General features: G+C 37.1%; 1 protein-coding gene across 1 annotated transcript; it reads left to right on the top strand.

Annotated features, from left to right (window-relative positions):
- Positions 1–30,006: 30,006 nt before the first annotated feature.
- Positions 30,007–32,921, top strand: nanos1 (nanos homolog 1). Its single transcript, XM_039751863.1, has one exon. It carries the CDS (start codon positions 30,177–30,179, stop codon positions 30,891–30,893), a length of 717 nt encoding a protein of 238 aa, XP_039607797.1. The 5' UTR covers positions 30,007–30,176; the 3' UTR covers positions 30,894–32,921.
- Positions 32,922–72,089: the final 39,168 nt, after the last annotated feature.

Below are 72,089 nucleotides of genomic sequence, written 5' to 3'. Positions count from 1 at the left end.
CTTGAAACACATAAGTAATTGTTCCAGTACTGTAGCACAACAGACAAAAGGTAATGAATAATCTATGTCCCTCTTTTCTAATTTCAGTACCAATTATATGTTTTCAGCAGATCATGCTAAAACAACTTATCCCTTTGGTCACACTACTTTTCAGCCCAAATCAGTATGTTAACCTGTCATCAGGGTTGAAGAATATAGACTATTAATCAGACTAAGCAACAGCTTTGAACATATAGAACAAGCTCAAAATTTTATTTTAACAATACTTCTAATGCCTTCAGCCTCATCTTCTCAGACGTTATAAAATGTGGAATTCATTCGTTTTTATTTTCTGATTGTTCACATTTCTTATGAATCACAATAACATTTACTCTTGCAGATTTTTGACACAAGAGCTCAGTTAGGTTGTGTTTTCAGTTCTATATTGAACATTATATATACGAGGGGGGACCCAAAAATAACCGGAAATATTTTTAAAACGTGTTTAATTTAATTTTCTGTACAAACTACAATTAGTCTCCTTCAAAGTACTCTCCATTGGCGGAAATACACTTATCTAACCGTTTTTTCCATTATTCGAAACATTTTTTAAATTTGTCTGAAGTAATGCCCATTAATGCTCAGGTCGTTTCTTGTTTTACCTCTTCGACGTCAGCAAAACGCCTTCCTTTCAAGTCTTTTTTCATCCGAGGGAACAAAAAGAAATCACACGGAGCTAAATCCGGTGAGTAGGGTGGGTGGTTCAGGGTTGTCATACCGTTTCAATAACAATAGTTTCTGCAACACTTTTTTCAAGAAGAAAACAAAATTTCACTGCTGCACGTTGCTCACGATAATCGGTCATCGTAAAAAAATGACGCTTGCACAAAACTACTTTTACAAAATTCACTGAACACAAGCACAACCTTCCAGACTGATGGCACTTGGCAGACTGACTTGTGAGGAGTGTAACTAGATCGCCCTAGCAGCCCAACCACGTACTACAAGTACCAACCTAACAACAACAAAATTCTGGTTATTTTTGGGTATTGTGTGTATGTTATGGCAAATGGCCGTGTGCCCTGCTGATGACAGCAGTACCTCTCCCAGAACACAAGAGGGCAGTCCCACCAAATGGCATCAGGGCCACAGACTTGGAGCTTGGAAGCTCAACCCTGCTGGGGCCTGTGGCCACCGACGAGGTACTCATGGACAGCTCCGGAGCCTTGCGTTCCCATGTAGCACTTCTGCCACATCGGAAGTGTTGCCGGAAGATAATTAGGGAGCACCTTGAGCACTTCTGGGTGTGGTATAAAAGAGGGGAGCTGGGTTCAAGAGGCAGAGGACAGAGCTTACGGGAGTGAGGTGAAGGCGGCAGAAAAGTGGGAAAAGGACTGACTTTATTGTTGTTGCTGATTGGTGATTGTGCATGGTGGTGTAAAGAGCAGAAGAAGGAATAAAAGTGTGCGTTTTTGGACTTCTGTCAGGGTCCGGGCTAATTCCACAATGTATATATATGTGATACAATATCTGCCAAATAATACAAAAAAGTATACAATACGTGTTTTGCCCTAGCCCTAATAAGAAAGGACTGAGAGGATGTTGTGGATGTTAGCCAACTGGCCAACCAACCACAAGTGTTACCTGGCAGGTAACCATCTAAATAATCAGATTGTGATTCAGAATTAGAACATACAGTACATATACATATATACTGCAAATTCAGGAATTATTATTTTTATTATTATTCATTATGTTTCAGGGTTATGCAAAGAACATTTAAAACTATTTTCCCTCACCAAGCAACACACATAACCCCATAATTACAAAACTAAACAAATCTTTGATCATTTTTGCAAATTAATTAAAAACAAAACTGAAATAACACAAGTACCTTTGCTGTGACACTTGCTAATTGGCTCAGGTACATCTCATTCTATTGATTATCTTTGAGAGGTCCCTACACCTTGTTTGGAGTAAACCAGTAGTTGTTTCAGACAATTGGATGTGATTAGGAAAGGCACACACCCATCCACTGTGTGTGGTGTCACAGTTGATAGTATGCATCAGAGGAATAAGAGGTTAAAGGAATTGCCTGTAGAGCTTAGAGACAAGCTTGTTTAGCAGCACAGAGCTGGGGAAGGTTATAAAAAAATGTTAAGTATTGAAAGATCCCAAAAGAACAGTGGCCTCCATAATTCTTAAATGGAAGAAGTTTGGAACAACCACTACTCTTCCTCCAGACCCAACTGAGCAATTGTGATAGAAAGACATTGTTAAGTGAGATGACCAAGAACCAAATATTCACTTTGGGTGACCTTCCTTGTGTTAGAATTGGATTCTTTCTTTCTTTCTTTCTTTCTTTCTTTCTCTCACTTTCTATAGCATTTCCCAGCAAAGTATATAATGTTTATATGGTTTTATACTCCAAAGAATTCAAATTGTCATTAATAACATTAGAAATCTGTACAGTATATTTTTTCATGTTGTTCCACGACGCTCCCATCAATAAATCGGGAGGCTGCAATTGCTGATGCCATCATCATGATGATAGTTAGATGGCCATGTGAGATCCCTCTATATCCAAGATTTGGATTCTAAAATCATATTGTGGATTTTATTTTTGTTTTAAATCTTACTGGTTCCTGAAACTTGGCTTGGTTTTATTTACTTTAATTTTCTGGATAGCATTTAGGATTGGTGAAATATTGCTTTGTCTTTCTGGTTTTCAACTCTGGTGCATATTTTTGACCATGTTTCATTCTCCTGGCCCTTTTAAATAAAATCTTCAGTCTCTCATTGAAAAGAGAGCAATGAGTGGAGATGGGAGAAGCTTCAAGATGGGTAGTCATCATTCAACACTCCACCAACCTGGACTTAATGTTTAGATGAAAGTCTCTTCTCAGTTTAGAGACATATAAAAGATGCTTGGAGACCGTAAAAAGGCACCCAAAGAACTCTAAGACTGTGAGAAACAAGATTTTCTGTTGTGATAAAACCAAGAATGAACTGTTTGGCTTCAATTCTATGCTTTGGGTCAGGAGGAAACAAGGTACCACTCATCACCTATGCAATACCATTCCAAGAGTAAAGCAAAAAAAAGAATGGTTGGGGCAGTAACATGTTATGGGGTTGCTTTTCACCATCAGAGACTGGCAAACTAGACAGTGTCAACTGAAAGCGGAATGGAGCAAAGTATAAAGCTATCCTTAATGAAAACCTGCTCCAGATCCCTCAAAACATTACAGTGGCATGAAAGTTCACCTTCTAAAAGTTCAATGGGTCTAACACAAAGCAAAGACAACATGTGAGTGGGTTAGGGACAACTCTTGAAATGTCCCAGAGCTCAGACTTGAACCTAATTAAAGACCTCTGGAGAGACCTGTAAATAGCTGTCAACTGACAGTCTTTATCTAGAGAATAATAGCAGAAAATTCCCAAATCCAGTTATGTGAAGCTTGTCACATCATACCCAAGAAGATTCCAGGATGGAATCACTTCAACTAAGAACTAAGTAAAAAGACTGAATACTTGTGTCATTGTGATATTTCATTTTTTTATTTTTAAAAAATTATCAAAAAATTCTAAAATTCAGTTTTTGCTTTGTAATTCTGGGGATTGAGTATTGCACGGAGAGGGAGAAATTAATTTAAATGATTGTAGCACAAGGGTGCAGCATAGCAAAAAATATCATAAAAGTGAAGGGGTCTGAATGTTTTCTGAATTCACGGTATGTACGTGAGTGCTGACCTCTATCTCTGACTCACATACTTTTAAAATATAATGATGAGGATGCTGGACTAATAAGCCCTGGGATAACTCTTAAATTATACTAGGCACAAAGAATAAAAGGTTGTGTAAAAAAAAACTTTTTAACTAGCTAGTAATGACAAAGACAAACTTTATCTATTCTGGTACATTATTTGACTTATTTTGATAATTAGAAAATAAGTTAATTTGTGCATTGCTTGACTTGGCATCAGTAAATCACAGGATATGTCTAAAAGCATCCACCAACATTTTCCCAGAATAAAGCTTATCCATGTTGTACCCACGCCTTGTAAGTACCCCTGTTTTGCATTGCCTTTTGTATTCAACCCACACCAGCCAAAAGAAATGAAAGAGGGCTTTGTTAGCTTTAATGAATTCTAACTTGTTGACTTTGCATTATTATAGGAATCAAATGTTAGAGTAAAACAATTAACTAAACAGCTTAGAACGATGCATGGAATAATTAAATAATGGGTTTTCACACAACAAAATAAAACAAAAAATGGCAATGAAATAAAAAGTGTAGGTTCATAGTACTTTTATGTTTTTCTGTAGTCAGTATTACAACTATGTATAAAACCAGTTATTAGCACAAACACACACAAACATATATGTGTATAAATCTATATACATAGTAATGGGGACCATGGGGTGATCAGTGACCCATCTGGGTTGGTTAATGTCACCTTTCCTTGGCAGGTGATGAACACTGATTTTAACAATAGGCATTTTCCCACAACATGAACTTTATTTTCAAGAGATAATGAGTTCCTGTATGATGTAGGCCCTGTACTGTAACCTTTGCACAAAAAAAGTGACATGCAAAGAAAACTGATGCAATAATGGGAAGTAAGGCCTATGTGAGAATTTGTGGCGCACCAGGGAGGCAGCTATGAAGAGTGAATTGGTGTGAAGTGTGGAGCGATCAGGAGTTCACAGGGGACTCCTGAACCTTACTGATTTGAAGCAAACACAGATTTTTTGGGAGAGAGTATTGCTTAAATGTGGTGTATGGTGTGCCACACCTGGGAGGAGCCTGTGAAGAGTGATGTGGTGCAAAGTGTGGCACTCCATCTTCACCAATAACTCTCCAAAGTCCCAAGCTTTTCAAGTGGGAATGCTACAAAAAGTTGCTGAGTTTCTAAAAAGTACCTGGTTCCTAAAAAAAGTTCCTGTGATGGGAAAAGGTCTAATATGTTCCCATAGTGCTGCCTGAAAACTGCAGTTGGGGCCTGCATCACTGTGAAGGACCATAAGGTACTTTTTGGAGGAGCAATGTGAAAGTAGCCTATTTCGCCAGTGGCTGTACCTTAGTCAAAAGTGCTTCTGGGTGGTATTATGGGTATTCTGGAAGTGTTCCAATGGTAGCCTTTAAAAAGAGAATTTTTCCCAGCCAGTCTAAAGTTGGAGGTTTAGGAGTGGTGAGAAGTTACCTGGTGTGAAGATAAGAGGAAAAGGAAGGCTTTGTAAAGATGTCTGTTAAAGAAAGATATTTATATAATAAAAGACATTTACATTGTTTATTTGGACTGGTTCAGCTATGTCTTGGGATAGCAGTACAGAATGATCCCTACAGTTAATAATACATACATGTATACCGTATACAACTAGAAGCAGTGGGTATAAGTGCTTCTGAATAGGGTGCTGTCCTAACCTACACCTCTTTGAGGGGGTTGTAAGGAAGCCAGAGTACCCAGAGAAAAATCCAGAAAGACATGGGGAGAACATTCTAAACCAAGAATTCTGGATGTATGAGACAGCAATGATAACCACAGCACCAGTGTGCTGCCTTCATATATGCAAAATAAATGCAATATCACAATTTACCGTACATGATAACCAAACAGGAGCTACACATATTTTCATGATCTTGGTTTGTAACTTATACCTGTTTACTATGTCTTAATATGTATGGCATTCATATTAGCTGTTTGCCAATTAAACAATTCCCAAAGCTAAATGTCTTCTATTTATTAAGTATTTGCATAAATATTCCATTTTAGTGCCTACATTAGGCTTTGCACTTATCCCCAGCTGAAACAAAACATTATAGAGAAATGACTAATTATATTTAAAAACAGCTAGTCACAATGAGCAAGGCAGTAACTTATTAATTAATACCACATTTGTGTAAGACTACAATGAAAAAATAGCTAATTCTCTTGAGTTATAATTTTCATTATGGGCTTCTTCATTCCCTTTCATCTCCTTTAGAGTTGCTGGAGTTGAAATACGCCTCAAAACTTTCTTTCAAGCAAATATAAAGTAGTTGTTAGTCAGGATTGACTGCAGTCTACAAATTGGTGTTTATCATCTTTGTTAGATGTGCAGTCCCTGAGCCAGTTTTAGTTACAATTTGGAATAAAAAGAACTTTGAACAAAGTAACTGTGCATTTTTTAAATTTTCAGAAGTATTGATAGAATCTGAATAGATTGATATCTGTTAAGCAAGAATCTCTTGCAGGGTTCCTCTACAAATTTTTTACTGTTTTATATATATATATATATATATATATATATATATATATATATATATATATATATATATATATATATATATATATATTGTGTACATGAGAAAGTGAGGGGAGAGTCAGAGAAAGACTGAGAAAGAGCAAGAGGGTTTCATATAGTTTATAGTAAATGGTGAAGGGATGACCCTCTAGCAGTAAGAGGTAGCATCACGAAATCGTCACTCAAATTTAGTAGGATGGAAGTTAGGGTTTAATATAGTGTCAAATATGATTAAACTGACAGGGACACCAACAGATGAGAGAGACAGTGGTATCCATGGTGGAGCTACAAAAGCTGTTTTTTTAGGAATATATTTTTTTATTTTAATGTTACAAAGGGTAAATTACATGTCAGTATGGTATAAAACATTACATCTTACTTAAAACATATCACCCCGCCCCTTCCTATCCAACCAGAAAAGAAAGAAACAAAGAAAGAATTTGCTATTAGATAATTGAGGACTGAGGACTACATAAATGAATGTCTGACAGATTCTGAAGATATTCTGGGACTCTCCGTTGTAAAGTGAGATTTACCTTTTCTAAGTTTTAAGTAAAATAAAACAGTGTTAGGTTAGGTGGTTTAGGGTACTTCTTGTTGAGCAACATAAGATAGCTGGCATTGTGCTGTAAGTTATTGAAATAGGTTTTTCATTAAGCATTAATGTCCCAGTGAGTATTACCTTAAACAGTGCTGTAAGTGCATTGGGGATTATTGTGATTCCAAGACAGGTCTGAGAAGGAGACATTCCTATTAATGTGGCTATGTGAAGAAGGTGTTTGACAACAAGACTATAGATCTCAATCTGGGTATATTTTTAGTCTGTGATAAGAAAGATAGGTGTGATGTACAGTTTTGATCTAAATTTGAGTCTGAAGATATTTCTCCAAGCTGCTAGAACACTTTGGACTCATCTAGTTAAAATGTGTAACAGAGAAAGAGAAAGCGAACACAGAGGGATGCCAAAAGAGGTGTTTATTCTGGAACCAAAAGAGGGCCACTTGACTTCGAGTACACTGAGATTAGAAAACACAAAACAGTTCTAGGTTAGAGAACCAAATAAGTGTACAGTCAGGAGGACAGATGCTGTGAAGACTGGTGGACAAGGCACCCCATCAGACAGACTTTTGTATTTTATATTTTTACTTTATGTAGCACTTTGTGTGTTTATAAATAAAAACATTATTGTTTATACTTTTTTGCTTCCTAAGCATTATTCCAGGTATGGTGATATTATAAAAGGGAAACCTCTCCTATTACAATATATTCATTCATTTATTTAATTATGTCACCTAATCCACTTTTTCACAGTAATGAGGAAGCAGAGTCCATTATATACTACATATATACAAATTTACATACTGTACATTGTGAAAATTGGCCCTCTGACATTAACTTTTTCTTGTTTAAACCTTTTGTTTTCTTGCCTACAGCAGTTGAATAGTTTACCCATCTGGGCACACAAAGTTCATTATGTCACTCTTGTTTCATATATTTACAAAATATACAGTATATTTATAGTGTGACAGGTATATAAAATTGGCAGGAACAGAGAGCTAGAGGCTGCTTAGTGGCTGCTTGCATGATGTTCATGAAATGGGAATATTCTAGAAATTATATAACAGGATGGTCCAACTCTTGACAGGTTGTCAGCCACGTATTTAGGAAACATCTTTTCTGCTGAAAGAAAACAGGTGATAGGACTTATCTTGCGTTTGGTCAAGCTGAACAGAAGTGCAGTGTATTCAGGGAAAGATGGGTCGAAGTAGGATTCAGAGTGTTTTTGCATAGTTAGAGTGTGCAGCTTTTGAGTCACATGGTAAAATAAACTTAAACTTGATGATAATGATTCTGTAACATTTATTTATATGTGAGGGGCTATCTAATGTAGGTCCAAATTGGTTTTAAGTCTTATCTAACAAGGAGAAGTTTCATTGTAAATCTTAATGACTGCGTATAGGGAACATATAACACTGAATATGAAGTCCCTCGAAGATCAGTTCTAGGTCTGTTACTTTTCTTGATTCACAAGCTCCCTTTAGGACAGTTCATCTAAAAAACAATGTAAATTATCACATTTATAATAATGACAAATAGTTTTATTTATCTATTTCCCCCAGATGATCCAAAGGCACTAGACTATCTGACAAATAAACAGTATTATACAGTAGCTAGTTTTGTTAAATTAAATAAGGAAAAACTGAACTACTTTTTATAGGCCACAATAAAAAAATTGTAGAAACTGAAAGTAATTAAAAAAATACAAAAATCCAATGTAAAAAAAATCGTGGAGTCTCATATTAATTATGTCAGAAGAGCCACATTCTTTCATATAAGAAACACAGCATTTGATTGGTCCTTTATGCCCTTGGAGAATGTCAAAAAAGTTGATACATACTTATGCCTTTAGCTATTTGATTTTTTCAATACACTCCTGAAAGGTCTGAACAACAAGATTTAAATTGATTACAGCTGGTTCAGAATTCAGCTACAAGAATCCTAACTAAAATGATGAAATCTAACCACATTGGTCCAGTATTGGCGTCTTTACATTACCTGTGTCTTTCACAATCAATTATAAAGTACTGCTAATTGTTTATAAGGCTTTGAACAATCTTGCTCTTTAATATATTTTAGAATGTTTGTCTAATTACACTCCCAAATGTAACCTTAGATCCTCCAATTCTGCTTTGATTGCTATTCTGAGTGTAAAACATACTGTACAATTATTGAAAATGGAGGTCATGTCCCATATGATATCTCTGAAAGGCTGATTCTCTCTATTATGTATTTATTTATTTGTTTGTTTGTATCTTAGACATATGATAGAATGCCCAGTGAGGCCTCGGTGCAGGCTTTTAGTCAAAGAGCCCCAGAGATTTTATATTTCTCCACTGATCATTTGACGATAGTATAATTATTTATTATATTAATTATATCATATTAAAATTTATAGATTATTTGATATTTTTTCCACTTATTACCATCTGTAAAGTACCTTGAATTATATTTTGCATTCAAAGGTGCTATTTAAATAAATGTTATTTTTGTACATACTTTCAATATGTTTGGAAAAATGTCTGTGCACTCTGCTAACGGAGATGAAAGCAAGCAGGCCAGGTGTTTCATATGTATGCTCATCTTGTAAATGAAGAAACTTCTCACCTGCTGTACAGGCACTTTGCACTTTTTAATTAAAGATATATAATCTGTAACTAAGAAAATGTACACCTGATGTGTCACCGGCGTCGTGCTGTTGCTAATGAAACTGCATGAAGATTCAATTCATTCAGGTTATATGATTCTATGCATAGTTTTATATTTGGTGCTACTGATTTTGATGTAAATAAATACGGTTTTAAGTAAAAGCATGGACAGTAATACAGATTAGAGGTTACAGGTAACAACTGCATAACTGGCTTATCCCTCATTTTGAAAAGAATCTCAGAGTATAGTTGGTACCCTTCATGTTAGGTACATATCATTTGGTGATCTAATAATACAATAAAATTATAAAATTATACATGTCAAAATTGATTTTGTAACTGTCCATGTTCTAGTAGAGTGCATGGAGTTGTAAAACCAAAAGACCGGTGACATCAGACATCCTGCCTTCCAGGAGTGAGAAATCAGAAAATGTTATTTTCTTTCTGGCCAAACACATTTAAACGGTCTCCATTGGTTAATGTGTTTCAAGAAACTTAACCTGAGCCCTTTAGACAGCCGGATATGGTGGAGACTCTGTCTCATGAAAATGTGAGGAAGAAACTTATGTAGATGAATTTGTGAAAAAAGTCCAAAAATTAAAAGAAAATAGAGATACTGTGAATAAAATATGTTGAGCATGCCGCAACTAATGAGTCAGGTAAAAGTTTACAGGTAACAGTTGCATAGCTAGTTTTGACATTTCTTTCAATCCCCCACCTAATAAAGAATCAACGAGGTTAGTTAGTACCTTTTGCATTAGGTGCATGTCACAGTTTATCTGATATACAGTGGTAAAGACAGACTGATTTATTAAAGTTTTTTGTTTTATAGCACAACAGTGGGCTTTGGAAGGTTTAAAGAAAAATAAACAAGCCTTATCCACCAGCAGTTGAAATTTTTGAAGTGATCCAAACTATAAACTATTTATATGGCTAATATTAATAGTTTATAATAATATTATATTAGTACATATTTATAATATATATTGTTGTGATGATGTGGAATGCCCCATTTAATTGCAGTGTCAGAAGGATGAAAATCAACAAGATAGTCCATTAATGAACACTGACCTTGGTGGGACTGCAAGTTATATATCGTTGGTTACAGCAGAAATGACCTCAGTGGTCACTTCTCTTCCTCCAGTCTAAGTAAACAGATGGAACAAAAGTTAGAGGTAGTGTTATGCTTAATTCCTTTTTGTCCATCACAAACGTGTAAAACACTCCTTACAATCACATAATTAACAATACACATTATACTGTATAATAACAATGAAAAAAGAAAATGCAAAACAACCTCAAAAGACTGCTGCACTCTGAGGCCTTTATTAAACAGAAATGTTGCCAATTCCTGGACAGCTAAGCAATTGACCAGCTGAAAAAAAGAAATGCTCCACCCAAAAATGATATTTGTTTAAAATGTTACTTTCCCCATGTTGTCATGTAGCAGTGGCCAAGAAAATTTTTTGGAGAAAATACATATTGAATATTCAAACACAACATGACCCTGTGGTGACCAACACTGTACTATGGCAAATGATGAGAAAAATGTCCATGAAAAAAAGAAAAAAATTCTCATGTAACTGTGATGGTGTGGGTTTGCTCCATGCTCCCTGTTGCTTTTGGGAGCTTCTTGAACCTGCAACCATTGACAGTCAAAACTGAGATGAACCAGGCAAATTAGGATACACACATGCAGTAAGGGATAGGTGCATAAGTGATTAATGCTTTTATTACAATCCACCAAACAAACAGTTTTCAGTAGTGCAGTGCTCCGTCCATAATAAATAAATTATCCAATAAAAACAGTGACAATTGTGGAGGTTGAAATCTCAAATAAATAAACAAAAATGAGGCTAAAATCCTAAGGCAGTGATCAGTTTGAAAATGTCAGTCCCAGGTGCATCCTTTTAAAACCGAGGCCTCCTCTGCTTATCTTGCACAAGATCTTGCAGCAGAGGAGACTCCCAACCAGCAGGTACGACCAAACCTTTTCCACTGGTTTGGGTCTCTGCTGTTTATTGCTCCCAGCAGGGCACCCATTCCAAGCCCCCTTCCCTTCTCGTCTCCCACTCCCCAGACTTATGTGAGAACACTTATGAGTGAACATTGGGTCACTTCAATTTCCCTGCACAATACTCAGTCAAGTGGCCCTTATCATCCCCCAAGCATCTGCCATATGCTCTTCCAAGGGACCCTCCTCCTGGCTACCTACTTCCTCTCCTCTGCACCCTGGCATCTCACGATCCTGCCTTCATCTCTATCATCTGTCCATGTTTAACCTCCGTCTCTCCTTCTCTGTTCTTTCCTGACTGCTCCCCCTCTGTTGCGAAGGCTCCTTTTATTGCCTCAATTGGGTGCAAGTGTGTGATGCTGCTCCCTCCGTGGCACGAATGAGACACCTGACTGACACTTGAATTCCCATGTTTATGCATGGTCAGTCAGGGACCCCAACCATTCCCAGAGTGGAGAGAGCCCGCACTCACCTGCACCCGATTCTGAGCCTGAACATTCTTTGGCATGATTATTTATTTATATTTTACATGATATATTTTCTCGATCCAACGGACCACTCATCACAGTAACTTATGTCACATAATCCACATATTGGATGTCCACTTGCATGGTCAAAACATGCAAAATGTTTGCATTTTTACTAAAATATTATTAATAGTTACTTGATGGAAAGACAATGTTCACAGTAAACAGAAAAGTTGACATTCTCTCAATATTGTGCAGTTGAATTGAAGACCTGCCCCTCCTTCTTATTGATTGGTCAAGAGTGTTGATTTCAAGTCAAATGCATAGCATTGTAGGAATGACATGTTTCCTCTTTATTGTGAACTCCACCTTTCCAAGATCGAAAATACACCTTCAACTGTCTGTTTAATCCATTTATCAATCAATCCATTTAATCTATCCACTTTTTTTGTTCAGGTTTGCGGGGCACTTGACCATGGTAAATCCTGCTATGAGTGCAAGTCTATTCCAAGCCACACTCACTCAAATGTAATCAGTTTAGACAAACAGGACAAGCAATCTCACAGGTACTTTGAATGCTGAAGAATAATCAAAGTACCTAGAGAAAAAAGCCCACAGACAGAGAAAAAAAGGCATGAAAATTCTACAGAGCCAATCTAGTCTTCATGGTCTCTCTGTACCAACTTGCTGATCAAGTCCAGATTATTTTACCTTAAACACATTATTAATCATTTCTAATTCTAATATAGGGACTGATATTACACATTACCCCAAATGAGAGAAGAAGACACAGAAAAGGTTTGTAATGGGCCAGGAGAAACACCATGAAATAGTCAGGCTGTGAATGGTAAACCACACTCTCTCAATGCTCTTGGGTTTTCCAGCCCATTTAAATAAAGAAAATAGGTGGCTATTGGAAATCAAAACAAGGATGTACCAATAGCTTTGATTCTCCCTAAAGTAAAAAGTAACAACCTTGTCAATGTCTAGTGCACTGAGTGAATGTAAAAGCTGGTAAATCAGCTTTAGAAAGGAGCCCACTTCATGGCAGGAATCTGATATGAAGAATGAGTAGAATTAAAAGAAGTAGTTGGGGTCCAAAATGATTGAATGAACTTGTCCATTACACATTATATGTCAACAGCTTAATTTATTGAAGATGCAGTGATGCACCATTTTAACTTGGATTTAAGGCATTCAACTTCTGAACCTGAAACCAGTCCTTTCCTTTTCATGGACACAACCATGTCTTCCATAGGACATGTAAGCTGTAGCTCCACTAGAGAGAGATATTGGAGATTGGTTGTCTCCTTTGCACCTCCATCTCTTATTAAGCCCACTAATTCCATTTGGAAGTATAAGTGTTACTGATCCATTCTTCCATTTTTGCTCCAGTTCAGGTTGCAGTGGCTGGGGCCTATTCCAGCAGAATCAGGTGCAAAACAGGGACCATATATGGACAGGGGACCAGTCACAGTGAATGTACAGACTGCAGAGCAGAATTGGGTGTAGGTCAGCAACTAATCCTGTACTAGATTTCAGTCCAAGGCTGGACTAACACAAATAGAAACAAATACAACTGACACTAAAGCAATATAGCATGTCTAGTATGAAATCCGAACAAATAAAATACCATGTAAATGAATTGCTCTTTTTATGATTAGGAACAAAATAATTTAGGCCAACTTCCAGACCACCACATTGCAGTGAGATCTCTTAATTACTGCAATGTTTACAAAATAATTTTAAACACTAGAAAGTGTAACAGATTGTACAAAACTTGAATCATCTTAAATATGGAAAATGAAAACTAAAAAATAAGATAAATTAATGTCGAGCACAAAATCTGCAGAAATAGCAACTAATTCCCTTTGGCTCTTGAACATCTCAGACTTCAAAAGGGTGCTCTCATTTTATACCTTTTCAGTAATCTTCATTATTTATAGACTTCTTGAAAAATATACCTCAGAGCTTTAGCTGTGACCATGTACTAAGTTCACTAAAAGTGTCAACTATTTGTATGCATTTGTACATTTGTATTGTTCTCCCTCAGGGTAGGCTCATCCTGGAACATTTGAGCTGCACAGCAAATTTGACAAGATATGTTGCTTAAGGGAAACTCTACCAGCAAGTTGACGTCAGTTGATGAAATTCATAAATGATGCTTGGTTTCTCTTGTTTCTGGATTAGCAGCTGTAGGTAAGTAATCTAGTGACTCGCCAGGATTTTTTCTCTCCAAGTATTTTTCAGTCTTTTATTTACTACACAGGTTTGAAAGGCAAATTGTTATCTGAAACTCTTTTGATGGATGGCACCCTAGAATATTTCATTCTTGATTTCATTTGGTTGTTTTTTGGTGAGTCAGAGCCTATTTCAGCAGCAAGGCTGAAACTAATCCTTGGGGCTCTAGTCCATTACAGGAAACACAATCAGAATAAACAGTCACTTGTGGTATCTCTCCACAGTACTCTTTAGGTGGAAGTCTTGACTCTTTCTTATAACATTACTTTGAGCAAATACTGTCCATTTAAATTATTCTTTTACCACAACCTTTTAAACATTATTCAAGAAATGTTATTTTATGGTCTGTATTTTTTTTTATGTACATGAAATGCACATCTTTTGGCACCTTGAATTATAATGTAATAAGCCCATATTTTTAACTCAGGTTTTGTGAGTGTCTTACACTGACTTTTGTCAGGTAAACTGGATATGTAGCAAAAGAGTACATCTTTTATTCAGAGTATCAATTTCCCTCACTGGAGTGGAAAAACATTGGCTGGAAGACGTCTACTGTCATATCCTTTCAAGCTAAACCTCTTCTGCAGTGGAGAGGTAAAAATAACGATCACCCAACAGGACCTGTCATTTAAACAGAATCACAACAGTTGAGCAGATGCTCCTGTATTTTTCACATGACCCAACTAGATGGTATCCAACTCCCCATTTTGGAGAAATTACCACTTTTCAGAGACAAAACAACATTAAACATGATTCTTCTGTCTGTAGCTCGAAACCTATTACTGTCTCATACTGCTTTTTTTTATTTAAAGCCCTGTATTTTAAACAAAATGGAAAAAAAATGATTGAGAAAAAGATTCAGCCAAATTAGAATGTCACATATGTTTTTTCCACTTTTTTAAGAAAACTTGCAGGGCATACTTATTAGGGTTGTGGTCACTTCTGTCAGTAGCAACTCAAATTTTCCTTTCACCACTTTCTTTCTATACACTAACTATGTGTGTGATATGTTGATTCATGGCTCTGAAATGGTTAGGTATAGTATGGTAAGAGTGAGAGCAGATGGATGGATGCATATGCATTCACAAAATACCCAGTGGCATCCAAAAAAGTAGTCCAAAAATTTTGGAGTACACGGTGACATGACCTTAATGGCATGACCCTCTCTTGTGATAATCTCTGTATCGATTTATGAGAACTTCTTACTTTATAATCTACAACAATATTTTAATAATAATAATAATTAATTACATTTATATAGCTTTTTTGGTCTTGGTACATTGCTTACAGAATCAGTAGTACAACACTTTCCACACAATGAGATACTCTTCCACAGATCTTTCATGAGTCAGCTTTAAGGAGGCTTCACAAATATAGAGCTCCAATATTGAAATACGCTGATCCAGTAAATATAATGTCTTTTCTCCAGCATTCATACAGATAAAGCCCTCATCGAATTTAATGTCTTTTTTTAGCAATTTTCAGTTGTATCCTTCACTTACAGTAACTTAGTGAGCACTTGTGACCACCATTCATGTAGGCTAACATCTGTAGTGACTCAGTCATATTCGTCTTCTGTGTGTGCAAGAACTGACAACCAATGAGCATTCACCCTGAAGTACAATGTATAAAATACTGCTGCAAGTGGGTTTTTGGACTGTGAAAACAGGAGAGAAGGTTTGTCTACCAAGACAATATAGAACACAAGAAATAAAAATGGTCTGAGACAGTGGCTGAACTGACCATAACAGGATAACATTTGTTAAGCCATTGGCACTGTCAGACAGTACATCAATTGGTTGTGATAACATGTCAAGCTGTCAATACTTTGGAACTTTGAAACTGTGCAGAAAATTCATGAGGCAGTCATATAATGTCATCGCCTGCGATTCCTAGTCATGTTATCTGTAATCTTCAAGGTGACAAGATCCAGCAAGTGCAGCCACTAAGTTTAACATCCTCTCCTACTCAAAACTGTATAGTGTGTCACTGACCTAACAAAGCTAACAAAACAAAACATGCATGGGGACTTTTGTTTCACTTACTGCTGCTAAAATCATATTAGGGCTTCTTACTTTGTACTTTTTTGTGCACCATCCTGTATAATATTTATTAAAATCAATATACTGCAAGCAGTGGTCAACAATTATCTACACTTCTGTGCTAACTTTGTTTGGGTTGGCTATATAGATATTCCTTGTGCACATATAGAAACATGGTGTGTCTGTATTCACAGTGGCTACGTTTCTACTCTGATCAGTCTATTTCTCTTGTTGTTTTCTAGGAGTAAACCTGGCCAGTCACAACTTTAAATATACCATTGAACTTCAGATCAGACAAAGACATCTCATGATGATGTTCAACCTCAAAGGTCAATTCAGTAATGGAGCGAAGAGTAAACATAAGTGGGAATGTGTAAATAGCCATTATTTTATATACTGTCTGTCTACAGAGAGCAACACCCCAAGGCACTTTGTAAGTGTACACCTTTTATCCTGATTATGAAACACAGGCAAATTAAATTCATTTATTTAGGCTCAGAGTTAGAGGTGGCATTTTACTTGAGTTCCTAAATCAGCAGGCTGAACAGTTTGTATCTGTAATGTAATGGTTTTAAAAGTGCATGCAATTAAGGGTGAACTTAATTTGTAACATTGTGATTATTCCTGCATTTTTCTAAGTCTGACAACATGTATAAAAGCAAAATAGAAAAACAAATAAAAGTGTCTAACAGAGTTAGTTGTTGTCCGTTACAATTTCACAGGAAGAAAATATACTTAATGTATTCAGCCTTTTTTTACGGGGACGTTCAATTTAACTCAAAAGTCAATCTTCCAGATACTGTGTATCCACAGTACACATTGTAGCTAAGGCCAACTGGCACAAAAGCCCATAGGGACCCTGGTGCGATGCTGCACAGTACAATTCAAAATATGTCAGTATTTATTAGCATGTGCTTGTACTAAAAAAGACATGACTTTTTGCCTTCTTTAGGTATGTACTTCTGTTTTTCTCCTAATTTAACCAGACTCTGCTGAAACGTATTATGTGTGATTATCCATTTGGAGAATTGAACCTATGACCTCGTGCTATCCAGACTTTTGGAAAGTAAAAAAATGGGTGACTTGGTTTTCTGACATAAAAGAACTTTTAACTATCAGTAAGAAAGCAGTGATGTCACAGGAACAAATATGAAATCCTTACAATGACCCATTATACTCACAATGGTTTGTTTTATGTCCCCTCTGGTTAACTTTGTTCTTTGTTGAATATTTTTAGTTTCCCATTAATTCAAGATTCAAATCATAGTGCATGGCATTTCCTTTCCTGATGGTTCTGATAGTTCTGTTTTTGACATTAACGCATCATTTGTTAAAATGTATGAAATTGCGTTGTTGATAATTCTAATGACAGTCAAGCACTGAATATTTCCTTTCTAGCACAGATCAGTACAAAGGTATAATAATAAATCAGTATCACACTCTCATGCTGTACTGTAAAAAAAATAATGTTTTCCCAATCAGTTACATTAAGTAACTGACTACATGACACTTTTTGAGCTAGCTCAACCTCTGAAGATTTTGTTTATATAATTAAAACTTTCAATTGACTCAACAAGCTGTGAAAGTCGGGCAAGCTTACAAAAACGTGTTTTAATATTGAATCTTGTAAAATCATAACATAAAAAATCTAGTTATGCCAACTCAAATATTTAAATTTATTTTGTATATTAGATATTTGAACTCAGAAATTGATGCCAAAGGTTCTCAGTGGCTGGAAATGATGAACGCCTCAATTCAATTTGAAATAACTAACTAACAGATATTAGTTTTGCAGTGTGAACACCTGTGGATGTTCCCCTTTACGATGTTTCTGGACTCCCAAAACAAAACAAAAAAAAAAATTAAGAGGCCCAGTTAAATTGAAAAATTGAGTGTTTTTTAACAAATATAAATGATCAAGGATGGGCATCACAAAATTGAGTATAACTAATAACATTAAAACATTAGAACAATCTAGACAAGAACAGGCCATTCAGCTCAACAAAGCTTGCCAATCCTATCCATTATTTCTTCCAAAAAAACATCAAGTCGAGTTTTGAAAGTCCATAAAGTCCTACTGTCTACAACACTACTTGGTAGCTTATTCCAAGTGTCTATCGATCATTGTGTAAAGAAAAAGTTCCTAATGTTTGTGCAAAATGTACCCTTAACAAGTTTCCAACTGTATCCCTGTGTTCTTGATGAACTCATTTTAAAATAAATCCACTATACTAATTCCCTTCATAATTTTAAACACTTCAGTCATGTCACCTCTTAGTCTTCTTTTGCTTAAACTGTATAGGCTCAGCTCTTTTAATCTTTCCTCATAATTCAACCCCTGTAGCCCTGGAATCAGCCTAGTCGCTCTTCTCTGGACCTTTTCTAGTGCTGCTATGACCTTTTTGTAGCCTGGAAACCAAATTGGCACACAGTACTCCAGATGAGGCCTCACCAATGCATTATAAATGTTGAGCATAACCTTCTTGAACATGTACTCCACACAACGCGCTATAGGAGGTGTGATCAAAAAGTATGGTGAATGTTGATGCAGAGCACCATCCAAGAGCAATGCAAAACAATTAAATGCATGTTCTGACATGTCTATCCTAGACCCTAGTTTGTGGCATGTTTCAGCTTGTTTAATACTATCAGTCGTTTGTGAGCCACCTTTGAGTTCAAGAGTGTTTTTCAAGTTAACATGAAATTTTGTTTCAAATTGCAAAAAGCTCAGGAAACCCATCAGATGTTAAAATCGGTTTATGGTGACACTGCACCGCCAATTAAGACTGTTTACAAATGGTTTGACCAATTTTGTAATGGATCTGACTAGGTTGAAGATGAGAAAAGATCAGGACATCCTTCAACATCAATAACCAAGGAAAATGTTGAAACAGTTTCACTCTTCATAATGAAAATGCTCCTTGTCACACATCCCTTCTAGTACGACAATTTCTGTCAAATAAAAACATTACGCTGTCTCCACATCCACCTTATTCATCGGATCTGGCACCGTACGACTTCTGGCTGTTCCCTAACTTGAATATAACCATGAAAAGCAAACTATTTCAATCCATTGAGGACATCCAGGCAGCCACGACAGCCCAACTAAAGACACTCTCAAAAGAAAGCTTCCAGAACTGCTTCGCAAAGTGGCAGGAGCATTTGGATAAATGCATTTGAAGTGGAGGAGAGTATTTTGAGGGTGACTTGTAGTTGTTAATCTTTTACTGCAATAAACATTTCTTTTTTAAAACATTCACCGTATTTTTTATCATACATCGTATAACCAAACATTCTGTTTGCCTTCTTAATGGCTTCTGAACACTAGGGAAATCGATAGCTTAGAGTCTACTATGACTCCTAAATCTCATAAGGTGTACTCTCAATTTTCTGACTGCCCATTGTGTATTCAAACCAAAGATTTTTACTTCCTTTGTGTAATACTTTACATTTAATGACATTAAATTTCTTCTGCCACAAATCTGCCCAAGCCTCTATGGTATCCAAGTCCTTCTGTAATAATATAACTGATTCCAAATTATCTGCTAATCCACCTATCTTGGTATCATTTGCAAACTTAACCGGCTTGTTACTTATATTCCTATCTAAATCATGTATACAACATAGTACAACAAACTTCTAAAACCTACTGCCTCTCTGAACCTACATAATCACACATGGAACATGAGAAGCATATTAACCAGCACAGGCCATTCAGCACAACAAAGCTCACCCATCATATTCACTTCATTTCTCCAAAATAATATCAATTTGCGTTTTGAAGGCCCTTAAAGTCCTACTGTCTAGCACTCTACTTAGTAACTTATTCCATGTGTCTAAGGTTCTCTGTGTGAAGAAAATCTTTAAATTTACTCTTTCTAAATGTGATCCTTTGTTTTTGTTCAATTAATTTTAAATCAGTAGCCTGTATCTAATGTACTAATGTCATTTATAATTATATAGACAGTGACAGGTCCACTGTGACTCCTGGGTCCTTCTCTTAGGGGATACTTTAAAATTTCAGACATCCCATTGTGTATTCAAATCAAACATTTCTACTTCCTACATGTAATACTTTACATTTACTTACATTAAATTTCATCTGCCAATTATCTGCTTAAGTGTGTAAGCTGTCCATGTCCCTCTGTAATGATTCAATTTATTCTTCATTAGCTGCCATTCCACCTAACTTAGTACCATCTGCAAACTTAACCAGCTTGCCAGAGTAATCCACATCATTTACATATTAAAATAGCCCTAGTACTGAATCCTGAAGGAAACTACTTTTAACACTTAAAAAAAAAATGCTGTAGCTATTCCTGAAACATATTGTTGTTTAGGATACAAGATCAGTTTGGTGTGTTACCAAAGTAACAAATGCTGCAGTTACTGTACAATAATTAACTAGCAATTAGTAAATGGTTCATCATTAGTCCCCCTCATACTTAGGCTAGCCACACTCGAAGTAACTTTCCATGATAAAAGAAGCGGAAAAGATTATGGAATGTTTGAGATCAACAAGGCAATAAGGAGTTAAGCCAGATGGACCAAAAAACCCCACAGGGAAGCAGCTTGAACTCCTTTCTTAACTGTCTCACCTTTGACCTTTGCAAGTGAAGTACATCAGAAAAAGTACAATAATTGGAGATTTACCCTTGAAACATTCCGAAACAACCCTATTAGCGCTGTGATGTTTCAAGAAAGTTAAAAGTACCTGCTGTCCAATCCGAAATCTATACATGAAACCTGACATGAACTTTCTACTTCAGTTTAGGTGAGTGCTGAAACATCTGTTCTACACATTAATTTACCTATCAAAGAATTATTATTTAAATGTACTATTAGTAATTAACAGAGTAAAAAAGGGCCTGGGAAGATGATTTACCTTGTATGTATGAAAAAATTAACCTATTTTCAAACAAAAAAAAAACCAAACACTCTCACCTGAAAGGTCCCATTGAGATTAGGTTATAAAGCAGCTTTTATATACAGAAATACAAAAGGTGGCTCTTTTCTGAATTCTCAGATATCATCATATCCAAAAGTAATGTATCATTAAAAGTCTATTGTCTTCAGAGTCAACCACAAAAATGTTGCTATGACGTCCGGTACCCTGGAATGCCACCAAGGTTTTGATGTCACAATTGCAGACTCTGACTAAGGATACCTCTGTGGTGGGAGAAAAAAAGCTCTTCATAAATCTGATTTGTTTTAGAGGATGGCTAGAAAGAGGTCACTCATCAGTATAATTTCCTGTGGCTGCATGTCACATACCCATCTCTAGCAAACTGCTGCTGAAGTTGGCTTAGTTGGTAACTTACCCTCATATACAGTATACATATAAAGTGGTGTGAAAAATTAGTTGCCCCCTTCCTGATTTCTTATTCTTTTGCATGTTGGTCACACAAAATGTTTCTGATCATCAAACACATTTAACCATTAGTCAAATATAACACAAGTAAACACAAAATGCAGTTTTTAAATGATGGTTTTTATTATTTAGGGAGAAAAAAAAATCCAAACCTACATGGCCCTGTGTGAAAAAGTAATTGCCCCCTGAACCTAATAACTGGTTGGGCCACCCTTAGCAGCAATAACTGCAATCAAGCATTTGTGATAACTTGCAATGAGTCTTTTACCGCGCTCTGGAGGAATTTTGGCCCACTCATCTTTGCAGAATTGTTGTAATTCAGCTTTATTTGAGGGTGTTCTAGCATGAACCGCCTTTTTAAGGTCATGCCATAGCATCTCAATTGGATTCAGGTCAGGACTTTGACTAGGCCACTCCAACATTATACACATAAATATAATGGTTATCAAATTTTATTTTTATCATAAGCTTTACACACTGTGTAAAAATGCAACATACTGTTTCAGACATGACTTTTTCACTAATTTCATTATTACAACATCATTATTCGTATTTGTTTTGATTGATATTGTCTGAGCAGCAATTCAGTCAGTCAGTCATTGTCCAACCTGCTATATCCTAACACAGGGTCACGGGGGTCTGCTAGAGCCAATCCCTTGATTTCAAAATATGATTTAAGAAAGGTTATAAAAGAACAAAATACACTCAAATGAACACAGCCAGCTGATGCCAATAGTACCTAAGCCTTATTTTCCACTAACTCTCCAAATATTACTTCTCTTTTACTGCGTTAATCTTACGCTTCACCTTTAAAAGAATTAAATAGTGCAAAAGATTAGACAGCCCCACTAACACAAAAAGGATTGTAAGTCTTGAACTCGCTACTTCCCTGCCTCAGTCCCCTTTTGATTCATTCAAGCAGACCAGAATCTGCACAGCCTGCCAGAACTTTACTTTGAGAAATAAGAGTCATGCAGTTGAGAAGCTTGGCTTAAAAGGGCGTCAAGGCCAGTTTTTTTCCCATGCTTTTTAAATTGAATCATGTGTTAAACTTGGTAGCTTGCCAGTCCTGCCAGAAATAAGTTGCTGTCCTCATTCAGAAAACAATAATCTTTTTTTTCTAATGCAGTTTCTTCTTTTTTGCTTATTATATTTAAGCCATTTTTCTGTGAGTTTGTAATTTACAGTAAAGCAATATTTTTTGCAACAAGATTTACAGCTCGCTTTACACTTTGATAGCATATGGACCTTTAAAAGTGTTTTCTGTTTTGCATTTGCTTTTGTCTTCTAAAGTAGCAGATGTTACTGTGGAAAAAGAAGCAAAAATAACATAAGTACAGATTACTTCACCCACAGATAGTGACACAGGAGGGAAATATGATTATATTAAAGCACAATGAATTTCTGTCCACTGAAGACTTACACTAAGATAAAAAAGAAAATACATTTGATGGCTGCTGTTACTCTTTGTTAAGGTTTCTCATCACTAACAACTAATTGCATATACCATACATACTTAAAACATCTTACCTGAATGTGAACGTGTCCTTACTTAGATGTCGTCTGTGTGATGCATGTGCAGTGGCGCTTTCGTTATTAATTTTTATTCACAATTATTTTTTTTTAGAAGATTCACCCTCAACTTCTCACTCTGTGACCCCATTCGCAGAATGATATGCTACTTTGAGTTTAGATAAAATAACAATTGTTTATTCAATTTTGTATATATTTCATATATTCAGACTAAATAAAAATATGTGCAGCTGGTTCATTTAATCATTTACCTAATATGTAAAAGGCAGTCACATTGAGATAATCCCAGATTTACAGTATGATTCTCTATAAAAAGATTGTTTTTAGTTTTGTCTGTTTTGCTTAAAAAACTTTCATTGTCACAATTGCCTAGGGTGGAAATAGGTGAAAATCTGAATCTGAAAATCTCACAAGAGGTGGTCTGCTGTGGATGGGTTCGGGGTCAACATAAAAAAAAGGTTTTGTATCTTTTCTCTTCTTTTGCTTTTCCATGAATGATCTGAACCACAGGGAACCTGAGGCTAACTCCCCAGTTTATATATGTTTTCAATTATAAGCAGGAATGCTAAAAGTTGGTGTTATTTGTACATTGACAACATTAAATGTAATCAACACTCAACTTCCTACCTACCTGTATGGAAAATCAGGTGTAATTACTGTACTACCAAATGACCTTGTTGTCTGTTTTTAGGTATGTTTGCATAAAAGTGAAAGTATCTGTTGTCATTGCCATGTCTGTCTGTCCACAGGAAACAATTCTACTTCCTGGTACACGTATTCTTCAAGTAAATTCAAGTTCAAGGAATTTCAGTTTTCATCAAGGTATCTCGAATGGCATATTCTGTACAAATTTCTGAATTTCCAAAAATTGAGTGAAATGCTTTGCTGAATTTTCAGAATCATCTGTCTTAAAACAAAGAAGCATTCTGTGTTACTTCAATTACTGAACAATTTTACTTCTGAAATTACCTTGACAGACTATATGAACTTGCTTATGTTACACCTGTACATGTCTGTTGGCCGATGGGCCTAATACAAGTTACCAAAATAATAATAGAGTTGTGTGTGCGGCATGGAAATCACTCACTTCAGCAGCTTTTTGACACATAGAGAACCGCAATATACTGTAGATTTTAGTGCTCCATTGGGTTCTTCTTTAAAAAAAATGGCTACGTTTAAGAAACATGAAATACAATTGGCTATCTACAGTACCTTCCATAACCAATACAACACCAATCAATGTAAAGTTTACCTGAATTGAAATATGGTGTCTGAGTAAACCTTTTCAGCCACTACAAGCAGATCTGGGCTTGGTTTTTAAGTATATCATATAATAAAATGCTATTGAAAATACATTTTAAGTGCCTTTCTAATTCATGTAATTAAAATTTATTATGCCTTTTATTTTTGAATATGACTCAGTTTTACAATAACACAAAATAAAAATGTGGTATCTCTGTCTTTGATATAGTACATTAAAAAATGAATACCCTATCTTTCAAAACAATTAACCAAGTAAATAACTTGAGCTGAATGTTATACCATGTGCACATTTTCTAACTACTTTTAAAAAGCTGAATTTTATTTTTTCTCTGTTGAAAAACAAGTTCTCATTTTATACCACTGATATATCTGATTTCACTGCTAAGTTTGTGAATCAGAATGCATTGATTTTCTTTGCTTTTGATGCTTGCACCTTCTAAACATTCTTGCATGTATTATCCATCCATCCATCCATTTTCTAACCCGCTGAATCCGAATACAGGGTCACGGGGGTCCGCTGGAGCCAATCCCAGCCAACACAGGGCACAAGGCAGGAACCAATCCTGGGCAGGGTGCCAACCCACCGCAGGACACACACAAACACACCCACACACCAAGCACACACTAGGGCCAATTTAGAATCGCCAATCCACCTAACCTGCATGTCTTTGGATTGTGGGAGGAAACCGGAGCGCCCGGAGGAAACCCACGCAGACACGGGGAGAACATGCAAACTCCTGCATGTATTATAACATGCTTTTTAAGCCATCTTTGACAAATCTGTCTGCTAAATTAGTAATAATAATAATAATAATTGATGAGGAGCTGCAACAGACTGAACATGAGTAAAATGAGACCCAGAACTGGAGAGACTGAGACAAGACAATTTGCAGTTCTTAGCTATGCTTGGACTCAGAACAACTGGCAAAAAACTCCATGCATGTTGAAAGTATCAACCAAAAACGAAACCTATAGAGAGTAGGATGTGCTGGCCATGCTACTAGAAATCATAGACATATCTGGACAATCTGCTTTGCCATGTAATGATACTATTTGTGGTATTGATGGGAAACATTTTCTAGCCATCATCAGTCATAGTGTCCTGAAGACATTTTTCCATCAAGAAGCGATCAAAAATAAAATATCCAAACAGAGAGTGGAGTAAGCTCTTTGTTTACTGCAGAGGCACAGTCTTTACTGCATGCTGTATTTCTCGCAGTTCCAAGTAACTGTGTAGCGTTTTCTCGTTATCTGGATTATCTGTGATATCCTATTACACATTTCTCCCAATAGGCTCTGAAACATCCTTCACATGGACTGTTGTTTATATAAAAATCCACCCACAGTAGTTGCTGGAACATAGAAGAGAACACGTAAACTTTCCTTAGGTAGACAGCGCCAAGAATCTTAGATTAAAAATTATTTCCTACTTTGTTCTTTGTTTTAAACATACCTTGCAAACATGGATGGCATATTTCTTAGAAATCAGAAACTCTACTACTTTGAAGTAAAGTTATTTTGTAAGTTCTGAGGCTTGTGTTTCATGTTTGGTCTGGTACTCTATTGACTGTAAGGTGCTGAAGAGACACTTTTTAAATGTATCGATATAGTTTCACTTAATAAGGCAAGCTAAGGCAAATGCATACATATCACAATTGTGAAAAACAACTTTGACATCAAAAATATCAAACCAGTCCTTCAGGTTATGTATATCAACAACTTAATCCTTCCTGAATAGTTGCAAAGTTTATAATGACAATAAATTACCATTTTTCTATATGCTTCCATCATTGTGCTCAACTCTTTAGATAGGCTTTTTAATTAAAGTATTTTAAGGTAAACAAAATCTGCTTGTTATTGAGTGCAGTAGTTTCCATACCTAAAAATTAATCCAATAAGATTTGGTTGGTTACTGAAGAAAATGTTCAAAGGTACAATGTTACAAATAAGAGTTGAGTGATTCACAAAGATAGATAGATAGAAATTATGGGAACTATACAGTTGATAGATAGATAGATAGATAGATAGATAGATAGATAGATAGATAGATAGATAGATAGATAGATAGATACTAGGAAACTGTGTCAGTTGAAACCATTAAATTCAAAAAAGCCTGTCTTTTTAAGAAACAAAATTATTTTGAACCCGGTGCTCCTTGTATTTAAAGTCGCTACTTAACTGAATGACAGTCAACCCCCTAAATCGACATTAACAAAGTGACAAAGGTATCATTTTCTAAACATACAAGAAATGCAGATAAAGCCGATTATCATATGAGATGCACCTGCTGACCCTGATTGTACCCCGCCATGCACAGAGGTACAATTGTTGCTGCAGTGGGACTTCCATTTCATCAAGATTGTTGAATTCCTTAAGCTGCCAAACAGCAATCACACTACTCCAGCAGAGAATATTGCCTTTAACTTGATCCCTCCTCGAGGTTAATGATGTAAGGAATATCTTGGCAGAAGTGTAGGATGAGCATTGTATGCATGTGAGGATGTGGAACTGCATGGAGGTGTCCAACTACAGTAATATATGTGCGTATCTGTCCTCTGTCATGAGTAGGATACGAATGATGCACCAGACTTGGTGTGCGTAACAAAAACAGCTGCTTTCTTTATTTGTGTTTACTCGTATAAAAGTCGCGTAAACCTCGGAGAATGTCTAAGGTATATTAAGTAAAAATCAGGGATGTGAATCGGCTTTCTGACCCCCTGCAAAACTGGCGTCTCCCAGTCTGGATCACTCTCCAAGATTTAGCATGTGGAAATTGGAGCCCAAAGGAGTCGTGGAAAAGGAGGCGCAGGCATTTGGGATCTGGACCGCTTCACTCCCAGCCAACAGCCTCGTTACGTAAGAAGACACTTTGTGGCTATACTGAGCCAGACGGAGGCGGAACATGAGGAAAGGAAGGAGAAAATAAACGACAGGACAATGTAGTGGTGCAGTAGGGGTCGAGGAAAAAATGTTCCTGTCGCTACTTGTGCCCATATACTGGCAAAAATAAAACACAAGGATTTTCCGAGCCCTTATGCGATCGTGCATTTTTGAAACACTCCAGCTATTCAAACAATAAATACGTATATTGACAAGGCACATGGAAAAACACGACACCTTTTAGAAACATAAACGATAAATTGCCGATCTATTAAAAACTAGATTAGGTGCTAATAAAAGAAACCTGGCGCACGTAAAAAGATGATGAAACCTAGAGAAAAATGTCTGCTGTGTAATGTAGGTTGTCTTCTCATTTGTCACACGCAACATAAAAGTGCAAAGCGCTTTCTAAACATTGGTAAACCAACCCCATATGGAAAACGTTCTCGTATAGCTTTAAATGTACAGCGCCGAAGGACTAAGTCTGCACTGATGTTTACATCACCCTCAGCCCGTTTTTTTTTTTTTCTTTGTATGTGCTTTAATGCTTTTAGTGGCCTGATTTATTAAATACACTTGTTATCTTTCTAAAAACAAAGTCCTTTTAGGATTTTATTGTAGCTGCAGATAGATGCCTTGTGTGCGATTAACTGTGAAATGCGTGAAGCTGCCTGGGAAATAATTCCTGTTCTGGTAGTGAGTAAGTCAGGACTCCTGGTGATCACAAAGCGCCGCCACATGGTGCAGAAACTCGCCTAGAACTGCAAGGCATAAATATAGACTCTCATAATACTAATATTTATATACTGTATACTTATCCAGTTCATCTTAGAAATGTATAACGACACAATGTATAATATACTCGATATAGCTGCAGTGGTAGAAATAATAATAATACAATTTCTGCATTACGTAACACTAGTTGTTCGTTTGTTGTATGTTCTATTTTTTTTTTCTCTTCCATATATGTCAACACTTTAAAGTGAACGAAATGATATAATATAAACTTGCATTCTTGTATTAGATTGGCTGAATCTTGCTTTGGTTCAACACGCTACTGCAATATTATGATCGAACCTGAAACGGATTATCGAGTATGATAATTCAATAATAATAATAATTCAGTTAAGTGTTGAGTTAAAGTGTTTGGGAATCCTGAAAGAAGAAAAATTGAAATATTAATGAGAATATGTGATGATGATAATAATAATAATATACATTCTTATGCTGTTTATTTGATTAAGCTGTAAACAAAAGTGAATAAATTAATAAAAAAAGTATCACAACAATATTTAATTCATAATACTGTTACAGCGATCGGAAGTTTTTTTTTTCAGGTTCGTTATCACCTGAATTGCTATAGCCCCTTTCACCCCTCTTGGATTGGCACAGTGGCGCAGAGGTGAGCGTTAGGCTGCCACACAGCTCCGGAGACTTTGATTCCATTACCAGCCTGATCGCTACAGATGTTTTCCGAGTTCGAATACCTCCCGTTAGCGTTGCAATCGACTGTATCTCCCAGGGAGTTTGTAGTAGAAATGGGGGTTCAGATAAAGTGTGAGTAAAATTATGCCCTATAAAACGATTTTTCGAGAGTGAAAACCATATTCTTTGACTCACATTTTGAAAACTGTTATTTGCTTTGCTGAAAAAAAATCTCCATTTTCGGAGCCAAGTAATTAACATCTGGGGAGAAAGTGGGAGCCGGATTCAACACAGGAGGGTATGCTAATGATTGGTAGGTTTGGGGTATTAACAAAGTAACAATACACACATATAAAGTACTACAGAAAATAATTGGTAAATGCAGCAGTATGGCATTGTTCTGAGTAAACTGAACCATTCAACAAAAGTACACGTATAAATTGTTCAAATACAAAGAATGTGAGAACCCACCGCATACACAGATAGAGCGCGGCGTAGTGATTAAGGCTAGGGAGTTCAAAGCCTGAGGTTTTGGGTTCAAAAGTCGCAACTTACACCATTGGAACCATAAGCAAGTCACGTCACTTGCCTCCAATTGGAGAAACAAAAGCAATGTAACTAATTGTATCTCAAATGTTGGAATCAGGGCATCAGCCAAATAATAATAGGAGACTATTGTACGTAATTGTATCATTTAACACAGAAATGGAGTTACACAACACTTTTACTGATTTCTTGTACACTTTCCCTCATATTGGTATAAGCAGATTTTAAGATGATGCGCTGGAGCACAATTCATGAGAATCCAAACCCGAACAGGGAATAACGTTCGAAACAGTGTCCAAATTTTAATACACGTCGTGGTGTTTTTAAAAATACCATTTTACTTTGTTGTTATTATTGTTAATGTTGTTACTATTGTTTTTTTCCGCATCCACTGAAGCATTAGATAACGGTGATTTTATTTCATGATCTCTGTGCCTTGCCATAGTCCAAACAGCAGACAATAGCTGCCTTTTACATTACGCATGTAGAGGAGCTCTGTTTGTTTTCTCTCGTTCAGCAGAGCAGTTGGGGGGCGTGTGAGGGGCAGAGGAGGAGTTTGGCCGCCAATGCGGAGCGCCTCTGTAGCGCAGTTCCTTAGCGCCGCCTCGAGTTCACGTTCAAGCGAATCCGCCCCGCGTTTTCCTCGCATCTTTTGAAAAGAATTTTCATCAAGCCGCTCGTAAACTTGGATTGAAGGACAGAGCTCCGCCTTCATTGAAGCGATACATCCCACAGGAGCCTTAAAAACAGCCGATTGTATGCCTAGCGCTTCAGAAGCAGAGAGAAAGCCACAGAACGGCAGAGTTGTATGTGAAAAAGAGAATCAAAACAAAAAAAACGAGAACAAAATAAAGCTCTCAATCTGGATAGAAACACAACTGTGGCGTCTATCTAACAAAGCGCCCACACGAACTAAGCGGAACAATGGATTTTTTAAATCATAATTATATTAATACAGGCAGCTCGTATGACTACACGTTTAATTTCTGGAATGACTACCTGGGACTTTCTACTTTGGTCACTAAGAACAATAACAACAAGAACAGCGCGCCTCAAAGCCCGAACTCCATCACCGAGTCTCTGAAGGCCAGCCTGGGCTTAGACGACTCGCCTCCTTGCTCCTGCTCTTGCCTGCTGGGGGGCAGCGGCGAAGCCGGCCACTTAGACTGTTGCTGCTGCTGCTCCTCCTCGGCCAGCCCACCGCCGACCTCCATCCTCGATCTGGAGGAACGTTTCTCTATCTTCAGCCCCTTTCAGAACCAAAGCGGTGGGGGCGGCGGCAGCATCCTCCTGCCCCAGGATAGGGAGTCTGGGTTCGGGGGGGCGTTCGCTGGCTTTGACCTCTTCGGAGTGGAGAGGAAAATGCGCAAGCCTGCGCCCAGGAATAAACAGGAGCCGAAGATCTGCGTGTTTTGTCGGAATAACGGCGCACCGGAGGAAGTGTACGGCTCTCATGTACTCAAGACGCCCGACGGGAGGGTCGTCTGCCCCATCCTCAGGGCTTACACATGCCCCCTATGCAGCGCTAACGGCGACAACGCGCACACCATCAAGTACTGCCCGCTGTCCAAAGACCAACCACCCCAGCGGCAGCTGAAGGGCGGCAGGGCGGTGGGCGGCAAGAGACTGAAGATCTTCTAAGGAGAGAGAGAGAAAGAGAGAGACCCGATCGCACGGGGAAATTGCACTGAACATTTCTGCAGACGACTGTTTGAATTTGCGGCGCTCCCCCCTTCCTGTTTGTCTTTCCTTCTGTTTGTTTGCTGCGCTTACTTTGATCACTTAAAACAGAGAAAGAGAGAGGGAAAAAGAACCCCAGTCCGTTTTTTGTAAGTTTTCTTCAGTGTTTTGTTTTGTTTCCCCCTGGGCGTTTCCTGTGCAAGGCTTGCTGCCCGTTAGTTTGTGCAGATGTTTTATTCGACTGTTAAAAGTAACAACATTCTGAGGAAAACATCATAAAGCACCTTCATTTTTCCTTTTATGATCTTTTCGTTAAGGAGCTATACACATTTGTACTAATCTTCTTAGCCTAGGCATTTTTGTAATATTTCATTAACTTGTCTCATTTTCCTGATCGAAGAACCAAAGTTTAAGCAAAGAATTGTAGAATTGTAAAATGTTCCGATATTTTTGTGTATGTGCGTGTTTTTTATTTCACAATGTTACAGTAGACTTAATCAATTATCTATACGACTTTGAGGTGTAGATCTTTTTTTTTTTTTTTTTACACAATTTCAATCTCTGAAAGCAATTTGCATTAAACTACAAGAATCAGAAAAAAAGCTACCTTACATAAATGGTACTCTTCCAAGCACTGGCCAGTTTGGGTAACATAACCCTGGGTGTAGTTACCTTGCCAAATTAGTTTCCGTGGAGCACTTGGGGTGGGGGATCTTTTTTGGGGGTTGTTTCCAGCATACGGGGCTACTTCCATTTCAGCATATCTTTACAGATATATGTTATTTCCTTTGTTGCCTTTTTAATGTTCCACAGTGAATAACAGAGACAAAAAGGTACTGGAAATGTTTACAAGCAAAGGAGAAGGGAGGATCAACACTGTATTTTTAATTTACTGCTTTATCAAGTATTTTTTTTATTTTTATTTTAGCAGTGCAGATTTGTTTTCTGTTATCAGTCACTGTATTTACTTAGGTTGCTGCAAACTTAAAGCAAGTGGGAACAGTTTGGGGGTGGGGAGGGTTATGTTTGCCATGACCACAATAAAATTATGTTTCCAGGAACTCACACACATTAAAAAAATTATTTACATTTTTTACATAAAAAAATTAATATAGCACGAATGTAATTATTGAATGTTATATAAAAAAGCTTTTTAAACGATGCATTATTATTATTTTTTGGCATTATGTATGTGCAACTTCAATCCAAAAAAAAATGCAAAAATGTAGTGAATGTACTGAGAAAAAAAAATAATAATACAGTGAAAGGTGATACTAGCCGGACTGCACATTTCATACATTTTTTTTGTTTACCAAAGGAATACAATTTTAATTGAAATAAGAATAAAATGTAATAAATTTGCTGTATTGTGTACATATATATAAATATATATAAATATTAAAAGTGTGTAATGTTTATTCAGTATTTTAACATTAATATAACAGACTTAAGAGGGTGCTACCTCAACAGAATTGTTTTCAGATAAATACAGATTTGTACTTATTGTAAAAGGTCAACATTTGCAGTTTATAAATATAGTGCTGACATTTATAATAAGGGTTTTTAATAGTATTTTTTGGATCTTTGTATAACATAATTGTATTTTTTTTGCATTCTACATTTGGGAGTCAATTTCCAATTAAGCTCTAAGCATTGTTAGCCAAAAGGCAGGATGTTGTAAATAATAATGATAATAATAATCATGAATTTTTTCCAAGTTGTGTTGTAAAATGTTCATTGTTTTGAGAAGAAAGAAAGAGAGAGAGAGAGAGCGTGAGAGAGAAAGCGAATAAATGAGAGTGTGGATCATGTTTTAAAAATAAGAATAGAAAATTTGCCAGTTTTAACTGAAGTTTTTAATTAAAGAAAACACTGTTGAATTTTGTTATTTATATTTTGACACTATTTTCTGTATGCTGCAGTGCAGAATTTAAAGAAATTGAATTCACTACAGAAATAAACAGCTTTATCAAATATTTTAACTCTTAACACAGTGTGTGTGTGATTTTGTTTTTGTTTTGTTTTGTTTATGATTAGTTAGCAGTTATATTTCATAATCTACAAAGCGAAGTGTGTTCCCCTGAGGCTGCATTTGACTACTTTGAAAGCAGATTTTTTTTTTTTTTTCATGAAGCCGCCCACAATTAAAGAATCTGTGTATCTCAGCTTCTTTGGAGCAAATCGTGTTCCATATTTTAAAGCCTACGTTTCAGCTTTGCCAGTTTTTTTGTCTTGGGTCCAGAAATGCATTGCTGCCAAAAACAAGCTTGAAGACTCCTCAGTTACACAAGACAATATGCTGGCATTCTGCGATGAAATAAGTTAGTTTTATTATGTTTAATGGTAAACAGTGTACATGGAGTATAACAGAGGTTATCATCTTGGTCGCTCCAAAGTTAAACACAGTCTGTTTGAAAATGAATTTGTGTGGACTGCATGCTGAAACGAAACAACTTCTATGACGCACGGTTAATTAATGTACAGTTTCTCTCCATTTTGATTTCAGTCACATCCAGTTAATCATGTATCATTTCAGTGCAGCGTTAACAAAATTGTAGAGGAAGAGAAAAAGGACTTGTAAGGGTGGACTGGAGCAGAATGGCTCTGTTTGATAAATTTCCATTACCTCTGTGTGCGCCTGTGTGTGTGTGCGTGTGTGTGTGTGTGTGTGTGTGTGTGTGTGTATGTGCATGTAAATAGAAAAAAGAAAAGCTGGTGCACAAATATGTGCATTCTTTTAACATTTTACAATTAACATTGATATACAATATAAGGAGGTTTGGAAAGAGCCCTGAAAACTTTGGGCAGATGTAATGTTACAAATGCATTTATTAATAGAACATCAATCTGATTGATATATAAATACACAACATATAGATAGATAGGTGCACTATGTATGTACAGTACATCTTTTTGCAGTTTATGTGTTATGCACAGAATCATTTTTCTACCATTTCTAAAGGGTTTGACAATCTGCAGCATAGTGAAGCTTCAATGCATGATCATTTGTATTTATATCTGAAAAAGAAAGACAAAACCAAATTGGCTGGATTTTCTTTTTCTTAACACAAACTGCTGATCAGAAATCAAGATAAGGATGTCAAGTCAGAAAAAGTGGAATTGCAGTTTTCATCACCTAACTGCTATTGTTAATGGTTCGTCTGTACGACAGACAAAGATATTTGAACACCGGAGTGGTTTTTCTGTCCTGAAAGCCTTCAATGTAAACAAGACACAGTAATCACAGATGGACTGCTGATATCCAAGTGTTGTTCGAGTTCTGGTCAGTGGGTGTCGTTATATCTCCTTTAGAAAGCAAGGAAACAGAAACACACACACACACACCCTTCTTGTGTAGAAAGTTTGCATTCAGAAGTAAGACCCTAAATCAAGAGGAATGCACATGCCAGAGGGGTTGACAAACACATAAATCTACTCTTGTTAAATTCCATCTGCTGAATTAATGCGAGGGCCGTTATTTCTCTCTCTCTCACTCAGTTTCTGTGTGGATCGGTTCCTTTGCTCTCACTGCGCACACTCGCTGTTGGCCCTGTAATATGTTCTGACCCTTTTGCTGTCTAAAAATAAAACATCTCTTTTAAATGCATCCAAAGATGTGAGCAAGCAGCCTTTCAAGAAGAGGGGTGGTACTGACCAGTGCTTACGTGACGAAAGCCACCAGTTCATGCTCTGGATTTGTTTATTGCCTTGCCATTAAGGAGGCATCGTAGTGAACATCTTGGTACACTAAACAAACAGATGGCAGCCTGAAATCTGGGTATATTCTACAAATCATGGATGAAGCACCAGCTTGTTACCCCATTACCGGTGAACTTTAATCAGGCTCTGTGTGTTATATTCCCATCTACTTTGCCAAAAGACTTTCTTCAAAGTGCCTTTAGTTTAATATATGGGAGTTACTAGGCCACTTTTAAAATTTATGATAGAAATACAATTTTTTAATTTCATGCACATCACTCTAAAATCAACATTTTATTTTGAACATTAAGTAAGTTATTACCTAATGCAGGGTAGCTTGATAACACAGTAAATAGTACTTGTGCCTCATCGATCCAGCATCCCAGATTCAAAAGCCTTGCTGGTAGTCCATGTGGAATTAGTGCGCTCTCCTTGTGTCTGCTCGATTTTTCCTCTGGGAAGTCCATTTGTACCACTAACATCTCCAAAGATGGCTGCATTAGGTTAATTGGATACTCTAAATTAGCCCTGTTTAAGTGTGGATATGTACATGAGTGCGCCCTGCAGTTGATCAGGTCTGGTGTCTGTTCTGCTGCTGATTTGAGTATGTTATGTTACCAGTGAATGTAAATTGCACCAACAGTGGTGGTGTGGCCCAGCAGTTAGTGCGCCTGCCTAAAAGCACCATTAACGTTATTACATGTTTTACATGTCACTCTAAAGATCGACAAATGAAAGGTTAAACTTTCAAGTAGCAAATTTATTTTTAGACGTTTACTGTTTATTTATTTGTTTGTAAGTTAGTAATCTGTTGTTAACACAGTACATAACATTTTGAGTTCTAACTTGAGATGTCATATACTATGTTAGCATCAAATCATGTGTAATTAATTAAATATGATATTCTTTCTGAAATCAATAACTGATCAAGCAATAACGTGTTCTGTAGTTTCATTAATATACAAGTTATTTTGTTTTATGTAACAAAAAAGTTTGTTTTCATTATCACAGCTCCTCTGAATTTGATTCAAAACCTGTACCCAGTTATTATCTGTGTGGAGTCTGCAAGTTCTCTTTGTGTCTAAGGGTATTTTTTGTTACTTACTTGTTCCTCCCACATCTCAAAGACATGCATGTTAGGCTAACCGGAGTCCTGTATGAGTGAACATGGGTCTGCGTGTCTTGCAACAGACTAGAGTCCCATCCATTGATGGTTTTTGTCTTGCTCTCTGTATTGGCAGGATCGACACCAGGACCCTATGACCATAAACCGAGTTAGTAGAAGGGTGGACACATTGCACCTTATAGATGAAGTGGATACAATGGATAGGGCTATACCTTGCAGCCCTTGGTCTCCATTTCTTGTAAAGAAGCTTGCAGTCACTCCCATTGTTTTTCTCCACTATAGGTTAGGTGCATTGGCGATTCTAAATTGCCCCTAGTGTGTGCTTGGTGTGTGTGTGTGTGCACCCTGCGGTGGGTTGGCGCCCTTCCTGGGGTTTGTTTCCTGCCTTGCGCCCGGTGTTGGCTGGGATTGGCTCCAGCAGACCCCCGTGACCCTGTAGTTAGGTTATAGCAGGTTGGAGAATGGATGGATGAATGGATAGATTACCATTGTTTTCTATATGCTAGCATAACCAGATGTTGTTAGCTTTTTTGATATAGCATGAACATAATTTTTGTCAGTTGTTCATTAATCATTTCCCTGTGGAAGTCCTTATTAAGTAAATGTATCTTTGTGTATATCATCTATCCAATTTCAGACCCATTTTTTCTATTTCAGGGTCACAGGGTAGTAGAGTTTACAAAGCAGAAACCATCCCTGCAAAAGTAAACAATGCATCATGGTACAATTTTAGGCACAAAATTGCACTCATTTATTTTGGGCAGATTTGCAGTCGACAGCAAGAATGTCTTTGGTATGTAGGAGTAAAACTTGGGGACTTGGAGGAAGAACTCACAAGGCGACTGTGAAGAATTCATGTACTACTGTTCCACCATACAATCCTCCTTGTACAACAAAATGAACCTGCATGTTGCTCTCTGCCTCTGCCTTGTATTTTTTTTACAGATGTTCCCTTGCATACTTGTGCATTCATTCACAGAGTCTTGAGAAACCAGGACATTAGCTGTTTTTACATTCAGTTTTGTCACCATGTTGCTAAGGCAAAAATGGATTAGTGCCCAGAACCCTTTAAAAAGGCCTCATTCTTTCAGCAGGTCACTTGAAAGGCAAACAATTCAGGGGATTCTGTGGCTCATTTATGGTATATAAGAGTAAACACACACTCAGCAAAATAAAGTTTCCATTGCAGTGTGGTAATCTTAGACTTTCTGGACTCATTACTGATCTCAAAAGTAATTACTGGCATAGCCAGAACTGACCTAAAGAAGCGTTTAAAGCCACAATTGCCCCATGGTGAGGTGAGCTTAAAGCATTTTGGTCAGTAAGAATTTTAATGTACTTTGTACATGTGACATTACTGCTACTACTAATCATGAAAGTATGGTTTGTTCTTAAAAATTAGATTATCTGTGATTAAAACACAGTTAACCATTTTTGTTTATAATTATTATGGATTTTTACCATTGGATACTTATGTTGTTTTATTTTTCATAAAACATTGTGATTCCTCCCCGTGTCTGCGTGGGTTTCCTCCAGGTGCTCTGGTTTCCTCCCATAGTCCAAAGACATGCAGGTTAGGTGCATTGGCAATCCTAAGTTGTCCCTAGTGTGTGCTTGGTATGTGGTTGTGTGTGTATGTGCTCTGCCCGGGGTTTGTTCCTGCTTGCGCCCTGTGTTGGCTGAGATTGGCTCCAGCAGACCCCCGTGACCCTGTGTTAGGATATAGCGGGTTGGAGAATGACTGACTGACATTGTGATTCCATACAGTGGGCTCAGGCCTCTCCTTTTTTCTAACACTAGCCAATACCAAAAATCTCTATATGTTAAAAAGTGAAAACAGAATAAATAAAGATGGAACACTTTTAGCATCTACACCTGAAACTTCACTAAATGAAAGATGAGGAATGAAAATGGATAACAAGGTTGGAAGCAGAATCATCATCCAAACCAACAGTATATGTCAAAATTATTTTTTAACAATCATGGTAAATACAGGTGGAATCCTATTATAATAAAACTCATGGGGCCAGAAAAGTATTTTCTTATAACGGAAATTTTGTTATAATGAACATGGGGGAAATATGGATAATATGTATTGTGACCGGGGTCACCAGCAATTCGCCATTTATAATGGCATCTGTAGCTGCTCTACTGCATCTGGTAAACAGTAAACCAATGGCAAAGTAATTGATTCCCCTCTGCAGGATCGAGCTTACTGTGTAACGTACTTGCCACACGATGTTTAGAACATTTAACACCAGGCTTTGACCTGCTCTTCCTTGCACTCTCCTGATCTCTCTTCTCCAGGCTGCATCTGCCACAGCAGTAATTCTGAGCTGCTGGTGTTCTAATCTGAAGATTAGAGCTGAAGCAAGATGCTTAGCCATGTTGTGGCTCCTATCTTGTGTGCTTGAATGCTGAAGTAACAGCTCCTATTCTGAATGAAGTCTTGGGACTGTGCTTGCCTTCTCTATACAGAAATAAAGTACTTGTATTTTCCTTTAAAACCTGGACTCACCTTCCTGTCTCTCGTGCAACACTGTTACCCAAGCTTGACAATACCTGTATAAAAAAACAGAGCTTCTTAAACTGCAAAAATATTTTATTTGAAAATGAAACATTAGATGTAACATTTTTGTATAGAAATACAGATATGAATACAGAATGAAAAAGAGACGCTAGATGTAACTTTTTTTTTTATAGAAATACACGTATGAAAACATAGGATGAAACAAGATGTTAGATGAAGGTGCAATTCCAAATGCTTTTTCCATGTGATTTTTCTTCATTCCTGAAGCTTTGTCCAGGATTGTTAATTTTTCTTTCAGCATAAACGGATGCTGTTTCTCAATTTTTTGTTTCACCTCAAAGAAAACTTTGAAAACCACTATGAAACTTGAACAGTACAGTATCCACTCACGACACAACTACCCACACATACGCTAGGTGGAGCACTTACTCAAAATTTGGCTGTGTGAATGATGTCTTGCCTACATTCTCAACGACATTGCCCAAGACCGGACATTTTGCTACAGACTGTCTCTTTCTTTGAGACAGCCTGTTGCAGGGTTCCTGAGACTTGGCACGGAAAGTGTTGGCACAGCATTAACCTCCTTATTGTTAGACCCGAGCGTTACTCGGGCTGCAGAAACTGTACTTTTAGCATTAGTCCTGAATATCACTTGGGTAACTGTACAAATGTGTGCTACTAATGATGCCAAAACAGTATAAAATTTCAAATTGAGTCCTTTGTGTGGTAAATCTTAAAGCACGGTGAAAAACACAATTCAACTTCATAGTTGGGACAATAATAGTGTGTTTGTTTTCAAATTTTCTTTCCAGATTTATCAGTTTTTGAATAGCACACTGCACAGGTACGAGTTGAACTCTGTTTTTTTCTGTTGGAGGTATATAATTAATAAAATGTCTACCAATTAGATGTTCTGGATTGATCCGCAATGTGCTGAGTCCACCGCATCTCTTTAGCGGTAGTGTGGACAGTGGATGTGCGGCAATGATTTGTTTTACAAGCGTTAGAACCGAGAATCACTGAGGCTGTGTAAGTGCTCTCAGTGCTGTCATTCTTTGAAGAAATTATGTCTGAGTGCAGGTTTTAACTAATTATGAAATATCTCCACTTTATCAACAATGAAGACTTTGATGAGAATACCCATCCAGCAAATTTGGGAGATACACTAGGCTGTTGTAGCAAAATATCAGAGAGTTAACATTCCAGACTGTGATGTCAGCATCGATGAAAGTCTCATGGCTTATAAGGGCAGACTGTCATGGATAGAGTACATTGCGTCAAATAAAGCAAGATTTGGCATAAAGTTTTTTAAGCTTTGTGAATTTAAAACAGGATACATTTGGAATTTGGTTCTGTACACTGGGAACAGGACACTGTCTGAACGAAAATACGATCAATTTTTATATATTTCACCAGTTATTTGACATCTTGCTGCAAAGAAAGACTGACCCATATGGAACAGGGTGTCCCAACATTCGTGGCACGCCTGACGATTTTGGAAGAACTAAATTACAACTAGGTGCACAAGTAGGTTGGCAAAAGGGTAAAGTGCTTGCGCTGAAATGGAAAGACAAGAAAGATGTTTGTCTTCTTAGCATTGTACATGATACAGCTACAGTCACTTTACAAGCAAAAGGCAACAAGCATTTTACAAAGCCTTGTGCTGTGGTCAACTACAATAGCACGATGGGCTGCGTAGATCATGCGGATCAAAAATTGACTTTTTATTCCATTATGCAGAGGCAACAAAAGAAATACTACAAAAAAATTTTTCTTCATCTGGTGGAGAAGTGCATTTGGAATGCATTCTTCTTATACAAACAAAACGCTGTCAAAACTGTATCTCATGCAAACTTTACATGTCAGCTTGTAGAACAAATCATTGCCGCACATTCACTGTCCACACTACCGCTAAAGAGATGCGGTGGACTCAGCACATTGCGGATCAATCCAGAACATCTAATTGGTAGACATTTTATTAATTATATACCTCCAACAGAAAAAAACAGAGTTCAACTCGTACCTGTGCAGTGTGCTATTCAAAAACTGATAAATCTGGAAAGAAAATTTGAAAACAAACACACTATTATTGTCCCAACTATGACGTTGAATTGTGTTTTTCACCGTGCTTTAAGATTTACCACACAAAGGACTCAATTTGAAGTTATATACTGTTTTGGCATCATTAGTATTATTATTATTAGTATTATTATTATTATTGTATTATTATTTTTATTATTATTGTTCATTTCATATTATTTTTATTCATAATTACTATTACTATTTGTATCATTATTATACTTGTGATATTTACTAAAACTGTAATTTTTTATGCCAAAAATAAATGCAATTCTTTTTAGTTTTTTACATTTTTTGCAACGCATTATTATTTTCGGTGGCCATTCTTTCTAAAAAAAAAAAAAACATTTGTTCTACTGACATTTACATTTTGTTAAAAGATGTGTTTAACATGAACAAAACATGTTTAACAAAAAAGTGTTAGTTATTCTGAAAATTTCATTACTTTGGTATTCACTATAACAAGATTTAACCTGTATTAATTTGTTACAGAGAACTGTGTTTAAAAATGAAGTGTTTTCTATACATTTTTAAAACACTTTGTCCAAGTGGAACCCCACATCCATCTGTGATAGAAAAGGCCTTAGAACCTGCCAGATACTCTATATCCATTTTTGGATTATTGAGTATTGAGATTGCACATTAATTGCATCCATGTCCTTCTAAGAAGGAAAAAACAAAAGGCAAAATATTGTTGTGAGATTTAGTCGTTTTAAAAGGAGACCTGCTGTGAGCTCTGCGTCTTCGCTGACTTCACCATTCATCTTCCCCCCCGGTACCCTTGCTCTCTCTGCTCTGTAGACAGCTGGACAGTAATAACAGAGCAAGTCACACTTGTGATCATATATTTTCTTTCACTGTAAAAAAGATACTGCCTGTTCGAGCTGGAATGATAAAGCAAGTGTGTTCTTCAGTGGGAAAGAAGGTTGAGCTGGTGTAGCAAGCAATAAGTACAGATCAGGCGTTATACTGTAGGTATACTATACATGCACTGCTTGACTGGGAGAAAGCTGGTATGGCGTATCGGTGTGTACTTCCCCACTTCAAGCCCCACATCCATTTATCCATCCAACATCCTAACCTGCTTAACCAAGGCAGTGTTGCTGCCCAGCTGGACCTTAGCCTAGCAAGCATCAGATGCAAGGCCGGAACAATCCTGGAAAGGGCACTAGTCTGTCACTCACGCACATGCACACACACATACACACATGCACAAACATTATAGGGCCAATTTAGCAATGCTGATTCACTCAAGTTTAATAAAGCTGAACTTTAGTAAGTTTAGTACAAATGCTTTGGTAAAGAAGAATGGGCTGTCATTTCAGCCTCACAGCACCAGGTTCTACATAAAGTCTGCATGTATTTACAGATTGATTGACATCAAGGTTGTTTAATTTTTTTACTCTAAAACATTCTGTTTAGTTCTTTTATTTCTTTATCATTGGCAAGAATGACACATCATATATGAAAAAAAATCGATAATTGGTTTGTAGAACATCAGCTAGCTTCTCCATACACTGCTTTCTTATGAATATTTTTTTATATTGTACACTAGCAAGACATGACATGGCAATAGTGGATTTATGCTTTAAAAAAGGCTTTCAATAAAAATACAATGCAGTATAATCATTTCAATTCACATTTATTATTATGTGTACAATGTACAATGAAACTTCTATGGACTTTTTTTTTACTATGGTGCATAACCAATCTTATCATAAAATGTAAACATGGTTGCTAGAAGGGTGCTTAATTCTTTGTGAATTTACAAGTACCTGTACTTTTCTTATTAATTGATGAGCCTAGCAGTTTGAGAGGATGGGTACGCCCTACTGAGGTCCACCCAAAATGATGGGTCTAGTTGGTAGGTAAGATTTAGTTCCTTCATAATCTCTGGTAAAAAATGTCAGTACAAAGTATGAAAAAATATGTTCTTTTCATTTATTAGGTGAGAACGCTGCATGGATGGTACATTCTGCCAGATTCAAATGAAGTATTTTTCATAAAGCAGATGGCAGCTCTGCTAGTAGAGTAGGTACCTGTAAAGTCTGGAGTGATAAGTTTAATTAGTATTTCATTAGAGCCATGGTTGTCCTGTAATGCCAGGGATGGAAATGAGTGGTAAGTAAAGTGTCACCATTACCTTGCTCACTTTTTCAGGCTTGATGGCTGCTCATCATCATCATTTTCAGTTGTTGTAAGCAAGAGGGAAATAGTCAGCAATTTCCCCTGTGGGATAACCTTAATTTCGTGCTATTCCTGCTACACTAATGTGCAGCTCTAGAACTAAGAACAACATTTTGTCAGATAAATAAAAAAATAAATAGTGCAAAAAAGCTCTCTGATTTATTACTCAATTACTTTTTATTTTAAAAGGTATTGTGAGATTCATGTATTTTTACAAATTTTTTACCCAGCACACGACTCTAAAGATGTATCATAATTTCTTTATCCTAAGTGCCAAGCAGTGTTGAAGTCATATAGATAAATAAATATTTGACAATAGTCCCAGTAAGCCTTCTACCTTTTCCGAGTAATTTCAGAAGATTTCACGTGTTGCATATGTTTATAACAGGGAAGTGATATATAGGAAGTTTTTTCTTTTCCTATATCGGATTACTTAAAACTTCAGGATTTATTTATCCAATCCTTTTTCATTTACTTGTTTTTTTGTTATTATTTTTTCTTCTATTTTTGTGTACCCTAATTTAGGATCGGTAGATATACCAAAAGCAATATGCCATTTCATGTTTCACATTTGTAATTCAAACTGTACTGTATATATACGAGGGACGTTCAAAAAGTTACTGCACTTTTTTGAACTCTATTTATCAAGAATTTCAAAAACAAATTACATCACTTTTCTACATAGTCACCTTTGTTTGTGATGCAATTTACCCAGTGTCTTACCAGCTTTTTAATGCACAATTACTACTCCTCCCACCTTCACCGTTTCCAATGAAAATACAAATGTATAGAAATGTTTTGAATGTCCCGTGTGTGTGTGTATATTGTGGAAGATAGGGGGCGCTATCGCTCCCTTGAACCCCTGTCCACGACTCCAGACACCAGCTAAAAGTCCAAATTCTGACTTTATTAATTCTCCACAGTGCACAAAGCACACTCTCCACCACATTACTCATTAAATACACACAATAATCACTATAAACCAATCCTCCAGCTCCCAGACGCGTTGCCACCCTTCCACCCAGCTCAGCTCGCCATTTGGGAGCTCCCACAGTCTTTTTATAATCCCTGACCCGGAAGTGTTCTCAATCCCCAGTCCATGTGATCCTCAATCACTTCCGGGTCAGGTAAAAGTTCTTTTCTTCACCCCGGAAGCCCGTCGCTCCTCCTATGATGAGCTTCCGGGTCATAGGGCACAAATGAGTCCTCGGTCCTCCCTGCAGCACCCTCTTGCGGCCCCTGAGGTATCCAGCAGGGCTGAGAATAAAAATGACATCGTCCATGATTCCCTGCTGGTCTTCGGGGCACCTCCATACTGCAGGGAGGGCTCCATCTGGCGGCCTGGGGGCATTGGCCGGGATTGGCGACAAGTTGGCCACATCTCACAATATACATATATATATATATATATATATATATATATATATATATATATATATGTATGTATTTTTTTTTCTGATAGTTCATGTGTACATTTATTATTACTGCTTCTATGCCTCCCAGTACCAGGTACCTCAGGTAGATTCCTTCTCTGCTCAATTTGCTCCTGTTTTATCTTCTATGAAAATATTCTGAAGTTTTTAATTTCTGAGCATGTAATGATAATAATAATTAATAATAATAATTCTTTACATTTATATAGTGCTTTTCTTACTACTCAAAGAACTTTCCATGCAGGCAGGACCCAGGAATCGAACCCACAATCTCCGTACTGCAAAGCAGCAATATATCTTGAAGAACATTCAAAGCAGACAGGTAACCAGGTCGGCGGTTGAATAATAAGGCCATTGTGTTTTGTAGCTGCCAGGGCTACAAATGCATTTGTTGTAATCAGCTGTAAAATGTTAATACCTTTTGGCAGTGGATCATTGATTACTTGCATAGATACTGTTGTATGAAGTTTAAACCATACTAGTGGTTTGGGCGAAATATCAGCCAAATTGGGAGTATTTCAGATTTCATGGAATAGTTCAATTGACTGGTATATCACCTTGAGAGAGGAGCTGCAGGATTCAGTATCTCCATTATGCATAGCTACACCTTGAAATGTAAAAGCGCAATGGGAGCATTTCTACACCAAATGTTCAGTATCCTTGCAGTCATTACCCTGTTGTTGCAATACTTTTAGGTCCAACTTTGATTCTGAAGAAGATCTGAGAATGAGGTAAAAATGAATACATTCTTGTTAAAGGGCATATGGTAGCTTGGACCTGTAGAAATAAGAAAGAGGTTATTGGCAGGGGAAAGGCTGCTTGGAATGATATTTGAAAAATCTGATTGTTCTTTTTAGTTCATCTACATATATCGTTGGACTGGTCTTGTGGAGCCATACTTGTTTCTCAAAGAAGAACACACATCTGAGGACAACTCATTAAAATGTTTGTAGTGAATACTGTTGAAATCTGGTGCTGCAAAGGCTAGACCCACAAGGTTTCCTCCTAAAACACCCACCCTTAGTTCCTCCTGTGCACTTTAAAGTGCTGGGTTTTAGATAGAGAGCAGAAGAAGCTGGTCAAAAGACTTGAAGCTGACAAAAAATAAAAAGCTAAAATTGTTCAGGAGCTCAGTAGCCCACATTAACAGAAGCTTAATAATAAGTTTGTGCATTTGAACGAACGCTGTGTTCTGTCTGCTACAATATCTTCCTGTTATTTTTACTGTTGTATCACTATATGTTATAACAGTGAAGAGACTCCAGATAAGCATTTTAGTCTATGGATATACTCAGAGGCTAGGGATCTGCACTGGCAATTGGAAGGTTGCCGGTTTGAATCCCGTAAATGCCAAAAAGGGACTCTGCTCTGTTGGGCCCTTGAGCAAGGCCCTTAACCTGCAATTGCTGAGCACTTTAAGTGGTGAGAAAAGCGCTATATAATCCATACATCCATTTTCCAACCCGCTGAATCCGAACACATGGTCATGGGGGTCTGCTGGAGCCAATCCCAGCCAACACAGGGCACAAGGCAGGAACCAATCCCAGGCAGGGTGCCAACCCACCACAGGTGCTATATAATGCAAAGAATTATAATTATTATACCCTTAAACATAGGGTGTGAAGTACAGAGTAGAGCTGCAGACCCTCTGCTTCGAGAGAAGCTAATTGTGGTGGTTCAGGTTTTCTGATATGGATGCACCCTGAACACCTCCCTGATTAGGTTTTACGGACACGATCAGCTGTAAGGAGACAGCAGTGAAGACCAAGGGCTTTCTGGAAGGATTATATTTCCCGGATGGCCCTGGAATGCCTTGGGATCCAACAGTATGATTTGGCAAGTGTGGCTGGGGAAAGGGACGTATTGGTTCCCACTAAAACTGTTTCCCATGTGACCTGGTTTTGCATAAGCTGTAGAAATTGAATGAATGAATGATAAAACACTGCGGCTATGAAATTCATCAACACAATACAGTATGACAATATAATCCAATTAATATTATAACTCAGATATGGCCAGTTGACAACAGTGGAGACTTAAACAAAAACTCCAGTCAGATGTAATAGACAAATCACTAGCACATACAGACACAGTACGTTCTGGAGACCTGTGCCAACTGGCTGCCCAACATCTCTTGGGGATTCTATAATACAATATAAGTTTATGTCTAATAAAATGATTAAATCCTTTCAGTCTTGGATTTTAAGTATCTCTGATGTCTTCCCCATTGGCAGGAGTAGCAGTTGGCAATATATCAGTGGCATCAAGTGATCATTACAGATCAATGTTTCCATGGCATATTAAATACTGTCATCACCTCAGACTGCAATAAATAATTGCAATTGTGACTCCATTTTACACAAAAGGTGAGCACTGCAAAATGATAAAAGCAATCAAAACACATTGTGGAAAAATTAAACCAGAGCAATAATGTTGTGTTCTAATTGGTGTGTGCTCCACACATAAAACAGGAAGTGAGGCAGCAAATTTTACAAATGTTTTTTAGGAACCTTTGGAAAAAGTAGAATAAGTCTTCTCACTCTGTTGTCTGATATTTAAGGTACCATATGAGCATATGTAACATTGGATACAAAAAATATCTGCATAAAACACGAAATTAAGAGAAGTACAAAGCATTGAAATGGAATAAAATACAATAAACCAGAAAATAATACAAAAATACAAAATACTTACAGAAACCTCAGAACAAATAACATAATTTGTGATACAAACACCAATTATCCTGAGCATATAGATAAAGCAGGAAAACTAAAAGCAGGTGATAATGTCAGGGTAAGTTAAAATGCTTTCCTGAACAAATCAGTTTTAAATTATTTTTTAAAAGAATGAATTGAGCCAGCTGATCACATTAATTTAGGGAGGTCATTTCAAAGTCTGGATGCTATGGAGTTCAAGACTGTGTCAGTGTAAGTAGTGAAGTCACCAAGAACAGTTGGATAACTTACTAAAATACAAATAGTGTGCATACACTTTGGGAACCTACTGACTCTATGTATCCAGAATTGAAAAAGAGATATTTGATATTGTGATTTCTGAGAATAATTATGTTTAGCATACATTTATGCAGCTTAAGCAAGGACAGTTCTTTCAGGAAGAGACCTTAAGAGATTAGAAAAGATGCATGGTTCACAGATACTTACAAACATTGGGATCTTAGAAGAGCACAGTCCATATATAGTTAATTCAAATAGCTCAGTTGGTAGTTATGCATACCTCGTATTTGTAACAAATAATTCACTGAATATATTACACGTGTCTAGTCAGGTACCCCTTAGCACAGATTTGATGTCTACTCTATGCCAAGAAGAATGGCTCCACCAAATGGAACTTCAGTCATCAATGGCCCCCAAGGAAGAATCAAAAGAGAATTGCACCCTTACAATGGCTTCTCTTTGGCTATTTTTGTATTGTGACATATGAGTAACTGTCTTGTGCCCCAAAACACAAGGCTGAGTCACAGTACAGAAGCAAAACCAGCTTTATTCGGCTTGAAACAGGAACAGCATGGATTTTTACTGAGGTGGGATCTACCACTCTCCTATACACAGACACAGCAATCAGGAAGGGTTGTGGCCAGGTTAGTGGCCAAGTAATACAGTTCCCTGTATTTATAATGTTCGTTGCATCACCCATTGCTGACAGGCACTTATAGCGAGATCGTGGTTGGCTTGGATTTGCTTTTGCGGCAAGCTGCTTCAGCGCTGTGAGCCTGCGGTTGTCCCGGCAACAGATAAACAGTTTCCCACAGATGTGGTGATCACACCTCGGGACACTATTTTATGTGTCGTCCCGTTCGAGGGAGTCCCAAAAGAGTTTAAAAACCTCACAGTATGTATAAAGATTGTACTGCAATGTATATTAGGAGCAAAAGCTGCAGTTTAAAGTAAGTTAAATATTTCCTTTCTTTTGTATCATATTTCTCTTCTCTTAATGTTTCCACCAGGGTTACTGTTGGAGTATATATAAACTGCTCAGAAAAATAACAGGAACACTGTGAAGCACATTAGATCTCAATGGGAAAAATATCATGCTGGATATGTATACTGATATGGACTGGGTAATGTGTTAGGAACAAAAGGATGCCACATCGTTTGATGGAAATGAAAATTATCAACCAACAGAGGCCTGAATTCAAATACAACCCGAAAATCAAAGTGAAAAAATTATGTGGCAGGCTAGTCCATTTTGCCGAAATTTCATTGCAGCAACTCAGAATCATACTCAGCAGTTTGTATGGCCCCCATAAGCTTGTGTCCTGGGGGATCACCTCCCAGATCTGGACCAGGGCATCTCTGAGCTCCTGGACAGTCTGAGGTGCAACCAGGTGGTGTTGGATGGACTGAAACATAATGTCCCAGAGGTGTTCTATTGGATTTAGGTCAGGCAAGCATGGGGGCAAGTCAATGGTATCAATTCCTTCATCCTCCAGGAACTGCCTGCATACTCTCGCCACATTAGGCCAGGCATTGTCGTGCAACAGGAGGAACCCAGGACCCACTGCACCAGCACAGGGTCTGACAGTGGTTCCAAGGATTTTATCCCGATATCTAACAGCAGTCAAGGTGCCATTGTTTAGCCTGTAGAGGTCTGTGCATCCCTCCATGGATATGAATCACCAGACCATCACTGACCCACCACCAAACCAGTCATGCTGAACGATGTTACTGGCAGCATAACGTTCTCCATGGCTTCTCCAGACCCTTTCACATCTGTCACATTTGCTCAGGATAAACTTGCTCTCATCTGTGAAAAGCACAGGGCACCAGTGTTGGACCTGCCAATTCTGGTATTCTGTGGCAAATGCCAATCAAGCTCTACGGTGCCAGGCAGTGAGCACAGGGCTCTCTAGAGAATGTCAGGCCCTCAGGCCACCCTCATGAAGTCTGTTTCTGATTGTTTGGTCAGAGACTTTCACAGCAGTGGCCTGCTGGAGGTAATTTTGTAGGGCTCTGGTAGTGCTCATCCTGTTCCACCGTGCCCAAAGGAGCAGATACTGGTCCTGCTGATGGGTTAAGGACCTTCTATGCCTCTGTCCAGCTCACCTGGAGTAGCTGCCTGTCTCCTGGAATCTCCTCCATGCCCTCTCATCCATTCCCTTGTTCTGGGAGACACAGCAAACCTTCTTGCAATGGTATGTATTGATGTGTCATCCTAGAGAAGTTGGACTATCTGTGCAACCTCTGTAGGGTCCAGGTATTTCCTTATGCTACTAGTAGTGACACCAGCCATAGCCAAATGCAAAACTAGTGAAAAAACAGTCAGAAAAGATGAGGAGGGAAAAATGTCAGTGGCCTCCACCTGTTAAACCATTCCTGTTTTGGGGTTTGTCTCTTGTTGCCCCTCTAGTGCACCTGTTGTTAATTTCATTAACACCAAAGTAGCTGAAACTGATTAACAACCCTCTCTGCTACTTAACTGACCAGATTAATATCCCAGAAGTTTCATTGACTTGATGCTATACTCTGATTAAAAAGTGTTCCTTTAACGTTTTTGAGCAGTATATATACAGTAGGTTCAAACTATGAGATGTATTTCTAAAAAGCACAGGGTCTCCGGGAACATGTACCCCGTGCTGGGCACACTGTACAAATGTTGTTTCCTTTTGGTTTGAAGGAGGCATGACACATTGGTTATACAGAAAATCAGATGTAGTTAAACTGATAATGCATTGCAGACAGTTCACTACTTAACTAGCTCCTGCTAGACAATCAGAACAGTCTACTTTTGTATGAAACACAAGCACAGTTCACACTTAATTACAAATGTTGACATTGCTTACCAATATGTAATAAAGAAAGAATGTTCTAAACTATGAAAGAAAAACAAATTATATTATTGTTTTGCCTTTTGTAATTATTCATATATCACACTCTTCATAGGGGCGGCACGATGGCACAGTGGTAGCACTGTTGTCTCGCAGTAATGAGACCTGTGTTCGCTTCCCGGGTCCTGTCTGCGTGGGCTTTGTATGTTCTCCCCGTGTCTGCGTGGGTTTCCTCCGGGTGCTCCGGTTTCCTCCCACAGTCCAAAGACATGCAGGTTAGGTTCTTTGGAAATCCTAAATTGTCCCTAGTGGCTGTGTGTATGTGGGCTGACGCCCTGCCCAGGGATTTGTTCCTGCCTTGTGCCCTGTGTTAGGATATAGTGGGAAGGAAAATGACTGACTGACACTCTTCACAATAAGTTGTCTGAATCTGAACAACTCTATATGACTGATCAACTCCTCAATGCAAATGGAAATGTGTATTTTTGTTATCCTTAAAATGCACATTTGGCATTTTTAAAGTTTTATTTTTTTACAGTTGTGGTGCACATTTATTTGCTCTGGACACCTGTATTGTTTATTGAAGCAGAACTTATCATTTAAAAATGAAAAACATCTCTCCTCAAGCAGCTTCCAGTGGGAGCCACTGGGGCACTTAATGAAAAATGGAACAAAAACCTTAAAATTTAACAAATAACATTCACCTCAAAATGAAAAATATTCTGATTTCAGAAAAAATGGCTTCTGTGTTTCAGAGGTATGTTTATGGTAAAAAACAATGAATGAGTGTATTTCAGTTGTACCTCTGATTTTTGGCACAAACGTTTCTATCAACGTTTCCTGGGGAAGGATATGTAAACTCTCCCGTGTCCACAATGCAGTTTTCATATAATCACCACCAGTGCAAATTGTAAGCACTACAATTAAATATCATGAAGTGAAGTTTTTCATCATGACACAGCTTTTCAGATAAAATGTCTCAAAAATGTTCTTACCTTTGATCCCATTTCAGTTCTCTACTGTATACAGGCATGTCTTATAGAACTTCAAGCCTTGAGGCAACTCAGGTACAGTAAGCAGAGCAAACTTACTATACTGTAACATGGAGAATGTGCCAACTCCACATAGGCAATGACTAGGTGCAGGTTTTGAACACTGGACACAGAATCTGGGAAGTCACAGCACTAAGCATTTTGTCATTATGCTGCCCTTCAAACAGAAAATATTGCAATATTTAATTCACACCATGAAAACTTCACATTGGATTCTGAAATCTGTGAAACTTCCATTTTAACTCTCTCTCTACAGGTTTAATGGTCATTTTCTGGGTTCACCCAGTTGGGCCGATTGCTCCCCATCAAAGATGTGATTGGAACAGATATTCAAATTGCATTTGAATAATAAGAGTAAATTTATTTAATTGATTAAATTTATTTGCATTACAAAGAAATTCCAATGGAAACAAAGGCCCTGTCCAAATGTTTTTTTTTAATTTTTTTATTTAAATTTTGTTAATTTTATTGTAATATTCCATACAAATAGATCAATTTTTACACAAAATAAGACTGAAAACAAATAAACCCTCATTCCTGAGAAAGAGAGCATGGCCAACGGAGTAAAACTTAAAACTAGTAAAAATAAATAAATTGATGAGTTTAATAAGCGGATAAAGATAAATGGAGAAGAAAAGGAAATGGAAAAAGAATCTATTTCTTCAGTGCTTTAAGAGCTTATTGTAAAATATTATTGATTAGATCCTGTCAGGTTTTGAAAATGTTCAGCACAGATCCTCTAACTGAGAATTTGATTTTTTCCAATTTCAAATAATATAAAACATCAGTTACCCACTGGCTTAAAAGAGGAGAGTTAGTATTCTTCCACTTTAGCAAAATAAGTCTGTATGCCAATAGTGTAGTAAAGGCGATCACAGTTTGTTTGTCCTTCTCCACTTTAAGCCAAACTGGAAGAACACCAGGCACAGCTGTTAATGGGTTAGGAGAGACTGTGACACCAAGGCCGTCTGAAAGGCACTTAAAATGTTTTGTCCTGAATGGTTTTAACTTGGTACAGGCCCAAAACATGTGACCCAGTGAGGCTGGAACTTGATTGCAGCGTTCACAGGTTTTATCTTGACCTGGGAACATTTTGGACAGTTTTAAGCGAGACATGTGCTCGATATATACTTTTGAGTTGAATAATTGTATGCTTTGTGCATGTGGAGCAGTGAATTCTCTGCATTGCTACCTTCCACTCCTTTTCTGATATGTTGAGTGAGAGATCATTTTCCCATTGTCCTCTTGGATCTTTGAAAGGGACTGTAAAATAATTTTATATATTACAGAAATGCTGTCTGAGTCATCGAAACTGATCAATATTTTTTCTAGCATAGAGGAAGGTGGGAGATGAGGAAAATTGGGCAGGTTCTGTTTGTTTTCGTTAAAACATGCAGATATTAGTCTCCATTTTCTCCTTTCATTAATGCTATCCCTGCATTTTTAACACCTAAAACAGAGATTTCTAGAGCCTTATACTTCTGAAATGCTGGCTGGGTGTGGCATTGTGAACAGGTGAACAGTGGAGTTTTGAAAATGCACACTTTAATAATGCTCTGATCTGTTGTTGCTTATTAACTAGTCCTTCCCTGCTGATTAACTAGTCCAGTCCTGCTTATTGCATTGTCTTGTTCCTTGGTTGGTTACCCTTCATGGAAGAAAATCATATTCTGTTATAGCAAACATAGAGGAGTTGCTTTCAATCCAACTTTTATGCATATAATTTGTTTTTTGTACAGTCTGTATGCTGCATACATATGCAAAAGGCAAATAATTTACTGGTTGCAGCTGTTCTGCAATAAATTCCATGGCTGGTGGCATTACCACCCCTTGAAGGATTTTTCTGTTGATGTGCATATGGCCAGTAGGGATATGTGTCATATGTGTAGATAGAGATACTTTCAGAGATGATTTGAAAACACTAGTGTGGATGAGGATTGCTTTTATTTAAAAACTGCATTTGTAAATGAAGATGCAGTAGTGTGGACATAGCCTAAATGTGTGTAATGAGTCAATGATAGATAATTGGTTTAGCTAACATTTGTCTTGGCAAAAAGGATAACCTGATCACTTTGTGCACCATGTAGGTGACAGTTTATACCACAGGAAAACATTATTTTGAGTCACTTTTGACCAGTCATTTACTGAAGTTTTATTTCTTCTTACATACCCAGCATTAGCCAATTTTATAGATTCGGTGCAATGAAAAAGTAGATGGCTACTGTAAAAAGTGTTGGAAATATGATTTATCATGTTAGCCTAGGTATTTTGGAGTTTTCAGTCAACATATAGGTTGAACTTGGTGAGCCATTCTGCTTTTGGTAAATTATAACTAACCTTTAATGTTCTCCACTTTCTATACTCTAATCTTCTTATATAATACGCTACTGTGTGCTGTTCATTTGTCTGTCCAGGATTTTAAACCACCTGTAGCTCGCAAACCGTTTCAACTATTGACCTGAAATTTGGTACACACATACTATGTGATGTCTACTATCCTCTTTTTATTATTTTATTGTAGAATCAGCTCTCAGCAGTGGCAGATGTGTTTGCATAAAATGAAATAAATGAACTTGGAATTCCTTTGAGATTGCTTTGCACTTTATCATTGACACCTCAAAAAGAGAAACTATTTCTTCTGAAGTTCTCACACCTGTTGTATACTGTAAAAACTGAACTAAAGCAAATTTCTCAGTGTTATATAAAACTGAAACTTTCAAGTTGCATTCCAAAAATATGATAACCTTTTGGACTTGTCTGGAGCTTCTGATGCAAACTGTATTATGTTTAGGGAGCATTAGGAATGTTATGTGTTTTTATTAAATAGGAATCTTATATTGACATCAACTGAAGGTATAATTTTGAAGTTTAATCTTTTAGGTATTTAGTAAATTAGGCCACCATAACCTATTGATAACACTGGAATGAGAATTGGATTTCTATGTGTTTATTTTCATAGAATATAACACTCATTTTCTTTAACTTTCTTGTTAGATTTTCTCTTAATACAAAAGCGTATATCTCCTAAATCAAACTCCATGCAATGCCTTTTTGACATATGCGTGTTTTGAGGAGAGTTCGCTCCTGGCAATGTTCACTTTAATGTGGGAGAGCTGAGGAGTGATAATAAATATCATATAATTCAAATAAAGAATTTCAAAGAAATGGCAATTTAGAAAGGTGAAGGAACTCGTGAACCTTCAGATGTTCTTATTTAATGCAGAAAGTTTTTGAAAATAGCTTGTCTTCAGTACTGGCAGCAAAGCCAATGCTTTTTCCTTTGTAGGTGATTTTTTTTCTCTTTAAACAGTTTATTACTGTAAAAAGTGTCAAATATACTCAATCGCAAATTTTTTAGTTGATATGAAAATAAGATTTTATCTAAATTCACTTTCCTTTCTATAAATACAACCCACTACCAAAGGCTTTGCTACACACTTTACATCATAGTTTGCACTCATGGCTGCAGGAATATATCTTTATTTTCTTAGGTTCAAGACAAGGATGCTCAATTACAGAAGAGATTTTAACAACCTGAAAATAAACAGTTTAGGCTGATTTTGGACATCAGAAATGTTGTAATATACGTCAGAGGTCCACTGATGAAATAATAAAAAAATACAACCTGGAAAATTAGTTTTTTTTTAACAAGGAACTTATGCACAATTAAATGCAACAGTAATTAAGAAATGTATTAATAAAACGTGTAAATAAATTTCATAAAACAACATGAAACAATAGACTGTACTGAGACAACAAAGGGCCTGTCTCTAGCCAACTTTATCATTCTGGGAGCTTTTCATCAAGCAGAACTGCGGAAATGTGTTTCTCACTACTATTTTTCTTGATATTATTTGTCTCTCAGTTAAACCAGCAAAAGTGAAGAACCATCTTAAGAGGTCAACTATAATGTCTATTTCAAAGATATCTATCTATGTGTTGCATCAAGAACTACAAACCTGTCCCCTTAAAATCTATCATATTGGACATATTTGAGCAATAGATAGCCATCTTCCTGCCTTACATTTACTTAGACCTATACCGGTTTGTGTATAAAGTAAATAGATGTGTGGCAACTCAGTACCGCTGAGGCTTTGTGATATTGTTCAACATTTAGTTTAATCTAGAATTAATGTCTAGATCCTCTTTATTCACAACAACTCTAATTTTAACAAAAAATATCCTTCTCAAGGTTTATGAAGAAGACATACAGTATGACAACTGCAGTAGTACAGTACAGTTTTGTAGCTGATATGAACATAAGATTTTATCTAAGTTCACTCTCCTTTCTACGGTATATGGACAACCCACCACCAAAGGCTTTGCTACACACTTTACATCACAGTTTGCTATCATGGCTGCAAAAATATATTTTGAACAGAAGCAGATGGTAAAATGGAATGATGCCATCTCTCCCCAACTCTATCAAAGGGGCAGGATGCCCCATTGGGTTGTATCTTATCATTAGTTCTTTATTCATCATATATAAAAAAAGCTGGATTTCATTTACCAGCACTATAAGAATGATAAGGTTTGCAGACAATACCACCATTGTTGGGGTTATCTCAACTTCCAGTCAAACAGCATAACCTAAAATTAATACAGTTAAAGAGATGTTAATGAATACTGTAAAGTAATACGGTTGGCATGGTGGTTCAATGGTTAGTACTGCTGATGTATAGTTCCAAAAGACTGGATTCAAATCATGGCTCACTGTCTGTGTGAAATGTGTACGTTCTATGTTTATCTGTATGGAGATTTGCTGGATCACAGCTTTCCTTACACATCCCAAAGAATTGTCCTGGGCTTCTTCTATTCATTGCGATGGACTGGTTTGTCATCCACTGTTGGATGAGGCTTTGCAGTCAATGCTGTTTGTCTAGGTTTTTAATACCTGTACCCCAGAAATTGGATTTGAATATATTCCTACAAACCTATAAAGAACAGTGTGTGTGTATAAGTAAGCGAACCAGTTACAGAGACTCAATTTCTGAATCTTTGTCTTGGCTACTGACATCTGTGATTCGATCCCCGAAGGGGGAGCAAAAGTGCGTACAACTGATAAGCCCCAATTAGGGTGAAACATGTGTCATGCACTCTTTGCATTATTTGGCAGGTACTATATATCATATACATATATATATATATATATATATGCGATAAAGTATCCGTCGCAAGCACAAGAGGGGATGTCTGATGAACAGAGGAAACAGGAAGCACAAAAAAGAGGGATGTAAGGACTAGCATTTCTGGTGAACAGAGGCTTGTAAACACATGACAGAATCAAAACAGACAGGCTTACCATTGTACCATTAAGCCCATATTTAATACATGGGGTTTTCACTATGATAGTATAATAGTAAGTCAATATATATTTACTATTTATTATTTACTTTAAGTGAGTAAGCTCTTTTCTTTTGCTTCCCATTACACAGCACAGTACAAGCACCAATTGCTCAAATTAACATAGTCCTTTCTTCTTCCTTTTTTTCTGTCTCTGCTCCTCCTCCAGCAAACTTTGACACTAATTTACCTAATTATGGCTAATTGACTGGAGTGAGGTGGCTCCTTTTATAGCGCACTCCAGGTGTTCCCTAACCTTCTTCCGGCAGCACTTCTGGGTGTGGTGGAAACTCAACCTCAAAGGGCTCCATTGTATCTGCAGCACTCCCTTTCAGTGTCCATGGAACCCAACAGGGATGCTCCAAACTTCAACTCCCAACATACCCTGCGGGAAGCTGTGGTGATTCAGCAACCCAGTAGGGCTACCCCTGAACGTCCTGGGGGAAATAATGTCCCAACAATGCTCTATCCCTCGGTCCTTACAATATATATATTGTGATGGACTGCCGGCAGCTTAATCAGAAACACCCCGAGAATGAAAGGATGGGGGAAGGCAGATACTTTTGGACACTGCCTCCCCCAAGACGCTAGATGGCAGCTCCCCTGGAGTATAGCGGTGCCCTGGACTTGGAGTTTGCTATCTCAGCCCTATTGCGTGCTGTGGGTGCCGCCAGGGGGTTCTATGGAAGGACCAGGGGAGTTGTGCTTGCCTTATAGCCCAGAAGTACTGTCGTGTCATGAGGACGGAAATCCAGAAGTACTTCTGGGCTGATGAAAAACTTGAATTCTCCTTCTGACCCAGAAGTGCTGGCAAATCACGTGGGAGGAAGAACAGAAGCACTTCCGGGTCAAGAACTATATAAAGGACTGCTGAAGATCCAGCAAGCGAGCCGGAGTCAGGAGGTGGAGGACGGAGCTTTGCTGGGAGATGTGGTGGGGGAAAGAGAGAATTGTATTGTGATATTTAGTCATTACTTGTCTGTTTATTTTTGACTGTGGTGCTTTTGGAATTTTAAAGAACAAAGGAAGAAATTACATAAATTCTTGGTGTATTTAGCCTGTGTTCTGCGTCTGTCTGTTGAGATTAAAAGGGGTAACAGTGACCCCTTTATATATATAAACACTCATATATGTAATATCCGATTGTAATGTCTGCAAAAGTCAGAGGAATTCTAGTGGAAGAAAGCAAATGTGATGTAATGTAAGCAATATATTCCAAAAAGTGAAAGATCAATCAGTTACAAGCACAGAATGAATCCATGAAATGAAGTGATCCTGGATAAAAGTGTAAAAATTAAAGAAAAGCTTGGCCACTGATTTATGTATTCAAATTGTGTGGAGTTTAACGTTGAATGTTGATGGACAGTTATAATCATAGGAACATGAAGAATGATGTTAACACATACACACATGTATATCTAATGGATATACATTTTTTTGTTTTTAATTGTGTTCTTAAAGCACTTAAAAAGCAATGAAGAAATGGAAAGTTAGGACTATATTATTCTAAGGCCAGCTGTCAATAGTGGAGAGAAAAACAAATTCCAGTTTTCATAGATTTCCATCTGCACTTGGCCAACTGAATACCATTAAGGAGAGGAGATAAAGCACAAAAATCTGCTTACCTGCTGATAAAATGCTATATTAATATTTTGATAGTGGTAAATGAGTTTATCCCATCCCTTACCTAAAATGGTGAAGATTATCAGGAGTCAGGGATACTGACAGAGCATATCATCAGTGCACTTCTCAATTGCTTGTTTAGAGCCATTCTGATTAGCATTAGTGCACAGCAGTCTAGTAATCATTTCAGTGGCATTTAATTAGCACACATTAACATTGTTGTGGAAAATGAAGAAGTTAAGTCACAAGCCTATGGTGTCTAGTAGCAAACTCAGATTTTTACAAAGTGTTATGCTTATAAAGGTTAACAGGTATATGAGATCAGACTCTAGAAATAGCAAGCTGAGGTTTGGCAAAACACTCCTAATTTTTGAGTAATGGAGCTCATTGGTTTTGTTAATATTTAACCAAAGTAAGAATGAAAGAATCACTAGTATTTTAATTTGTGCTCAGCTATGTAATAACACTAGGTTTCACTTCAGAGGTTTCAGGCTTCAAATGCTGCATTCCTAAGGCAGGCAGAATGATTTTGTTTGATATGGCACCTGTTATTGCCTATCTTACCTTTGATGTTTAATATAAAGCTAGTGGCATTGATCTTTCAAATCAATTACTTTGCTTCTGGGAAACACCAGTTTGCTGGAATTATGTATTATAATCACAGTCACAGCAGTTAAAAAGCTAGTGGTTCATTTTAAAAGGGCACAATGAACAAAAATATGCATTTGATAAATCTGTGACAGTGTTTTAGTTTGTAAAAGATATGGTGCTAACCAACTACTGATTTTAAGATTTCATGCTAAATTAGATAGGCAAGACTAATCTAACTATTTTCACACTTTTTGTGTTCAGTGCTAACACTTCTCAGTTGGGTATATACTGTAAAGGCATTGGACCTAATCCCTTTTGACGATGGCTGTCTGCTTTGTGTCCATTTCTTCTGAAATTGACTTCAGTCTCTCAGGACCCTATACTATAAAAATCTGGTTGAGTAATCAGGTAGATAGATATATAACAATTTGCTGCTTTATTGGTTACGCTTATCTGAGCTGGGGTAGAACCCTCTTTTACCTGAAGAACAGTCTAAATACTTTGAAAGCATAGATTCAACAACGTGCTGGAAATATTTTGAAGATATTTTGGTCTGAACTGACTTAACAGCATTATGTGGTTCTGTCCATCTTTTTGCCTCAAATTCATACTGCAAACCTTCCATTCCATGTTATCACAAAGGTGATCTATTAGAATGAGATTTGGGAGCTGAAGTCACTGTCATGTTTTTGGAACCTGTCTGAGGTGATGCATGCTTTGTGCAATTGTGCATTATAGAAGTATCCATGTGATAAAGTTTAAACTGTGCCCATAAAGAGATGTATAAGGTCAGCAACAAAGCTTAGGTATGCTGAGGCCTTCAAAAGACACTCATTTGGTACCAGGGGTCTAAAATGTATGAAGAAAATATTCCCGACACAATTACGCTACCAACATCAGCGTGAACCGTTAATCAGACAGGATGTATCCTTGGATTCGTGCTATTTATGCCCACAATTTAACCTACTTCTACATGTTTCAGCAGAAATTGAAATTTTGGCCTAAAAGGAGAGATTTTTGTCCTTTTCAGTTGTATGGGTTTTGTGAACATTTGACACATGCATTCACATGATGTGTTCTTAGCTGGCACGAGTGGAGCATGCTTTGTTCCTTTGCTGCAAAAGTCTATCTGCTTAAAGGTCTGTGATACACTAAGCAGTTGTTATATGAGGATTTGTGGTCTTTCTGTTAGCTTGAACAAATCATGTAATTCTTCTCTGGCCTCTATTATTAACAATGTGTTTTTTTCTCAAAGAGCTGTTACGCAGTGCATACCTTTGTTAATTGCACCACTACATCTACTACAAATGTGTGTGAAAATCCCAGGGCTGGGTCCATCATATCTGTCACCAACATTCGTACCATTTTCAAAGCTGTTTAAATCATGTATCCTGCCCATTCTAATGTTGTTCAAATAACAACTAAACCATTTAACCATATCTGTATACTATACTGTATACGGGGTATGTCAAAATTATGTTAACACTAATGGTACTGCTGTGTATATACTTGTTTACAATTTTTGTGGACAATTTCTGTGCCACATATGGTACATGATGGTGAACAGGTTGAGACATTCTTGTAAATCATCTTGCACATATGAAATATGTTTTGTAAATAGTTTTTTTTCCACCATTCAAATGTTAACATAATTTTGACTCATCCCTGTATATGCATTAAAAGCACTAGAAGAATTGAACCAACATTCTGGGATTAAGATTGTTTTGCATAAAAGTATATTACTTCATGTAAATGCCTCTACACATAAGCTTACACTTCCTTATACAGTAATTGTCTCATGTCAGTTAACATATCTAAGAGTTACAATTAGACAACTGTGGTGGGCTGGTGCCCTGCCCAGGGTTTGTTTCCTGCCTTGTGCCCTGTGTTGGCTGGGATTGGCTCCAGCAGACCCCTGTGACCCTGTAGTTAAGATAATAGCAGGTTGGGTAATGGATGGATGGACAATTAGACAATGGTTCAAAAATGTATTCAAACACAGACTTTAAGGTAGTAAACAAGATCTCAGTTACTTGTTATGTTTTCATTTATTATTAACTGGAAGAATAAATATTATTAAAAGAAATGTTTATATAAAGTTTTACTTAACTTAATAGTGACCACTTTAATTTGGAATATAAAGAAGCTTCAAATTAGGGTATAATTTACTCCATCCACTTTGTAAACACACCTTACCCTAAGCAGGGTCGCAGGGATCCTGAGGCCCATCCTAGCAAGTTCAAGGTGCAAGGTTAGTTGAATTTCTGGACAAGGCACCAGTCCATCGCAAGATGAACACACACAGACATACACACGGGGAAATTTAGCATTTCCAATCCACTTAACCTGCATGTCTTTGGACTGTGGGAGAAAACTTAGGGATAGCGTGCTGACTCCACACAGAGAGGACCTGGGATGTGAACCTTGGTCCCCTTACTGTGAGGCAGCAATGTTACGACTGTGCCACTGAATAAATCAACTCCACAGAGACAACAATCAATTTGTTTATTGTCCAAACACAAGTGTGGAAGATGCTCTGCTTATTATCTTACATCAAACCTACACCTTTCTTGATCAGCCTGGTTCATATGTCAGAGCACTATTTTTGGATTTTTCTTCAGCATTCAATACCATACAGCCTCTTATACTGATTTGGAAATTGAACAAATGAATGAAAACCCATTTATTACACTATGGATTCAAAACTTTCTTTTAAATCGTTCACAGACAGTTAAAGTACAGGGCACTTTTTCAATAGTCATTCATTCAAACACAGGAAGGCCGCAGGGATGTGTCTTATCACCATTACTGTTTATTCTGTACACAAGTGACCTGAGACAGAACAATGACCACTGCTCCATTATCAAGTATGCGGATGACACCATGCTCATAAGACGCATATCTGGAGAGGATGAAAGCCACTATCTAAATCAAGTGGACTGTATGGTAAACTGGTGCAATAAAAACTCTCTCACTCTGAATATAAAAAAGACCAAAGAAATGATATTTGATTTTAAGAGACAGAAATCTGTATGTTCACCTATTGTAGTTCTGGGAGGGGAGGTAGAAATAGTGACTGAATATAAATACTTAGGAACTAACCTAGATAGCAATCTTAACTAGAATATGAATTCAAAAAAGTTATTTTCTAAATGCAACCAGCACTTATTTCTCCACCATAAACTCAAATTATTTAAAGTAGACAAGGACCTCATGTTGTCCTTTTATCGCAGTATGATCCAGTCATCCAGCAATTTCAGTTTCATTGCCTGGTTTAATAGTCTGGCAAACCAAAACTCAAAAAAGCTCCAGCAGATTACGAAGCATGCAGCTAAACTAATTGGGGCTGGTGTAGTTGATTTGACTAGTGTGTGTCAGAGGGCAATGTTAAAGAAACTGGAAATCATCTCAACTGAAGACAGACATCCATTACATGTAAAACTAAACTTCAGTAAATCAGGAAGGATAGTCACTTTGAAAACCCAGACAAATCACTCCAGAAACTCCTTTCTTCCTAGTGCCATATGACTTTTCAATAAGAAATATTGGAGATAATGATTAAGGTTTTGATATATATACTGTAACCTTTTTTTTGGTGTAAATATGTATTATCTAACTGCCTTACCTTAACCTTTCTTGTTTCTATTTGTCTGTTTTATTTCATTCTGTCTGTTATTAGATGCAACTGAGAAGGCAAATTTTATGTTTTCTTGTGTAAACATGACTAAATAAAGAAACCTTAAACCTTAAAACTTCTAGCTAATTTTCTGCTTCTAGATTGTGCTTTAAAATTCTAGAAGTAATCACATTTTAATGAACTCATTACCACTCAGCTATAACTATGAAGAGGAAATCTTTCATCGCCTTTTCTCTAAAGACTTTGTGCAGCAAATAATACTAGCAAATGACAATAAAAAAGAAACCCATTGGTTCAACAGTCATTTAAAATACCATGTTGGTGCATATGGTAGCAGAGGGCTGAGATGTTACTCTCAATTTCACTTTTACCATATAATCTTATAGTATTGCCTTTCCTAAAATATATATTACTTTAAAATCCATTCTCCAACCCACTATATCCTAACTACTGGGTCATGGGGGTCTGCTGGAGCCAACCCCAGGGCGCAAGGCAGGAAGCAAACCCTGGGCAGGGCGCCACCGCACCGGCAGACACACACACCAAAGGAAATTTAGGATCACCATTGTACCTAACCTGCATGTCTTTGGGAGGAAACCGGAGTACCCAGAGGAAACCCACGCAGACACGGGGAGAACATGCAAACTCCACGCAGGGAGGACCCGGGAAGCGAACCCAGGTCTCCTAACTGTGAGGCAGCAATGCTACCCACTACGCCACCCATTACTTTAAAATATGGAATATAAATGGTATTGAGACCATCTGAGGTTTACATTTGTATGATACATTTGTATTCTTCAAGTAACTCAAATATCATCTTCCATCAAAAAATTATTGTTACTTCATGGAAGTTGGATATTTCTATACAACTTTTCCTAAAATTTCACCTCTCTCTTCTGTAAAGGTTTTACTACTTATAATACAACCAGTGAGTATATGTCAAAACTATAGTAACACATGCAAAACAATGCACCCCTAGATATTTTTGAGAGAGCACAGCCTCTTAATCAGATTTTTATATAATGAATAGAAATTAACTTCAAATTAAACAGCATGATGAAGAGCAGCACAATATTATACACATTTCTCTCAAAATATATCCTGGACAAGATTCAGCTTTTGGGAGATGTCATCAGGGATCTCATCTGCCTCCAAGTTTTTGAGATTTTCTCTGCTACAACCCTATTTGCATAACATATTCGCCTATCTATCAGAATCACAATAAACACTAATCTATTAATTTGGAGTGATAATTGACTGTTTAATGAGCAATCACTTGTTACAACATACAGTGTACTGCTAGCATGTCATCTCAACCCCCTACCTTCCACAGTACAGTGGGAAATTATATGTAATTTTACATTATGCTTATTTTTACATTTGACAAACATAAAAGTTATACCTAATGATAACCGCATTATAACTTTATGTCAGTATTTGTGAACAGTAACCTTATAATGACTTTTTTTGCATTCTCTTGTTGGGCAGGAGTAGGGATTTCTGAACATATCAGTTAGATAGTTTTATTATTGTATCAATGTCAATAATGAAGAAGAAGGAAAGTTGTTTTATGCCACTAAAGGAATGCATATATGCCTTTAATTATTTTAAAAACTCATTTTTTGTTTCATCCTATACTTTTACTATATAGTTCCAGAGTGCATTCTTTACTTTTATAGAAGAATTATTTCACTGCCACTAATCACCTAAACACCAACATACATCTCTTAAAATTCATCTGCATCTCTGTCAAACTGATGAGTATTGTGTGCATCGTATGGGGACCATTTTTGAGTATGCACAGGGGAATGATTTGATGTGACACAGAAACTTTTTTTTTGCAAACACAAAGGCACAACATGGCAAAAAGTGTATCAAAACTTCAAAACATGCAGGCCAGGCCAGAACCTCTCTGAGTCTGTCACCCCAGATAAGTCTCACACCAGGCAACCAGATCCCAAACTCTCCTGGTAGGCTTTGGCATGTCTAGGCCCAAAAAATGGAAAACAGACTATTAAAGTTCAAAATCCAACATGAAAAGGATTACTAATATTTTGCTCTGTGTATTGTAATTATCCAGTTTTTTTAAACCTATTGCATGCCTAACCTAGATGAAAGGGGGTCACTCTCTGAATTGCCCTTCTCAATATTTCTTCCAATTGTTATTCCTAGAAAGTTAATTTAAGTCGGGTTTTGGTGTCGTGCTTGGTTGGAGGGCTGTCAAAAGCAGGGCACGTTAAAGCACATTAAGGTATTCCTTAAAAAATGCTCTTCAAGGAAACTATAAAAACCTCTAGTTTAAAGGACAAGGCCAATAATGAATCTTTGTAAATAGTGAATTCAATAATTTACTGGAATAAAGCATTAAGCATTAGAAAGGAAATAGAGTGGATTGAACAACTCAATACATATGACCCAATAGGTTTGAATAAGAAATAAGCTTTTAAGATTCATGGACAAGATTATTAACTTTAGTATATTTAATTTTTTAAAATCTTTTTTTAATCTTAAATCTGACAGTGTTCTTAGAAAAAACAGAAAAATCAACTGTTTTGGAAATGTTGCAGAATGATAGCAGCAACAGGCCATGGAATTAAATAATGGGTTTAATTAACAGCAAGAATCAGCATCTCATTAAGAGATTAGTTGGAGTGAAATTGGTTGGAGTTTGAAATCTCAATTTAGCTGGTCATCTGTTGGCTCATTTCACATCTCATTTCTGTTTGACTGTCATTTAATGAAGAAAAGAATCAATTCAGAGGACTCAATCCTTAAAAATGGGGCTATTAAAATGAAGGGAAAAGGAGTTAATTAGCAATGAAGACATGTTCGCTGATTAGGAAAAGAGTAAGAATGAAAACCTGCAGCCACTGCGGCCCTCCAAGCCTGGAGTTCGACACCCCTGCTCTAGGGAATACAGAATAGTGTATATTTTTTAATGTACTGTAAATGTATTATTTTTTAATAATGAACACTTTTATTATTGGTCACTGAACCATTCTCATTAGCAATAAAGCACTTTTTGCATTTTTTCAGGAGAAACACAGTCAAACCATACACAAGGGAGCAATGTAAAATTTCACTTTGATCAATTCTTTCCAATCCCAATAGACAATGATTATTAGACATAATACCATATATTACATCATACAATGTTTTGCTTGAAACTGTATTTTGTATACTTTATAAATTGTCATGACATGATATGCTCTGTGAAAGGTGTTACATATAGAATTATTTTATTGATGGACTGATTGGATTGGTTGATTGATGGAGGCCCTCGCTATTCATTGGGGGACTCAAAACTAAGAAAATTACATAAGAGGCAGGAGTGAAACTGTCAAACCTCATCCCAAAGTAAAAAAAAAAAAGTTTCTTTATAACTCAAAAGGTTTTATTAACAAAATACAGAAAAAAAAGCACCAGCAAAATTTATGTCAATAAGGGCAACCTATACAAGTAACAAAAGCTAGTCCAAAAAACAGCAATCATTAACTTTTAACCAGAAGTCAAAGTCCAAAAATCATAAACAGACATACATGAAAAAAATCTATGAAAATTCACAATCCAATACAAACAAATGTGTTCTCAATGATGATCTAACAAGAATCCCTAATCCCTAATCTGTGTGGCGCCTTTAGCTGTGATGACAGGTGGTCTCACCTCCTGAGGTTCCAACCCCAATGCACAAAGCACAATAACAGAATAAACATAAGTCCAAAATACAACAAATATCAATTAACAAAATAATATTTATCAAAACATAAAAAACAATATTTATGAAGTAAAAAATAGACCGTAATAAGAAAAAAATAAAAATTGACCCAGGGTAATACTTTCAATGGACCTGAGGTGATAAACAGAAAATGCTGTAGGCTCAAGTTATTATATAAGTTTATAATACTTTTTGAAAGTGTGGGATGGCTAATAACCATAAAAAGCTGACAAGAAAATGTGCATTATAAGGAAAGTAAGCATGTGTGGCTTTTATGCAGTCATTACAGCTACAGTACCTCTGTGTCATAACACTATAAAAACAATGGACAGCATGCATATCATTATTATATACTTTTTGTGGAACTAATAACAATAATTATAATAGATCATACTTTATTTCCATATAGTACAGGAAACTGTAGTTTACCTAGCTATGACAAAGCATGTTAGTGCTTCTTTTTCTCTGTCTCTTATAGCAAAAAGAAAGTGATTAACTTCTAATGGAACAAAAGGTCCTGGGATCAATCCTTGTCTGTGTGGAGTGTGCACAACTTTCCTATTTCTGTTTTTTTTTTACCAGCCACTATGCTTTTTCATCCCATATCTCTAAAGACATGTATGTTAGGTGAATTCGCTGCTCTAAATTGTCCTCAATGTGAGAGAGTGTGGCTGTGGAAATGTGTGTGGTCTGTGATGGATTGCAATGCTGTTCAGTGTTGTTTTCTGGCCTGAACCGGATGTTGAGTGTTGCCATATTGTAACTTATACATGCATATAATTAGATAGATAGAAAAATAGATAGTGTAAAGCCTAAAGGTGCATACAGCTGCCCTAACCCAACTCTGGCCATTGAGTGGTGGTGACTGGCTCCCTTTATAGGGCACCCGGAAGAACTCCAGGTGCCCAATAAGCTTCTTTTGGCAGCACTTTCGGTTGTGGTAGAAGTGCAGTCAAGTAGGGCCCTGCAAATTTCCAGGCTTCCCCTGGCAGTAGCCACAGGCCCCAGCAGGATTGAGCTGCCATGCTCATAACCTGTGGCCCTGCTGGGAGCCAAAGGGACTGCCCTCTGTCGGTCCAGGGGAGAAATGGTCTTCAAAATATACTCTCCTCCAGTCCTTCCATGGTCAGCCCCAGTGGTCTGCCACAATAGATAAATAGATAGATAGTAGATAAGTAACATAATAGTTATAATTGAATACTAACCCATACCTATTCTGTTTCTGTTCTTGGTACTCAAATGTGGCAAATGGTGCCACGGCCCACCTGACAAGTTGTTTGCCTGCCTGTGGTAAAGTCATCCCTGATGGAGGATCACAGGAATCATGGGAAAAAGGGGTCCTTTCATCGGATTGGCTGGCCGAGCAACGCTTTCAGCCGTGGAATGGCCAAATGGGGAGGCAGCTTGATGGATGAGGTCTCCAGGACTCTAAAAATATCCAAATCTTATTATGTGATATCATCTACTGTTAAATTCTGCTCTGTACTTCTAAAATTTTTATTATTATGCCGTATTAAGGATTTGTTCTGTTCTGTGTATTGTATTGTATTGTATTGACCCCCTTCTTTTGACACCCACTGCACGCCCTACCTACCTGGAAAGGGGTCTCTCTTTGAACTGCCTTTCCCAAGGTTTCTTCCATTTTTCCCTACAAGGTTTTTTTTGGGAGTTTTTCCTTGTCTTCTCAGAGAGTCAAGGCTGGGGGGCTGTCAAGAGGCAGGGCCTGTTAAAGCCCATTGCGGCACTTCCTGTATGATTATGGGCTATACAAAAATAAACTGTATTGTATTGGATAGATAGATAGATAGATAGATAGATAGATAGATAGATAGATAGATAGATAGATAGATAGATAGATAGATAGAGCTTATATTAAATGTCTATGTCACTCACTAATCATAGAATGTCACTCTGTCCAATGTCATTATACAGAATAATTCTCTCCATTTGCATAATACATTTAATAGTGGAGTAATATTAGTGAGTGAGTGTTTGCATTTGTCTCCCTGTTTAATAGCATTAGTTTATTAATCATAATAATGCAAATGATCAATAAAAGCACTCAACCACATTTTTATGTTAGTACAATCAATCAAATACTAATTATTTTATGCTGAACACTTTATACGCAACAATATTTTGTTATGACAAGTCTAGGGTCCTTTAATTTACTATTAGCAGACTTGAATTAGTGTTATGTAAAGAGTCCTGAAAGTGCCAAAATTGCACCCTCAGACCCTCTCATGGTGGTCCAAATACATGCAGCCAAGTTGTAATGCTTTCATTCTTACTGTCCTCATACTCTAGTTTCTCCTGTGTCATTAGTGGTGTTCTTTGGTGTTCTAGTAACCAGGGTCTGCATTGGACATTCAGCTTCTTCATTCTTCCATCTACTTTCCAAACCCTTTATTCTAGGCTATTCTTGCAGCATCAAATAAAAAGCAAGAAGGAAACTCAGACAGGCAGGCCTTGCACCCAGTGCTGCCAGGATAGGCTTTGGCCCCCCATAACACTGAATTGGATTAAGGAGGTTGATATTTTAATGTAATGTTACCTTCAAAATAGACTTTGCTTTGTTTCAATTCATCTTTTTACTTTGATTTTGTTAACTGTATTTTTTTTACAACAACCTGTTTTGCATTCCAACAATCTGTTTTTATTTTGGCTTGATACCGACATACCAGTAGAAGTTCCACACAGACTATGACTTTGTCTCACGCCTTTGAAGTCTTTCTATTATGATCTAATTATTCCAGAAACTGAAGAAAATAGTACTGTAATTCATCACTGTTTTAAAATGTCTAGTGGTAATCCTTTCATTGTAAATTAAACCAGAAAGTAACAATTGAATAATAACAAAATAACAATCATAAGCAGAGAAAAATACATTGAGAAATGGAATGTGACTACCCATAATCTTTAGTCTTTATTTTTATATTCTGCCCAATTGAATAATGTATTGCTTGCATATACTTGAGTGACAAGGTGGAGTAGTGGCAGTCTCCTGTGTCTGCTCATTGTCTGTGTGACGTTCGCATTTGATCTTTCTGCGGGTTTTCCTCTGGGTACTCTGGTTTCTTAACCTATTCCAAAGATGTGTATGTTAGGCTAATTTGTGATTCTAAACTGGTTCTGAATGCGTGAGTGAGCTCTAGGTTAGACTGTGCTGCTCTCCAGGGTTGGTCCCTGTTTTGTGTTCGTATGTATTATTAGTGTTTAAAATGAATATATTCTGTAAAATTGAGTTGACAGTCAGGAATGAATAGAGAATCATTTCTATTTCCATCTGGTTTTTCAAATTGTTTTTAGGGTCATTATTGTGACTTGTACAGAGTACAGTGAAATTCTTACTTACATGTCCCTCTCTAGCACTAGTGAGTATAACTATCTTGCCTCAAAGCTTCTGTCTTCCTTGCCTTAAATGACTACCTTACCTAGAAACTTCTGTCATCTTTATGCATATATGGATGTGGAACCATTTATATTATATAAATATATCTTTTGCATTTCTGTTACACAAATAATCCAAATAAGAAATTCCTAAAAATAATAAACTTTAAAGGTTTAGAAAATGAAAGGATAGATGGCCTCAATATATTTACAAAATATTACCTAACTAGCTGTGTAAGCCCATGCTGTAAAAAGGCTGGGGTCCTAGAAACTATTGAAATTGTCAGGAAAAAAGCTGAAATGTAGAGATATTAGGTAATTAAAAGGAACTACTCTGGGCATCTCTCTCCTAGGAGGATTCGTTTTGCCGACGTGCTCACAACGCTTGTGCATTAGCGGCGGGAGAATAAGTAAAAATTATACTGTTTTGCTGATGTTAGCGACTAAGTGACTTTGTCTTTCTTCTGAGGTTTGTTTTGCTGACGTGCTGGTTCCGCTTGTGTTATTAGCGGCTAAGCGAGTTTTCTGTTTCCTCGGAGGAGGATCCCTTACCCCGACTCTACCTCTCACTTCCGGGCTGGACAGACACACACACTTCTATGCGTAGACATTTATATATAAAATAGTATTATTACCACAATCCATAAAGCTGTTTTAGTGTATTAGTTTTCTTCTCTTTCTTTAAAAAATGGTCTTACACTAAAATGAACTTAAAGTATTTTACATCAACATTTATCTATATTAACACTATCACTAAAAAGTTGTGTATTTATCGATATTTTCATTCATCCATTTTTAAACTTGTTTAATCATATTCAATGTTGCTGGAAGAGCAGTGGGGAAGGCTGTCCTAACAACATTAGTTGCAAAGCTAGAATCAGCCTTGGAGAAGAATTTAATAATCTACAGTATATACAAATATTAAATATACTTTAAAAACTTTACTTTGATTGTATCCATACTTGAGGAATATCTGGTTAATTAAATTATTTAATCCATCTTGAAATAAAGTTTATCCAGGTAGAAGTACAGAAGAGCTGGACAATATCCTGTAAAGATGAGTATGGAAGAAAACTACACAAAACAAAAAACTGTTGTGGACATTTGATGAGTTCATTCTGTGTGGACTGACTTGCCTTTGAACTACAAGAAAAAACAGAAAAAAAAAAAAAACTTTCACAATCCAACATTTTTCAACAGAAAATCCAATTTTGTAGGTAGCTGATCTATTGGAGCAAGGCAGGAAATAATGAAGAGATGGTTGCCAGTCCATATGTGCACATTTGGGATAACATAGTATTAAAAATTAACCTAACCTACATGTTTTTAGGGATGTAGAAGATACACCAGAATAATGAATGGAAAATCCATGCAATAACACAGTGAGGATGTACCAACTCTGAAAAGGCAAGGACCTGGGGAGAGTCCAGGGCACTGGATCTTTGGGACAGCAGTACTAACAACTGCACCATTGTGCATGCCTCTTGAAAGAAAGCACAATGGAATCCAAGCATGATAAAGAACAATTAATACGTAGTTTTATGTAAGGATAACAACAGTTTGTTTTATTTATAATATTAGCTTGGCTCTGCAAACCTATTTTTCTTGTTCTTGTAGTAATAAAACAATATAAATGAGATACTTATGTTGAAAAAAGTTATGTGTCTTACTTAAAAGTTAGAAAATAAATATATGAGAATAATCGGATTCATCCCAGCATTTCCTGGAGCTTGAATGAGAATGACGTAAGCAGTTATATCTTTATAGAATTTATTGGTAGACATTGCCCTCTGGTGGACACTTTAAAAAAGAGATGATAACTGTTCAAATCAAACCAAAATCTTTATTGTCATTGTAGCAATGAGACATTGTACAACAAAATGTTTAGGTGCAATTTTCCAGTGCAAAAAATAAAATAAAAATAAAACACAATTACTCAAGTTTAAACTAAATATAAAGGGAATAAAATAAGTACCAAAATAGTCCATAACAGCAGAACAATGTTTTCCACTCATACACACATTATATTGCACTTGTTCCTTATCCAATGTTTAACTCAGAGATGTATTGTAAACATGAGAGTGTATTATATTGTAAACATGAAGGTGCCACTCAGTCAAAATGACCACTTAGCAGCATTTAGCATGGTGATGGCTGAAGTATAGCAACTGTTTCTCAGTCTATTTGTTTTAGTCTTTATGGGTGTCAAACGTCTACCTAAAGGCAGGCATTCAAACAATGCATGTCCTGGGTCTGATGGGTCCTGAAGAATTTTCTTGACGTTCCTGAGACAAAAGAAACTATGTAGTTCTTTTAGAGAGGGGAGAGTACAGCCGACTATTTGCTGGGCAACCTTAATGACCCTGTGGAGCTCTTTCCTCTGTGCTACTGTGCAGCTGGAGACCACGCACAGAGACGGTAGGCCAGGATGCTGTCTACTGTGCAGCGGTAAAAGGAAACCAGCAGTTTCTCTGGGATGTTGTACTTCCTAAGCACCCTCAGAAAGTAGATTCTCTTTTGGGCCTTCTTCACTACCTCAGCAATGTGTGTTCCCCAGATCAAGTCCTCCTTAATGGTGACTCCCAAGAAGCAGAAGTCTGAGACCCTCTCCCCATAGTCCCCGTTGATTATGAGTGGCTGGATGTTGTCTGCCTTCTTCCTGAAGTCCACGATGAGCTCCTTGGTCTTGGCTATATTTAGGAGCAAGTTGTTATTCCTACACCACTTTGCCAGCCACTCCACTTCATCCCTGTAGGTGGACTCATTCCCCACAGAGATGAGCCCTACAACCGTGGTATCGTCACCGAACTTAACAATGGTGTTACTGTGGTGGACAGGAATGCAATCATGGGTGTAAGAAGGTATAGAGCAGGATGCTCAGCACACAGCCCTGTGGGGAACCAGTGCTGAGGCTGATGGGTGTTTAGAAGTAAGGGCTCACTCTAACCCTCTGAGTGCGATCACTCA

The sequence above is a fragment of the Polypterus senegalus genome, chromosome 4 (genome assembly GCF_016835505.1).
Source record: "Polypterus senegalus isolate Bchr_013 chromosome 4, ASM1683550v1, whole genome shotgun sequence".
NCBI classification, from domain to species: Eukaryota; Metazoa; Chordata; class Cladistia; order Polypteriformes; family Polypteridae; genus Polypterus; species Polypterus senegalus.
Note: the sequence above shows the minus strand (reverse complement) of the source record. Positions and strands in the feature narration are given on the sequence as shown.

Bases quoted from the DNA above. Each gene is read 5' to 3' on its own strand.
- nanos1 (XM_039751863.1), top strand. From the start codon at position 30,177: ATGGATTTTTTAAATCATAATTATATTAATACAGGCAGCTCGTATGAC.